Genomic DNA, 72089 nt, shown 5'->3' with positions numbered 1-72089 from the left:
ACTGATTTATACAAAGATTTTGTTGGGAAGATGGCCGCTGCGTACGGGGGTTTCTGAAGTGCTGAGCATGGTGCTCAGAGCAGCGGCTTTAATCGAGATTTTGCACAGCTTGTTAGAGCTCCTTTCACCGTTAATCTGTAGCGGACCACTTTGCCAAGCAGCAGGAAGAACAAAGAGATCGAAAAAGAGACGCTTGGCTCCCAGACGCTTTGCTGCTCAGAGTCGCGGGCGCTTTGCTCCCATCTGCTTCCTCTTTCGCTTCGCTCCGGGCAGAGAAGCTGAATGTGTAATCAGTAGTGGATTGTAAGTACCTGAGGCAAAGAAAGCTCAGTGCGCCCCGCCTTTTTTTTTTTTTTTTTTAATATTTTTTATACAGAGAGAGTTTGTGGATTGGGATTGTTGGCTGGGCTGTGGTTTCTGTGCCAAAAATCCACTCCGCGGGAGCCACCATTTGCTTTCTAATTGCTGTCTTGATGGCTCTGTCTACATTGTCTGGCAGCCGCATCTAGAGGTTGGAGCTGGGCTGCATGCCAAGCCCTATCCCCCGAAGGCTGGACTGCGGCCTCGAGCGCCTCGGTCGCCTGTTCGCCGCTGCACCTTCGGGCAGAGCCTGCTCTGGGGTCGTTCTGCATCCCCCTGTGAGGGGACCCGTGCTCCGGAGGAGGGGGCTGGAGAGCCGCGGCGGCAGCCGCTTGGGCCCCGGGGGCCGGGCACCGGGCCGAGGAGCGGTGGAGGCCGCGGCAGCACCGCTATGGTTGCGGACGAGCGCGGTGCCCATGAGCGCGGCCCAGAGGTGGAGGCGACGGCGGCAGGGTTTCATTTCTAGAAATCTGGACTGGAAACAGAAGCAGCAGTTTGTATAATCCCAAGAACTTGCTTATGCCAGGAAGCTGTAAGGGTAACATGAATATCATTGAGGAGATCTAACATGGCGGCAGGCGCGGAGAGATCAAGTCTCTGACTTCTTCAACTGCATGGGCATAGGGAGCCGTAAATTGTCTAAATGCTGTTTGCTCAGGATCACTAGGCAATGCTGAGCTGACGTGGATCTGGAGCGTACAGTCTGGGCCCCTCAGAACACACACACGGAGCCCGGATCGGCTGCATTCAAGCTCCGGTTCGCCTGCTTCTCCTGACTCAGCACTAACGATCCCGCTGAAATAACTGGTCGGCCCTTATGAACTTACAGAGGTAAAAGCCAACCGAGCCTTCATAGGCAGTGGCCAGAGGATTGAAACAGGGATTGGGAGAGACAGTCAGGACCCACCTGTTGCATTGGTCACCTGGCAAAGGGAACGAACGGTCACCATTTGCATGGGATACCACCTTGGCAGAGAACTGACGTCACGGGCAGAGGAGATAACTGCATTGAAACCAGCGCGAAGGTGTGTAATCCCCTAGCCATTTCTCTCCACACAGTGGGGAAACCTTAAGGGCCCCTCCCAGCTCTCCCATAAGGGCCCCTCCCAGCTCTCCTGTGAGCACAATAGCCAGACCGAGGGAATCAGGAGTGGTGCGGGACTCGCGGCACAGAACTCCCGGCTACCGCTCCAACCAGTGCTGACAAATGAGGTCTCTTGCACCAGCTACCGGGGGCGTGGCTACCGGAGGGCAAGCAAATTTGCTGGGGGTTCTCAGCCCCAAGCTCTACAAACTTAGGGTCTGAGGGAGGCAAAAAGGGAGAGTGAGCCCAGGCGTTCATGAAAACAGGGCTCCCAGGAGCAGCAGACCTGGCGTGTAGCCAGTATTGTGGTGAGCATCACAGGTGAGCGGGGCCTGGCTTGAAGAAACACAAGAGAAGGCCCTAGGCACTCAGGATTGGAGACCCGCCCAGTCTGGGAGGAAGAGCTGCTGCACAGTGATTGGTTCCCACCTATTGAGAGGAGAAGCTTGACCCAGTGGGCACAGCTCCACCTACTGGAAGAGAAGTTAATTGAACTCTAGGACTGCATTTTTTATTATTATTATTATCATTTTTTTTTCTTTTTCTTTTTCTTTTTCTTTCTTTCTTTTTTTCATTTTCTTTCATTTTCAATTTTTTTTGTTGTCGTTCTTTAACTTTTTTAATGTTTTTAATTTTTTTTATTTTTTTATTTTATTATTATTATTTTTATTTTTTAATTTTAATTTTCATTTTTTTATTATCATTATTATTTTTGTAAAAAAAATTTCTTTTCTTTCTTTATTTTCTAATTTTTTTGTTTCTTATATCTTTTCATTTATTTTCAATTTTCTTATTCCCCCTTCCTTGAATTCTACCTGCCTACTCTCATTCTCTTTAGTGACTTCTTCCCTTCCCTTCTAATATCTTTCCTCCCAGGCATCAAATAAATTTATAAGAGTAAACAGTAACTCAGCAGTCAAACAGAACAAGAAGTAACATGAGCAGCATAAAAAATCAAGGAAGAAAAGGAGTACAAACAATGAAGGACAGCCTAAATATTCAGGAGGACCTAGAGTCAGCAGAAAAATGGTCATATAAAGAACTCAAGGAATACCTTAGACAGATGGAATGGAACCTTAAAGAGGATACAAGACAGCAAATCCAAACAGTGAAAGAACACTTTGAAAATGAATTACATAAACAGATAAAAGAAGAAGTTAAGCATCTTTATCAGGAGATAGAGATTATAAAAAAAATCAAACAATAATTCTAGAAATGAAGGAAACAATAAACCAAATTAAAAACTCAATTGAGAGTATCACTAACAGAGTGGAGCAAGTAGAAGCCACAACATCAGATAATGAAGACAAAATATATCATCTTGAAAAGAGCCTAGCCAACTCAGAAAGGCTGGTTAAAAATCACGAGAAAAACATCCAAGAGATATGGGATAACATAAAAAAAACAAACCTACGAGTCATCAGGATAGAGGAAGGTACAGAGATTCAAACCAAGGGAATGAGTAACCTGCTGAATGAAATAATTACAGAAAACTTTCCAGAAATAAAAAAGGAGACGGATATACAAATTGTAGATGCATACAGGACACCGAGCACACAAAATCACAGTAGACCAACGCCAAGACACATTGTTATGAAGATATCCAATATACAGAACAAAGAGAAAATATTAAAAGCTACAAGAGAAAGGAGGCAGATTGCATTCAAGGGTAAACCAATAAGGTTAACAACGGATTTTTCATCACAGATGCTGAAAGCGAGAAGATCCTGGAACAACGTATTTCAAACACTGAAAGACAATGGATGCCAACCAAGAATTCTGTATCCAGCAAAATTAAGCTTCAGGTATGACAACGAAATAAAACTCTTTCATGATAAACAAAAGCTAAAAGAATTTGCAGCCAGAAAACCAGCATTGCAAAGCATCTTGAGCAAAACACTACACGAGGAAGAAATGAAAAACAATAACCAAAACCATCAGTGGGAAGTGCCTCTATAAAGACAGAGGGTGGGGAGAAAGCTAACCATGGAGAAACAAATTAAATTTTTTTAAAAAAAGAAGATAAATAATCAAACATGGCTGGAAGTACAAACCATATATCAATAGTAACTCTAAACGTTAATGGCTTAAACTCTCCAATAAAGCGACATAGGCTAGTAACATGGATTAAAAAAACAAATCCAACAATATGTTGCCTCCAGGAGGCAACATATTGGAAAAGACATACACAGGCTGAAGGTGAAAGGTTGGGAAAAAATATACCACGCACATGGTCCTCGTAAGCAAGCAGGGGTGGCCATCCTCATATCGAATAAAATCGACTTCAAGACTAAGTTAATCAAAAGGGATAAGGAAGGACATTATATACTGTTAAAAGGAACCATTCACCAACAAGACATAACAATTATCAATATTTGTGCACCAAATAATGGTGCTGCGACGTTCATAAAACAAATTCTACTCAAGTTCAAGAATCAAATAGACCACAACACAATAATTATGGGTGACTTCAACACACCTCTCTCACCATTGGACAGATCCTCCAAACAAAAGTTGAATAAAGAAACTATAGAACTCAATATCACAATCAACAAGCTAGACTTAACTGACATATATAGAATATATCAACCACCATCAAGTGGATATACTTTGTTCTCAGCAGCACATGGATCCTTCTCAAAAATAGACCATATATTATGCCATAGGGCAACCCTCAGTAAATATACAGGGGTGGAGATAATCCCATGCATTTTATCTGATCATGATGGAATGAAACTGGAAATCAATGATAAAAGAAGGAAGGAAAAATCCTACATCACATGGAAAATGAACAATATGTTACTGTATGATCAATGGGTTACAGAAGACATAAAGGAGGAAATCAAAAAATTCTTAGAGATAAATGAAAATACAGACACAACATATCGGAATCTATGGGACACAATGAAAGCACTTTTAAGAGGGAAATTCATCGCCTGGAGGTCATTCCTCAAAAAAAGGAAAAACCAACAAATAAATGAGCTCACACTTCATCTCAAAGCCCTAGAAAAGGAAGAGCAAAACAACAGCAAATGTAGCAGAAGGCAAGAAATAATTAAAATCAGAGCGGAAATCAACGAAATTGAAACAAAAGAAACTATTGAAAAAATTAACAAAACTAAAAGTTGGTTCTTTGAAAAAATAAATAAGATCGACAGACCCTTAGCCATGCTAACGAAGAGAAGAAGAGAGAGAACTCAAATTACTAACATACGGGATGAAAAAGGCAATATCACAACAGACGCTACAGAAATACAGAAGACAATTAGAAATTATTTTGAAAACCTATATTCCAATAAAATAGAAGATAGTGAAGACATCGATAAATTCCTTAAGTCATATGATTTGCCCAGACTGAGTCAGGAGGATACTCACAACTTAAACAGACCAATATCAATAGATGAAATAGAAGAAGCAATCAAAAGACTTCCAACCAAGAAAAGCCCAGGACCAGATGGGTATACAATGGAGTTTTACAAAACCTTTAAGGAAGAATTAATACCAATACTTTTCAAGTTATTTCAGGAAATAGAAAAAGAGGGAGCTCTGCCAAATTCATTCTATGAGGCCAACATCACCCTGATTCCGAAACCAGACAAAGACACCTCAAAGAAAGAAAACTACAGACCAATATCTCTGATGAACCTAGATGCAAAAACCTCAATAAAATTCTGGCGAATCGGATACAAAGGCACATCAAAAAAATTGTGCACCATGATCAAGTAGGATTCATCCCTGGGATGCAAGGCTGGTTCAATATACGGAAATCAATAAATGTTATTCACCACATCAATAGACTTAAAGATAAGAACCATATGATCATCTCAATAGACACAGAAAAAGCATTCGACAAAGTACAGCATCCCTTTATGTTCAAAACATTAGAAAAACTAGGGATAACAGGAACTTACCTCAACATTGTAAAAGCTATCTATGCTAAGCCTCAGGCTAGCATCATTCTCAATGGAGAAAAATTGAAGGCATTCCCCCTAAAATCTGGAACAAGACAGGGATGCCCTCTATCACCACTTCTATTCAATATAGTTCTCAAAACACTGGCCAGAGCAATTAGACAGACGAAAGAAATTAAAGGCATAAAAATAGGAAAAGAAGAACTTAAATTATCACTATTTGCAGATGACATGATTCTATACCTAGAAGACCCAAAAGGGTCTACAAAAAAACTACTAGAACTAATAAATGAATTCAGCAAAGTGGCAGGATACAAAATCAACACGCATAAATCAAAGGCATTTCTGTATATCAGCGACAAAACTTCTGAAACGGAAATGAGGAAAAACACTCCATTCACAATATCCTCAAAAAAAATAAAATACTTGGGAATCAACCTAACAAAAGAGGTGAAAGATTTATACAATGAAAACTACAAAACCCTAAAAAGAGAAGTAGAAGAAGATCTTAGAAGATAGAAAAATATACCCTGTTCATGGATAGGCAGAACTAACATCATCAAAATGGCGATATTACCAAAAGTTCTCTATAGGTTTAATGCAATGCCAATCAAAATCCCAACGGCATTTCTTGTAGAAATAGAGAAAGCAATCATGAAATTCATATGGAAAAATAAAAGACCCAGAATAGCAAAAGCAATTCTAAGCAGGAAGTGTGAATCAGGCGGTATAGCGATACCAGATTTAAAACTATATTACAGAGCAATAGTAACAAAAACAGCATGGTACTGGTACCAAAACAGGCAGGTGGACCAATGGTACAGAATAGAGGACACAGAGACTAATCCACAAAGCTACAACTAACTTATATTTGATAAAGGAGCTAAAAGCATGCAATGGAGGAAGGATAGCATCTTCAACAAATGGTGTTGGGAAAACTGGAAATCCATATGCAACAAAATGAAACTGAATCCCCTCCTCTCGCCATGCACAAAAGTTAACTCAAAGTGGATCAAGGAGCTAGATATCAACTCAGAGACTCTACGTCTGATAGAAGAAAAAGTTGGCTCCGATCTACATATTGTGGGGTAGGGCTCCAAATTCCTTAATAGGACACCCACAGCACAAAAGTTAATAACAAGAATCAACAAATGGGGCTTACTTAAACTGAAAAGTTTTTTCTCAGCAAGAGAAACAATAAGAGAGGTAAGTAGGGAGCCTACATCATGGGAACAAATTTTTACTCCTCACACTTCAGATAGAGCCCTAATATCCAGAGTATACAAAGAACTCAAAAAATTAAACAATAAGAAAACAAATAACCCAATCAACAAATGGGCCAAAGACCTGAACAGACACTTCTCAGAGGAGGACATACAATCAATCAACAAGTATATGAAAAAATGCTCACCATCTCTAGCAGTCAGAGAAATGCAAATCAAAACCACCCTAAGATACCATCTCACTCCAGTAAGATTGGCAGCCATTATGAAGTCAAACAACAACAAGTGCTGGCGAGGATGTGGGGAAAAGGGTACTCTTGTACATTGCTGGTGGGACTGCAAACTGGTGCGGCCAATTTGGAAAGCAGTATGGAGATTCCTGGGAAAGCTGGGAATGGAACCACCATTTGACCCAGCTATTGCCCTTCTCGGACTATTCCCTGAAGACATTAAAAGAGCGTACTACAGGGATACTGCTACATCGATGTTCATAGCAGCACAATTCACAATTGCTAGACTGTGGAACCAACCCAGATGCCCTTCAATAGATGAATGGATAAAAAAAAAATGTGGCATTTATACACCATGGAGTATTACGCAGCACTAAAAAATGACAAAATCATGGAATTTGCAGGGAAATGGATGGCACTAGAGCAGATTATGCTTAGTGAAGCTAGCCAATCCCTAAAAAACAAATACCAAATGTCTTCTTTGATATAATGAGAGCAACTAAGAACAGAGCAGGGAGGAAGAGCAGAAAGAAAGGATTAACATTAAACAGATACATGAGGTGGGAGGGAAAGGGAGAGAAAAGGGAAATTGCATGGTAATGGAGGGAGACCCTCATTGTTATACAAAATTACATATAAGAGGTTGTGAGGGGAATGGGAAAATAAACAAGGAGAGAAATGAATTACAGTAGATGGGGTAGAGAGAGAAGATGGGAGGGGAGGGGAGGGGGGATAGTAGAGGATAGGAAAGGTAGCAGAATACAACAGTTACTAATAGGGCATTATGTAAAAATGTGGATGTGTAATCTATGTGATTCTGCAATCTGTATTTGGGGTAAAATTGGGAGTTCATAACCAACTTGAATCTAATGTATGAAATATGATATGTCAAGAGCTTTGTAATGTTTTGAACAACCAATAAAAAAAATAAGATAAAATAAAATTTGAAAAACCAAAAAAAAAAAAAAAAGATTTTGTTGTACCTGAAAAAATGGGAAGAGTTACTACAGGTAACTAGTTACTACACGTCATTACCAGTTCTGAGGAAGTCCATCTTGGCTCATTTACTACCACAATCCACAAAGTAAACAGCATGGTGGCCTACAAACTTCCTGTCAATGACTGAAGGTGAGATGAGGAAGATACTGTATTATAATTCTCAAATGTGGTTTTCCTGAAACCAAGTCAACGGCAGTTGATGTGTTGTATTTCATCGGTTAGTTTTAGCAGGGGAGCCAAAACAGTCCTGGATGAACTGTGCATAACTGTTCCATGTTTGTACCCATGTGACCTGCCACACAGTTAATGGAGTGAATACACTGCCTGTTGTTCCAGAGCAGCCACCAGGTTTTGTCAGCATTGCAACATGAATTCCTTTGAACATGATAATGTAGATAGAAAGTCTTTTGCTATAAAGCTAATTACTTTTCTAAATTGTTTTGGTCATATAACCTGATTCAATATAGATAGATATTTGAATATAAAATAACACACTGAAAGAGCTCTGAACATTCAGAATATTTGTTTAGATCCTGAAAGTAATGAAAAACTGCTTTATTGGGTCCTTTGACATTTATTATATTGTATAGTTCCCACATAGAAAAAAATACTTAACTTGAACCCATGAAGCAATGGGTAATTGTACTGTTTATAAATCAAGCTTTAAATGGTAATGTGGATAAAGTTAAATCTGAATGCTTAAAAAAAAAGAGTAGGGAAGGGACAGTAATTGATAAGAGGGTTAGCACAAGAACAGCCATTTTAACATGCCTCTGCCCCTACATATTAAAAAACAGTTCTTGTTTTTCAAAGGGCATCAGTTTCTATCTCCTAGAGAATGACTGCACAATCTGGCCTGTGCCCTCACACAAAACAATTGAAATATCAAGGACCCATCAAGAAGAGCTCATCAGCTTCTACTTATGTGCCTTTAAAGGAAGGAATGCTGTAAGATTTAAACAGCAGCTTTACCCCTCCCAGGAGCCTGTGCTGGGAATTGCTGGGAATTCTCACTTTCTTTCACCATTTTTTTTTTTCGTAGGGGAGATTGAACTCAGAGGTACTTTATAAACAAGCCCAATTCCCCAGCCTTTTTTTAATTTTTTTTTTTTTTAATTTTGAGATAGGGTCTCACTAATTTGTTTAGGGCCTCACTAAATTGCTGAGGCTGTCCTTAAACTTGCAATCCTCCTGCCTCAGCCTCCCAAGCTGCTGAGATTTCAGGTGTGCACCACCACACCCAGCTCACCTTCCTTTTTAATAAAATTCCTGTTTACTTGCTTACCTCTGCATTCTTGGTGTTCATTCTTCTATGTGGTGGGACACAAACCCAATTCTGACTCCTGCTGGTAACACTCTAACATGTGGATTTCTCTTCAGGGATTTGAAGGCCACTTTTGCTGAAAACATTGACTCTTCACTTGGGTTTACAGACATTTGACAGGTGACTGAAATGGGATGAAAAGGCTTGTCATCTCCGTCTTCATATTGTGTCTGTCTCCTTTGTTGCCTTAACATTTGGATCATATTCCACGTAACTCTGTACATAGACATGTTGTTCATTTGAGAGAAGTTTTGTCTAAAACTATAATATAGAGTTTTCTTGAACTAGACCTGCCTAGTCTGTCTTGTTGCTAGAAACAGACTTGTTGAGAGATAGCAATCAGCATTGGAGAGGAGAAGAACTCCAAACTTCATTTTATGCCAGTGGGCCCAGAAGACAACGAACTCCAAATTCTGAAGTGTGATCCACAGTTTGTCACATTTATAAGTTATTTGGTGTCATCTTAGTTCCATCCTATCATTGGGGATTTTTCCCTATTTTAAAAAACTGTGATCTACATGGCTGACAGCCTTGCTCAGGGTCTCTAACATAAAACATGCTTACAGAAACAAATAAGAAAAAAAAGGCTCTTTTCATAGGCATCTGTTAAATCTCTAGCCTTGAAAAGCCTGGCATAGGGGTGTTTACCTTTAATGAGGGAATCGTCAGACTCCTAGTGTAGATATCTACAACACAAAAGGACCCAGGGTCAAATAGGCTTCTGAAGAAAGGCTGAGAGATGGGAGGGAACCCTTTTCCCAGGCGTTGGTTTCTTACAATAATTTTTTTGTAATTTCATTTTACAACCAGGTCTGGTTTTGCCATCACAGTTCCTCCTCACTTCAAGGCTAAAGACATCTACCAGCTGGTTGTGACTCAGTGGTAGAGTGCCCCTGTGTTCAATTCCCAGTACCACAAAGAAATAAAGTAAATTACATCTACCAGCCACCATAACTGGAAACATCAGACCATGAATGAGGTGGCATTCATATTCCCAGATCTCCATCTATTTCCAGAAAAGACATAAATATTCTTTCCCTTTATCAATCTCTTCCTCTCCCATATTGTTTCTACTCTATATCTGTAACCCCTTGATCCCCTGCAGTTAAGAAGCTGGTTTGTAAGGAAAGCTCCCCTCTTCTCCATTCTTCGGTCATTGAATAAAATCCTTTCTCCCCAACACTTGTCTCTCAGACATTGGTTTTCCATGGGATGAGCATCTGAACACTATCATCTCTCACAAGAATTTCCATAGAAACCTCCCCCATGGGCCCTACACAATAGCCTAAGTGGTTCTATTAAACTTAGGGCAGGAGGCTGGGGTTGTAGCTCAGGGGTAGAGCACTCACATAGCATGTGTGAGGCACTGGGTTTGATTCTCAGCACCACTTATAAATAAATAAATTAAATGAATTAAATAAAGGTCCATCAACAACTAAAAAAAAAATTAAACAAAAAACTAACCTCAGGGCAGATCATACCTCTCCACTGCTCAAAACTCTAATTCCTCATACTGACTTACCATGCTGTACATGATGTGGGTCTCAATCCCTCTGGTCAGCTCTACTTCACTTATCTGAGTTTGTACACGCTAGAATTTACACTCAGCCTCTGCTCAGCTGGCCCCATTGTCTGGAATACTTTGTATCCTGGAACTGACCACATGGCATCTGATATGTCACAGGCTCTCAGAAAAATTAATGTGGGTCTTTTTGATAGAGTGATTGGAGATTTTTGGTGTACTATGTTTAAGGAAATGTTTGTAGATGACATGGATCAAAAGATCATTTCCAGGGGCTAAGATTTAGCTCAGTGGTAGAGCACTTTGCCTAGCATCCATGAAACACTGGTTTCCATTACTAGCACCTCAATAAATAACAAAACAAAAAGATTATTTCCCTGGAAGGAAACCCTCATGGTTATACAAAATTACATACAAGAGGAAGTGAGGGGAAAGGGGAAAAAAAAAAACAAGGGGGAGAAATGAATTACAGTAGATGGGGTAGAGAAAGAAGATGGGAGGGGAGGGGATGGGGGATAGTAGAGGATAGGAAAGGCAGCAGAATGCAACAGACACTAGTATAGCAATATGTAAAACAGTGGATATGTAACCGATGTGATGATGCAATCTGTATACGGGGTAAAAATGGGAGTTCATAACCCACTTGAATCAAAGTGTGAAATATGATTTGTCAAGAACTATGTAATGTTTTGAACAACCAACAATAAAAATTAAAGAAAGAAAAAGAACAATGGTAAAAAAAAAAAACTTTTAATAAAAATGTTAAATAATGAAAAAAAAAAAAAAAAGATTATTTCCCAAGGCCTTCCAGAGTCCCTAACCTGGAAACTTCAATATAAATCAATTCCTGCTATGCTCTCCTCACACCTCATTCTTATTCCATGTCTGGCACCAATGATAAAGAAGAAATGGGGGTAGGGGGTATAAATCAGTGGGAGAGTCAGTGCTTAACCTGCGCAAAGGCCTGGGTTTAATCCCCAGCCCTCAAAGAAGAAGGAGGAGAAGGAGGAGGAGGAGGAGGAGGAGGAGGAGGAGGAGATCATTTAGCTCCTAAACTTCCCAGATTAAATGGAGTAAGGCATTATAACTATTGACTTCAGATTTGTCATTTTAGATTGGGAGCCATTTTATCTAGAGGCTCCAAAGTCGAGATTCTGAGGCAATGCTGTTTCACTTCCCATAAGAACATGGGCCTGCTAAATGATCAACCCCACCCTAGCTTATGACACAACTCCTATGCATCTTATGAAATTCCTCTTGATGGCTATAAAGCTCCTCTGTGAGTGCCTACATGCTGCTTCTTTCCTCGGAGGTACAGCCTTGTTGGTTTGCCTCATGCTACCAACAAAAATTCTCTTGTGTGAGATTCTGGTGTGTGGTGTGGTTTTTGGACTTTGTGTGGACTCTGTGAATGTCCTTTCAATAACCTCTATACCTACCATGGCCTAAACTCTAGCTATTTGAAACTACTGTGGTAACATTTCACAAAATATATACTTATTACAATGTTTATTTGTCAATTATACCTCTAGAAAGCTGAAAATAAATAAATAACATTCTGGCTGTTTTGAAATTATATACCTTTGTAATACGGGTTCACTTGATGCTTTGACTATATCCCTGGTGGCTTTGATCCTTTCGTTTCAAAGCTTTCAAACTTCCAACCTTCTCCTTCCTGATCTTCTCCTCTTTGATCTTCTTTTCCCTGATCTTTTCTGATCTCCTTTTCTCTAGCTTTCTTCTCCCTGATCTTCTTTTCCCTGATCTTCTCCTTCCTGATCTCTCCTCCCTAATCTCATTTTCTCTGAATCACCTCTTTAAAAGCTCTCTGTTCCTGCTGATAGGCAGAACCATAGCCTTTGGGACAGGAGTCCCCTGTGTTTCTCCTTTGCTAGCAAAGGGCTAAAACTTCTTTTTCCATTTTCTCAAAACCATGTCCTCATTATTGGATTGGCACTGGGGACAAGGCCCAAGCTTTTGGCAACACTTTGATTCTTGTATTTAAAGTACAAAGCTGGGTTTAGTGGCACAAGCCTGTAGTCCCAACTATTTTAGAGGCTCAGGAACAAAGATTCTTGAGCCCAGGAGTTTAAGGCCAGCCTGGGTAGCATAAAAGGACCCCATATCCTAAAAAGAATAAATAAAGTACAATTATGAGCAGGCACAAAACTCTTTTTAAATTTCGAAATAACATGAAACACACAGAAATGGAAATTTTCATTAAAAAAAATAATTTGCAATAAACGAGAGCCAAGAAATATTGGTTTTAATTTTACCAGTAGCTATGATGGTACAGATGAATAAAGTGAAGTCTAGAAAGAGAATTAATCTTACAAAGATCCTCCTACATGTTATACTCAAATTCTGTGTGCCATATTACAGTGTGGAAATGGGTTCTGAATTGGTTCCCACTCTTGGTTCATTTGTGTGTGTGTGTGTGTGTGTGTTGCTGGGGATCAAACATAGGGCCTTGTGATCAAACTCAGGGCATTATACATACTAGGTACATGCACTGCCAATGAGCTGCATCCCCTTCCCATCTAGGTTCACTTTATTGTTACTATTATTGGCATACATTAATTGAACAAATCTATGAGTTTCATTGTGACGTTTCCATACAAACATATAATGTGCTTTGATTGCATCACCCTCCCAAGTACCCTCTCTTATACCCTTCCTTAATAGGCCTCCTTCTACTTTCATATATTTTTACAATTCTTTTTACATTCCACATATAGGATAAAAAATTGCAATAATTGTCTTTCCAAGACTGGCTTGTTTCACTTAACATGACAATCTCCAGTTTCATCCATTTTCCTGCAAATGGCATGATTTCATCCTTTATGGCTAAATAATACTCTGTTGTATATTATCTTTTTATCTGTTGATGGGCACCTAGATTAATTGCATAACTTGGCTATTATGTATAGTGTCACCATAAAAATATGTGTATGTAAGTATCTCTTTTGTATGCTGACTTTGATCCATCAGATACATACCCAGGAGTGGCATAGCTGGAATATGTAGATCATGTTTAATATTTTGAAGAACCTCCATGTAGTGGCACCCCCTTTCTCCACAAAAAAAAAAAATCTTAACTGGGCTTCTCCAGGGCTTCTCCAGAAATCTTCACCATGGCTGATTTTAGGACTGTCAGCAAAAGAGTCTCTACAAAAGAGTTCAATGTAGATAAGTTTCCAATTTCTGTGTTCCCCTGTTCTACTTGGCCACTAGCCTAGAAGAAATCAGCACTCTAGGTGCTGGATACCACCTTACTGGTTTTTCACAAACATCCAGTTTAGTAGTTTGTAGAAATGTGTAAACAAGGCTTCTGGCCTTGAGCTGAAGCTTCACAGAGATGTCTACATTTCTAAGAGAAGTTACCAATTGGGCACATGGTAACAGCTGGCAGGGAGAGGAAAGAAAGGGGAGAAGAAGCTCTCCCCTTCTCAGGTGCTGTCCATTAAGGGTTAACTTGCCCAGAACAGTGAAAGAAAAAGCTGCTTTTATGTGAACTTCTGCAAACGGCAGACTTCTGAGCTCCTCCCCTTACATGTTGGGTATAAAATTCTGAAACTATCTGTACTCGGGATTAGGGGATTGATTGATTACAGCAAAACTGTGCCCTCTGAACCTGGCTGCAGCCAAATAAAACTGTTTCCTGTTATCTTTGGTGCCTTGCCTCATCTATCCCTACAACATCCATACCATTTTCCCCTAGTAACTGTACTAATTTACTTTCTTGCCAACAATAAATGGTGCTAGGAAACTGGACTTCCACCTGTAGAAGATTGAAATTAGGTCCCTCTTATCCTGTTACAAAAAAAGTGAAAAAATTTAAAAACTCAAAGTGGATCAATGACCTTAATTAATGTAAGATTTGAAACTACTAAAGGAAAACATAGGGGAAAACTTTAAGATACTGGTTCAGGTAATAACTTCCTGAACAGGACCCCAATATCTCAATAAATAATAACAAGAATTGACAAGAGGGATTACAGCAAATTTTAAAATTTATGCACAGCAAAGAAAATAATTGAGTGAAAAGACAATCTACAGAATGGCAGAAAATCTCGGACAGCCATTCATCTGACTGAGGATTAATATCCAGAATATATAAACAATTTAAAAGAAAACAACACCAAAAGAACAAATAATCCAATAAATAAACGAACAAATGAGCTGAATGGATATTTCTCAAAAGAAGTTCAAATCCTTGTGATGCAGGAGATTGAGGCAGGAGGATCCTAAATTCCAGGCCAGTCTGAGCAATTTAGCCAGACCCTATCTCAAAATAAACGATAAAAAGGGACTGGGGATATAGTTCAGTAGTAGGGCATCCCTGGGTTCAATCCCTTTACTGTACATACAAGACAAACAAAAATCCTGGTGCTGTTACTGAAAGCTTGGTCCCTGTCCCCAATGCCAATCCAATAGGAAGACAAGGCTTTAAGAATGAAAGGAAGAGAAGTTTTATTTCTTTGCTAGCAAAGAAGAAGTAACTGGGACTCCTGGTGCTGAGACTGTGAATCTTCCAGTCAGGGGGAGCAGAGAGCTTTTAAAGAGATGATTCAAAGGCTACATTCCAAGCACCTCATCAAGGGTTTTAATTCACCGGTGGCTGTGAGAGAGATGCATTTCTTAGATCTGGTGAAAGGACAGTTCCAGGCTGAATTACTTTCTCTCTCTCTGGCCTGTGTTCACAAGGACAGATAACCTGGCCTAGGATGGGAAGTAGGGTGATCTTGTTTTCCCCAAGGTTAGGAAGGGGGAGAGGTAGAAGAGAAAATATCAGTTTTAAAATAAGCTGCAATAGCAGAACAGTAAGAGTTACGTTCAAAGCATAAAGTGAACTCTTATTACAGTGAGGAGGGGGAAGAAGGAAAGAACTCATACACTGTTGGTTCTTTTTTTTTGTGTGTGTGTGTGTGTGAGTGTGTGTGGCTATAGGAATCAAAACCAGATCTCATGATTGCTGGGCAACACTCTATCACTGAGCTATATACCACCCTTTTATTTTATTTTGAGTGAGCATCTCATTCATTTACCCAGGCTGGCCTCAAACTTGCATCTACTTCAACCTCTTCCATAGTTGGAATTGCAAGCATTCACCACCACTGATGACCGTCGGTTTATTTTTAAAATATAATTCAGAAGCAAGGCTGACCTGCCAATCCTACTGGCAATGTAAACAATGTATCTGTTGGTCTTTAATTGGTGGAAATTATGGTGCTGGGGTGGGATGGGGGGGATTCACTGTGAAACAAATTAAGTACCATCTGTTACCCCATCACTTTCCTTCCAAGCATCCTAAATGTTGGCAGATTACTTAGTTCACAGCCTTGCCGCAACTTGTCCGAGTCAGTGCAGGCAGAGAGGAAGAATGGGGGTGGCAGAGGAAGGGACAGACCAAGAAGGGAAGCCCGAGAGAGAGGGGCAAGTGCCTATACTCTCCACCTTCCCAGCATCTTCCTCAGTGCCCTGGTAACTTCCCTATTCCTCAGGCTGTAGATGAGTGGGTTGAGCATTGGCGTAAGAATGGTGTAGAAGATGGAGGTGGCCCTGTCTCTTGCTGGTGTCCTAGCTGAGGCCCTTTGCATATAGCTAAATATGGCTCCACTGTAGTAGAAGCCCACCACAGCCAGGTGGGAGGAACAAGTGGTCAGAGCCTTCTGCTTCCCCTCAGTGGAGGGCATCCTAATCACAGCTGTGAGGACCCGGGCATAGGAAGCCACAATGACTCCCAGGGGCAGCAGCAGCATGACCACACAGCATGCATAGATAAGGTCCTCAAAGAGGGAGGTGTCAGCACAGGAGAGACGCAGAAGGGCAGGGACCTCACAGAAGAAGTGGTCCACCTCCAGAGAGCCACAGTAGGGAAAGCTGAAGACTGTGCCAACATCGATCACACTGTCAGCCACCCCACCTATCCAGGATGCCACGGCCAGCAGATAGCAGGTCTTCCAGCTCATGAGCACGAAGTACCGCAGAGGGTGGCAAATAGCTACATATCTATCATAGGCCATGACTGCCAAGAGGAAGCACTCGGCTCCTCCTACCATGACCACTAGGAAGATCTGAGCTGCACAGCTTGTCCAAGAGATGAACTTATGGCCTGAGAGAAAGTTGGCTGCCATCTTGGGCACCACAGCACAAACCATGGTCAAGTCCATGATGGAGAGCTGACTGAGGAAAAAGTACATAGGAGTATGCAGGCGCCTGTCACCCTGGATGAGCAGGAGGAGAAGGATGTTGCCAGTCAGGGCCGCAGCAAAGGCCAAAAGGACCAGGGAAAAGAGGAAGAAGTCATATGATGAGTGGCTGAGCAGACCTCTGAGGATGAAACTCGATTGGAAGGTGTGGTTCCAGAGCTCCATAGCCATGACCCTGAGAAACAAACAAAAGAACAAATAAAACTGTTTTCCTGCCATCTCTAGGGAACAAGGAAATACTTGTTTTGTTTTGTTTTGTTTCCAAAAGTAGACCCTGCATGTGAGAGTGATCTGGCTATGCCATCTGCAACCTCATTGATTACAAGGGTTGATCTGGCTGATGAAGCAGGTGTCCCCGTCCTCCCTCAACACTCCATATGCGTCCCTCCCAAAACTGAGCTCTGTGGAAGAGGAACACCTTCCCCAATAGAGGCTAGTTCTTTGTTCATAGATATGCTAGTTGCTGTACTCCCCTTCTAGAATCTTCAGACAAGCTCTCAAAAGACAGAGCCTCCCTCCTTTTCACACTGCCCTACACTTTTTTCCTACATTTAAAGCCCATTTTTTCTCAGCTGTCTTCTGTCCAAGCCAGATTTGATCCTTTTTTAATTTTGAAAGATGAAGGATAAGGCAAGCAGAAGCAGGGACACCAGAGAGTGCAGGAAGAGAGAAGGGTAGTGAATAAATGCCCAGTGAATAGCTGTAGATGTTGGAAAAGGACAAATAGATTTAAGAGGTATGGAAAGTGAATGGTTGGAGGACAAGATAAGGGAGAAAGGAGAGGCATAGCAGGTTTAAAGGCTAATACAAATTAAAAACAGAGACTTATTTCTTTTTAAAAAAATAATGAGAGATTCTTCCCCAACTGATTTAGAACATTTAATTTGAACACTTGTAAGTTCTATCTGAAATGTATGTAAATCTTTTTAAAACTTTTAAAACTAAGTAAATTTCTTGCCAGCATTCTGACCCAGGAATGTCTGATGTCTCAAGGACCTGAGAGCCAGATCTCTTCAAAATATGATTACCAAGAAAGATCAAGGAGGAGCTGGGATTGTAGCTCAGTGGTAGAGCACTTGCCTGGCACATGGGAAGCCCTAGGCTCAATCCTCAGCACCACAAAAAAAAAAGTAAATTAATAAAATAAAGATATTTTTAAAAATTTAAAGAAAGACTGTGGAATGGGACATGGTGGTGCACACTTGTCATTCCAGTGACTCAGGAGTCTGAAGCAAGACAAAGCACAAGTTCAAGAACAGCTTGGGCAACTTAGCAAGACCTTGTCCCAAAGTAAAATTTTAGAGAGGGCTAAATATATAACTCAATGTTAGAGTGCTTGTCTACAAGTGAAAAGTCCTGATTCAATCTCTAGCACCAAGAGAAAGGAAGATCAGGGACTGGAGATAAAAATAAGGGGTAAAGCACTTGTCCAGCCTGTGTGAGGCCCCACTAAGAAATATTGTGAGCTTTGTAATGTTTTGAACAACCAATTAAAAAAAAAGAAATATTGTGCTCTTATCTCTCAGTCTCCATGGAACAGTAAGAGCCTAAATTCAGCCTGACATCTCCCTCCAAGATGCAGAACTACCTCCTATCAGAAAGACGTGAGAAGTTTATTTTTCCTTTGGATTAGGCTAATTAACTAGCACATTGTCACTCCAAATGTCAAGTGAATTTAAGATAAACTATGTACGATAAATGGATGTCAATTTCTCTTAAGTTGAAAATTTGAGGATACAGAAAAATAAACCAAGTATCAAAAGGAAAAGTATCCACGAACAGTTGCAAAACAAATAATTCAAGAGAAACCCAGACCCTCCCCAACTGCCCCTGGCCCAATGGCCCTTCTAAAAGTAACCACAGGAGGGTAATGTGAAAGCACTGGAGAAACTGGCTTGAAGTCATGAAACCCTGCCTTGCCTCTATATCCAGTTCAGCTCCTAGTTACTGTCCCTCTATAAATATTAATACCCAAGACTAAGAGATCGCACTTTCTCTTTCTGGAGATGACTCACATTCTCCCTTGAATGTCCTTTGTTGCTTTGCCCCCAAATTTTCTCACTCTCAAGATGACTGGTGTTGAAGCCAGTCCCGAAGGCACATGCCTATAATCTCAGCGGCTTGAGAAGTTGAGGCAGAAGATAGCAAGTTCAAAGCCAGCTTCAAAAATTTAGCAAAGTCCTAAGCAACTCAGCAACACCCTGTCTCAAAATCGAAAATATAAAAAGGGCTGGGGCTGGGGCTCAGTAGTTAAGTGCCCCTGGGTTTAATCCCCAGCATACACACAAGAAAAGATGACTGATGTTCTACCAAAATAAGACTCCCATTTCAGAAAAAGAAAAAAATAGGATTCAAGAATGTCCCCTAAGATGTTGGACAAAATTTCAGTTAGACAAGAGAAGTATGATTTAGTGATCTATTTCATAGCATGGTGACTAAGTTAATAAGTATTGTATAATTCTAAATTTCTATAAGCATAGATTTAAAATATTCTCACCACAAAAAAATGATAAGTATGTTAGGTGATAGGTTTGTTAATTAGCTTCATCAAATCATATCATAATATCATATCAAGTATTATTTGTCAATTGAAAATAAATATATTTTTTAAATCCCTTAATAGAAATTGGAAAACTATCAGGTAAAGACAAAGAATATTGACACAGAAATGATAAGAGAGTATTTATGAACAGAAGGAAGCAGGAGTGAGACACCTAGGGGCCTACAGTCATGATCAGATTCTCAGATATGCTTATGTCTCTGGAAAACCTGGGAGTATGTTTACACATGCAGATTCATTGCTCTGCCCCCTGTCTCCCCCAAGGTTCTAGTTCACTGGATCTGGATGGGACTCTGCAGTTAGTTATTTTTTAAAAGCTCTTCATCCAGCAGTTCAGGAGGCTGAGGCATGAGGATTGTGAGTTCAAAGCCAGCCTAAGCAACTTAACGAAGGCTTAAGCAACTCAGTGAAACTCCGTCTCTAAATAAAATATTAAAAAGGGCTGTGGATATGGCTCAGTGGTTAAGCACCTCTGGGTTCAATCCCTGGGGGGGGGGGGGGGAGAAGAAGAAGAGGAGGAGGAGGAGGAGGAGGAGGAGGAGGAGAAAAAAAAGCTCCTTATGTAATCCTGATGGGGAAATAGACACACAATTGGTTCAGAGCAATGTGGGTACATAACTCTGTTCTCTTTTTGGCAGAGGTAAGGAAAGCTATCTGGAGTCAAAGATTGGAAACAAATATGAAAAAGTAGAGGACACAGACCCAACACATTTCGGAGATATGCTGGTAAATGGAGTCAGAGCAGGCAAAGAGGTAGAATCCAAGTTCAGCGTAGGCCAAAATGCATAGAACACGTGGCCAGGAGGCAACAGGCCTATCCACTGGACTTTGAAACTCAGTTCAGAGCCTGGAGAATGATGATAACAATTTGCCTAGGAAACTAAGATTAATATCTTCCTGGTTTCCAATTCTGACAACATTTGTGAAGTCTCCATGTCCAGCCTGACACTCTCCAGAAAGCCTGAAGCTGAAGCTTCAAATCACCCTAATTCCTCCCAGTTCCAATCACCTTCAGACCTTCATCTGTCAGGTCCTCCCTCACCTCCTCAGTGTCTATCAATCTATTGATGTTCACCTTCTACTTTACCTCGCAAATCCTGGACAATGTGTGAGCCAGTGGTGGCCTGGGGAAGGCTCCTTACGCACACTCTTCCCCCCAATTTCAGGGGCTCCAAGTACAAATTTATAGAAGTAACCATCCAAGATGTTCTGTTTCTTACAAAATTGATAATGAGCTCAGGTCCCAGGTTATACCTCCAGTTATAGGGCAGATGTCTTGGGACACCAAACACAACTCTTAATGAGCCTGGGGAATAGACAGACACTCTGCACCAAGAAGGAAATCAAAATAATGAATTGGCTTCAGGACAAAACTCATTCCCTATAGTCCTAACTCTGAAAACTACCCCATACTCCCATCTAAATGAAGAAAGAGACTCCCAGGGGACATCCCCCAACATAACCCTTGTACACTTCCCTAGGAGATGTCTCCATTCTAACCTTACCCTAGGCACTGAGTGTTAGAGTGAATATCTTTTTATACTCTGGGAGTCTGGGGAGTTTTTTGTTTGTTTGTTTTTGTTGTTTTGTTTTGTTTTGCAGCACAGTGGATCTAACCCAGGGCTTTGCACATGCTTTGTGAGTGCTTTACCAATGAGCCCCACCCGAGCCCTACCCTGGGAGTTTTGCTAATGGATAACAGGAAGTGGAAACTGGTCAGGTATTACATGCCCTCAGTTTATGTCCTATACTTTTATACACTTAATCACTGGTTGATCATTGCTCATTCAACAAGTAATTATTGAGCAACGTGGAAATAAAGGAAAACCTACCGAATAAAATCAAAGCCTATGTACCTGGAGTTTTCTATAGCAAGGGAGTCGATCACTATCATTTGACCATTTGGTAGAGACTCAAAGACAGAGGAGTGGGAAAGTTTTCAATTAGCAAAAATCATGCCTCAGATGAACTCACTGGTTTTGATATTGCCTCTGCAGAAACCTGGGATGGGAAAATTTTAAACTGGACAAAAAACAAGAGAAGGTGTGTTCTGACTGGAAGCTGTTGGCTTAGAGAAGCTAGAGAAAGGCTAACTAGAAGCAAGCTCTCCTATTCACAATTGATTATATATATATATATATATATATATATATATATATAGTCAATTGTGAAAAAAAAATATATATATATGGCTTTCTCTGGTTGATCCTAAGTTGGAAGCAGAGGAATGAATTAGAAAAACAGCATTTATTAGTCAATTCCTGGCCATTTAGTGCCAGTTGTTGCAGAATTTATTCTTTAGCTTCCTACATTACTAAAGATAGCAATCTGATTTCCTACAAGTCAGATGCATAGCATTTGACTTCCTGAGCTTTTATTGTAGATATAGAGGTTGTTTTCCTGAGCAGGTTGCTGTAGACTGTGGTCAGAGTTTCATTTTTATACATGATCTATCCATTGTTTATATTTAAAGTTTCTCAGTGCCTATAAATGTGAACATCTAAAACTGATTATTTATTATTATTATTATTAGTAGTAGTAGTAGTAATAGTAGTAGTGGTAGTACCAGGGTTTGAACCCAGAAATACTGACCACATCCCAGCCCTTTTTATTTTTGATTTTGAGACAGGGTCTCACTAAATTGCTTAGGCCCTTGCTAAGTTGCTGAGGCTGGCTTTGAACTTGTGATCCTCCTGCCTCAGCGTCCTAAATCCCTGGGGTTATGGGCATTCACCATTGTACCCATCAAAGACTGACTTTAAAAATTGTTTATTAGGGTATAACAATTATACAGAATATTGGGTTTCATTGTGGCATATTATTACATGCACATAACATAGGCTGACTTTTGTATAGTAAAACACGAGTTTTATACTTACTTCTATACTGCTGGATTTGATTTACTAATGTTCAATTTGTGATTTCTGCTTCTATTCATGTGGAGCTTGCCTGTTGTTTTCCTTTCCAGTAATATCCTTATTAGTTTATAATGTCAAGAAGAGGCTACTCTAATAAAATGAGTTGGAATTTCAGAAGATATATTAGTCAGCTTTTCTTTACTATGACCAAAACCCCTAAGGAAAGCAAGTTAAAGAAAGGAAATTTTATTTTTGGCTGACAGTTTCAAAGATTTCAGTTCATGGTCAATCAGCTCTGTTGCTTTGGGTCTGAACATCATGGGAAAGGGGTGTGGCAGAGGAAAGTGGAGCAAGAAAGTGGAGAGGGAAAGGAGCTGGGGAAAAGGTACAGTCCCCAAGGGCTGTGATCCTTCAGCCAGACCACACTGCCTGTGGTTTCTACCACCTCCCAAGAATGCCATCAAATAAGAGTCCCTCAGTGGATTAATCCATTGATGAGGTCAGAGTCCTCATGATCCAATCACTTTTCAAGAGCCTGGGAACAAGTGAATCTTTGGGGGAAACTTATATCCAAATCATAACAGAAGATTTTGCTCAAATTGGGATTGTAATTGTTTGGAAGAATCCCAGTGACACATTCTCGTACCTATTACATGCTTTCAAGTATATAATATTTCTATGATAAAAGTCTGAAGAGATGAAAATGCTAATTACTCTGATTTGATAATTGCCCATTGTATATATGTATGTATATATATACATATATACATATATATGTATATATGTGTATATATATATATATAATTATTAAACTACACCCATAAATATTTACAAATATGTCAATTAAAATGTTTTATTTTTATGTAAATTTTTTTATTTATATATGACAACAGAATGCAGTACAATTCTTATTACAATTACACATATAGAGCATGACTTTTCACATCTCTGGTTGTATACATAGTATATTCACACCAACTCATGTCTTCATACATGTACTTTGGATAACAATGTCCATCACATTCCACCATCATTTCTAACCCCATACCCCCTCCCTTCCCTTCCAACCCCTCTGCCCTATCTAAAGTTCGTCAAATCCTCCCATGCTCCCCCTCCAAACCCCACTATGAATCAGCCTTCTTATATCAGAAAAAACATTCGGCATTTGGTTTTTTGGGGATTGACTAACTTCACTTAGCATTATCTTCTCACTCCATCCATTTACCTGCAAATGCATGATTTTATTCTCTTTTATTGCTGAGTAATATTCCATTGTGTATATATGCCACATTTTCTTTATCCACACATCTATTGAAGGGCATCTAGGTTGGCTCCACAGTTTAGCTATTGTGAATTGTGCTACTATAAACATTAATATGGCTGTGCCCCTGTAGTATGCTGTTTTTAAGACCAAGGAAAGGGATAGCTGGGTCAAATAGTGGTTCCATTCCCAATTTTCCAAGAAATCTCCATACTGCTTTCCATATTGGCTGCACCAATTTGCAGTCCCACCAGCAGAGTAAGAGTATACCTTTTCCCCCACATCCTCACCAGCACTTATTGTTGTTTGTCTTCATAATAGCTGCCATTCTGACTGGAGTAAGATGAAATCTTAGGATGGTTTTGATTTGCATTTGATTTGCTAGAGATGATTAACATTTTTTCATATATTTGTTGGTTGATTGTATATCATCTTCTGAGAAGTGTCTGTTCAGGTCCTTGGCCCATTTATTGATTGGATTATATGGGGTTTTTTTGGTGTTTAGTTTTTTGAGTTCTTTATATACTCTAGAGATTAGTGCTCTATCTGATGTGTGAGGGGTAAAAATTTGCTCCCAAGATGTAGGCTCTCTATTCACCTCACAGATTGTTCCTTTTGCTGAGAAGAAACTTTTTAGTTTGAGTGCATCCCACTTATTGATTCTTGATTTTAATTCTTGTGACAAAGGAGTCTTATTAAGGAAGTTACGTCCTAATCCCACATGATGGCAATTAGGGCCTACTTTTTCTTCCATTAGATGCAGGGTCTCTGGTTTTATTCCTAAGTCCTTGATCCATTTTGAGTTGAGTTTTGTGAATGATGAGAGATGGGGGTTTAATTTCATTTTGTTACATAAGGATTTTCATTTTTCCAGCACCACTTGTTGAAGAGGCTATCTTTTCTCCAATGCATGTTTTTGGTGCCTTTTTCTAATAAAAGATAATTATAATTTTGTGGGTTAGTCTCCATGTCCTCTGTTCTCTACCATTGGTCTACTACTCTGTTTGGGTGTCAAGACCATGATATTTTTGTTACTATTGCTCTATAGTATTGTTTAAGGTCTGGTATATTGATACCACCTGTTTCACTCTTCCTGCTAAGGATTGCTTTAGGTATTCTGGGTCTCTCATTTTTGTCTTTTCCAAAATATTTCCCAGGCATGCCTGTAAGCCCAGTCCCTCAGGAGACTATGGTAAGAGAATCACAAGTGCAAGGACAGCCTAGGAAAATTAGCAAGACCCTGTCCCTAAATTTGAAAGAAAGAAAAAAAACACTGAGGTTGTAGCTCAGTAGTAAACAAGATATCTACATTGCATCAACATATCTGTACATAATTATACATTAAAGAAAGAAAGCATAGCATGAAGAAACCAGAGAACATTTTAAGTGATCAAAGATACTCTCAATAGTAAAGGAGAAAATGTAATCCGCTCAGAATGCTCTTCTCTGAGAAGCAAACAACACTTAAATTTCAGTAAATTCAGCACTTCAGTATTCTAAGAAAGCTGCATTGTCTGAATATAATCATAAGGAATCAGAGAAACCTAAGTGGTGGGTACTTGGTAAACTATTTTTCAAAAAGCTTAACATCAGCTGGGCACAGTGGCACAGACACAGAAGCACACTCTTGTAATCCCAGTGAGTCGAGATTGAAACAGGAAGCTTGGAAGTTTGAGGCCAACCTCAGCAATTAGTGAGACCCTGCCTCAAATTTTAAAACAAATAAAAAGGACTGGGGATGCAGCTCAGTGGTACAGCACCCCTGGGTTCAATTCTCAGAATTAAAAAAGAAAAACAAAATAAAACAAAAAAGATCAACACTAAGAAATGAAAAAGAAATGCTAAGGAAGTTTGGGGTTGCTAAAAAGAAATTACTTGGGACAATTGAGGAAATTGGATTATAAACTGTAGATTAGAAAAAATATTTTGTTACATGATAAGTGCTCCAAAATAGTAAATCTGGGTAAAATACATAGTTCTGTGTTGCAGGAAGCCACCTGCGAATTACATGAGGGTATTCTCTTGGTATGGCAGCCAGGGAGATTTTAGGTTTAACCTTGGGAACTATCCATGGCTCTCCCGTGAAATAGATTGCCCAAGGCATATGAGCTTTATTTCAGCTCTACTAGGAAGATCTCTCACAGTAGCTCAGGAGATGGGTGTTGGGAACTGGACAATCACCTATAAGCTTTTTTGGTGAAGAACAGTCTATGGAAGGCCTTTGATGTTGCCCAATATAAATAAAGCAAGTATGGGCTCCATTTCGCCTTTTTAGTCTAGAAGCTCAATCTGTATGAGCAATTAGTCCATCCTGTCCCCCCTCGTCCCTCCCCCCCACCCCCGCTTTCTGAAAATATTTTCTGTGTCCTGTGGTTTTTTTCATTGTTCTATTTTTCCTAGCTTTTATTTCTCAGCCAGCCCATTCCATGGAGAGGAACCCCATTTCTATTGCCTACGTCCCAAGTCTTTGTATTATTCTTCCTTTTTTGTTTTTGTTTCTTGTTTTTGTCTTTTGCTTTTCTTTTACCTATGTTTGGTTGGTTGGTTGGGTTTTCTTTGTTTGTTTGTTTGTTACTAGTATTGAGCCCAAGGGACAGTTTACCACTGAGCTACATCCCCAGACTTTTTTCTTTTTTACTTTGAGACATGGTGTCCCAAAATTGCTTAGGGCTTCACTAATTTGCTGAAGCTGACTGGGAACTTGTGATCCTTCTGCCTCAACCTTCCATATCACTGGGCTTACAGGCATGTGCCACCACACTTAACCACTATTCTCCCAAATTTTCTTTAAAATTTGAAATTATTTCAGAAAAAAAAACTTTTCTTTTTCTTGTACAGTTTCATTGTTAACACAAATTTCAGCTCCCAGATTCACTTGAAATTTTTGAAATTACGTGTGAGATTAAAAGTCTTACTTTGACTGGAGTGGCAGGGTAACACCCATAATCCCAGAGACTCTAGTGGCTGAGGCAAGAGGATAGCAAGTTCTGGAGCAGCCCCAGCAACTTAATGAGATCCTAAGCAACTCAGTGAGACCATGTCTCAAAATATTAAAAAAAAAAAAATTTTTAAAGGGCTGGGGATGTGGCTCAATGTGCAAACCCCCTGGTTTCAATCCCCAATACCAAAACAACTTTTGAACCACGACTCAAGGACCACTGACTCAAATTTTAAGTCAAATAAGCAATCCTGTATTGCATTCACAAAAGCTGGCCAGCAACTGTATCACCTGAAACCCCGGGCCAGAGAACAGCCCCCCAGCTCTCCAGGAAAAAAAGGGTTTATACCACAAAAAGTTGCAAAGGGAGGTGTCTTGAGAATTTACAGCTACCAGGATTTTGACAAGCACAATACAAAGGCAGATAGTAGGTTAATGATCTACATGGTTTAACATTTCAAGGTAGGGAATAAATTCAGATCCCAACATCAGAATTTATGAGGTGCCGCTGAGGTTTCAGAGTGGGTTGTTTGTGTGGGCTCTCTCTCATCCAGCAAGGAGGTCCAAGGAACAGGGTAGAGGAGAGTGTGGCTGCACAGTCGCTAATCAAGACCTCCAGAGACCAAGCAGGAAGCAGGTCTGATTTTATTGTGCAGTTACCATGTATATATACTCAGGCAGTAGCTAAGCAAATTACAGGCAGCCACCAATGCAATTTCTGCTAACTGTTCTTGCAGAGACCAATCGAGGAGTGGGCCGTGGAGCAATTGTAGGGACTGCAACACATGGCCTCACCCCCAGGACTGTGCCTACGGGGTAAGCAGCCTGCCGCTCAGTGCCTAGCACAAGGGAATGGTTTGCCACTGAGAAGCCCTTAACATATGCCATGTATGCAGTACGCCATGCACTTGTCCCCACAATTGTTATCTGGTCAGGGGGAGCCAGAATTTATGAGGTGCCACTAAGGTTTTAGAGAGGGTTGTTATCTGGTCAGGGAAAGTCAGGCATGGGTGAGTTCAAGGCATGGGCAGGAATTCCAAACAAGTTTAGAAATCTCAATAATTGGGCTAGGGATGTGGCTCAAGCAGTAGCGTGCTCGCCTGGCATGTGAGGGGTGCTAGATTCGATCCTCAGTACCATATAAAAAAATAAAGATGTTGTGTCCACCAAAACTGAAAAATAAATATTAAAAAATTCTCTCTCTCTCTCTCTCTCTCTCTCTCTCTCTCTCTCTCTCTCTTAAAAAAAATCTCAATAATTTATAGTAAAACAGGAAAGTTAATTTCATGACTTTGGCTCCCAATCTTAAAATGAAATTAGGCTGGGTTCAACAACAACAATAATCCAAAAAAAATGCTAAATGAATTATAAAAAATATTTTTAACCCCCCTCCCCACCTTTTCTCTCTCTACTTTCTTTCTCTTTTTCTGGTGTTGCTGGAAGTGGAACCCTGAGACTCCTACATGCTAGCTCAAGGTTTTACCACTGAGCTACATCCCAGCTCTTTTCATTTTTTTTTCCTCTTATTTTTATATTTTTCTGTCACGCCTCTGTAGACACCAAATCTGCTAGAGAGAGAGAGAGAGAGAGAGAGAGAGAGAGATGCATGTGAGATCTTACTAGGTCCTATTAATGTTGTGTGAATTAAACCATTTATTCCTAGTTACAGGAGAGCCAGATATACACATGGGGAACCATGGCATAAGGCTAGGTCAGATTAAACTCAGAAATTTACCAATGCACATTGGAACTAAGAATAGTAGAAAAGCAGTTTTTTGTTTGCTTCTGCTGGGAATCAAACACAAACCACATGCGTGTGCTAGGCAAGCACTCTATCACTGAGCCACAAACCACCACCACCACCCCATAAAAACAATTGCAACACCCATAGTAATGTTGTTTTGGACAAAACCTTAGTTCCCAAGTTCCCTCCCCGAATAATTTTGGGGACTTCTGGTCAGCAGTTGAGGGGACTCTGGATTTTCCCTGGAGGTCTGGTTCTCCTTAGATGTTGATTGTGCTGTTTTCTACGTCCTCTTTTGAGTGGAAATAGAATTGGAGACAACCTAAGCTTTGGGACTGATATAATGGAGGATAAAAGTCCTGAGTCCTCAAGAAAAGCTGACCACTTCCTCCCTCTTTCTGTTGCCCTGGTACGGACAAATGCCTACAGGATTGTGACATTGGATTGAAGAAATTAACATAGTCATGTGATCCTGGGACAGGCAGTCCTCCGTATTGTGTCCTCCTGGGGCACAGTGTCAGCCCCTCCAAGTCTCCTCTAGCCGCCTTGGCCTCCCGGGATGGCTGAAGCTCGGTGGACTCCATCTGGCATTGTCGCGCTAGGGAGGGAGATCCAGCTCACCAGCTGGAAAGACAGCGCATGTGGGTCGGGCGGGCCACTGGTGCTTGGGAGCTGCAGCTTCTGTAAAGGTGGAGAACCAGGCCACCAAGGCCAGGATGGGTCTCAGGGCTTGTTATTGTCCTCCATTAGGAGGCGCCTTCCTGCCTAAACCCTGCAACCCCCCAGGATGGGGACCTGAGGTAACCACGTGGGGGTCTCTTATCCAACCCAACCCCAAGCTCCTCCAGGTAAGTGGGATGCCATATCTAGGAGATTGGATCTGTGCTGCCCTCAGCTGCAACTTAGGCCGTGGCTTTCCCAAAGGTGCTGGTCCAGCAGGCTGGGTGGCTTACTTGTTTTTTATTGCAGAGATTAGACAGAAATTATGCATCAAGAGGCTTCCCGGCTTCCCTACCACGGGAAACTCCCTATATTTCTTGTCTAATGTCACTCTGTCTTGGTGGGAAGGAGCTTTGATTAAGATAAGGCAGCTGGAGTGGGAAGAATTTGGGGCCTCCTTTTTTCTCTTTTCATTTCCACCTCATTTTCCAGATCTGAACCCCACTCTCTTCAGTTAGGGCAAGACATCATGATCATATGACCTTGGAGAAAAGGGGCTGCTGTCCTGGGACACCTATCTTCCCTCTGCTCTGGCTGTAGACAGACCTATCAGCCCCAAGTATGTATGTGTGCTGTGAGGTAGGTGAGGGTTCAGAAGTGGGTGTGGGAGAGTTTTTTACAAAGTTTTTACAAAATTTTAAAAAGTAAGCCAGACATCACCATAATTTTTCTTCACTACACATAACAGTACCATAGGTATTTATTGTCACCAGGACAACAGAAAAGCGAGCAGGAGTCACTTCAGGACTTTCTTTCTCAATTATTTCAGTTCCAGTACTAAACGTTGTCCTCAATTCTGTTTCAATTCAAAGAAGACAGTAAAAACAGAATCATTTATCTGATTCAAGATCAACATTTAAGGAAAGCAAATTTTCAAAAAAAGGAAGACCTCCATCCTCCCCGACAGGCCTCCAGGCAAAATTAAAAATCATCACCATAGTTGTCCAAAAAGAGGTCCATAAAATCATGCAAGACGTTTTCTTTAAATGAGGACTAGAAAATTAGAAAGTTCCCTTCCATCTTCTATTCTGAAAGTTGAAGAAGGGATGGCTGAACTCATTTTGCAAATTTAGCTTGTCCTGGAGACCAGAAACAGATAGTGGGATCCAACATGGCGGCCGGCAAGGAAGCAGCACTTTCAGTATCTCCACATTAACCGGATCAGAAACACCCATTAAAACAGCTACATTCTACCTACTGAGGAACTTCTAGCAAAATTCCGCTGAAAGGAGACCTGCCAGGAATTAGTAAGTTTATTAGAGGTGACAGTTTGTCCCATACAAGTGAATCTTGGCTGGCCACGTGGGCGCAGAGGTCCAATCCTGCAGCCACCGCCCGACCGGCTCTGCAAGTGGCCCCTGGCGGCCCGGCGCGGCACGGCGAGAAGGGTCCCTGCCAGGCCTGGCAGACGGCCCCTGCCATCCCGGCTCTCCTGGCGGCCCTGCTCGCTCTGCGATCGGCCACCCCGCCTGCCCGGCTCTTAGCCACGAGGCCGCCGCCTGCCCGGTTCTACAAGCGGCCCCCGGCGGCCGGCGCGGCGAGAAGGGTCCCCGCCTGGCCTGGCAGACGGCCTGCGCCCTCCCGGCTCTGCTAACGGCCCCGCCCGCACGGCTAACGGCCTCCCGCCCTCCCGGCTCTGCAGGCGGCCCCCCGGTGGCCCGGCACAGAGAGAAGGGTCCCCGCCTGGCCCGGCAGAGGGCCTGCGCCCTCCCGGCTCTGCGAATGGCCCCACCCACCCGGCAAACGGCTCCCCCCCTGAGACGACGTGAAGGGAATCTAACCAAGCCTTTATGAAATAGCGAACTGGGAACTAAAACCAGAGATTGAGTCAGACCAGAGACAAGCCAGTTCCACCCCTCCCTTTGGACACTCCAGCAAGGAGCTAGGGGCCCTCCATAGCAGAGAGGGCAAGTCACCAAAGTTCGGCCAAAGAGATTCCTTCCCAGCGGAATCTACTTTAGCAGGTGTGCGACTCCCACCCGCATCAGATACAAACAACCGGGAAACTTCAAAATCTCTCCGTGGGCGTGACCATAAGGGCCAAAGGACTCTCGACTCCCAACTCCCCCTACTGCCAGCGATGTGGGCGTGACAGTAGGGGCGGAGGGAAACAGAGGACATTCCAGACCCCCAACTCCTCCTACCGCCAGCGGAGTGGTCGAGATTGTAGGGGCTGAGGGAAGCAGAGGGGATCCTCGACCCCCAACTCCCATTACCACCAGCGGCGACACCAATGGTCTTAGCTGCCAGATTCCGAAGGTGTGCCCACCAAAGGGGTCCGGAAAAATTAAACTATTGACTCCCAGAACACAGCTCCACAGCACTGGGGCTTAGATGAATGACAGAGAGAGTGCTCAGTCGTTAGGGAAATAGAGCACTCAGAGGGGCTGAAAGTGTAACCAAATCCTTGGAGAACCGCCTCCGGTGCACAGGACCAGGCTGGCTGGCAGGAGGAAGGGGAGGAGGGGCCGTAGAAGTGAAACGGCTCTGGACCAACAGGATTGAGAGGCTCCCAGGAGCCGCCTTACAGGGATTGCTGTTGACACATTGAGGGCAAATCTCAGCCCGGAGGGCACAGCTTTGCCTACGGGAAGAGAAGAAAATGGATCTCTAAGACCTAATTTTATTTCTTATTTTATTTTTTCTCTCCCTTTTTCCCTCTCTCTCTCCCCTTCCAAGTTTTATTGTTCTTTCCATTCTCCTCTATGCTATCTAACTCCCCCTCCTTCTTTCTTTTCAAGAGCACCTTCCTTCCCCTTCCCCCCAACTTTCATCCCAAGCATTATGTCCTCCATTTCGTGTAACTGTCTAAATGCAAACAGGTGAATGTTTTGAGGCCGTCTATAGTGCTCCTAAATACCTAGCTACTACCAACACCCTGATCCAATTGACGGTTAGTATCCCCCTTCAGTAGAGCAATCCTCTAAAGTAGCCAAGACATACTAACCCTTATACCTTAATAGCACCTAACCTAAAGTCCTAAGAACAAAAAACAAATCACTATATGCATACAAAATCCGGAAGCCCTTTATAAATTGAATGAGTCAGCTCTAAAGTACAATAAAGCCCAACATCTATAGGCAAAATCTCCCACCACAAAGAGAGACAACAGAGATAAACAAAGCCAAAACAAATGTATAGGAGAAAGCAGTTACAAAGCAGTCAAACAGAGCTGGAAAGTAACGTGAACAACATGAAAAAAACAGGGAAAAAAGGAGTACAGATAATGCAGGACAACTTAAATCTACAGGAGGACCTAGAAGCATCAGAAACATGGACAGGGAAAGAAATCAAGTTATACCTAACTCAGATGGAATGGAATTTTAGAGAAGACTTGAGAGGGCAAGTCCAAGAATTGAAAGTATATTTTGAAAACGAACTAAACAAATTCAAACTGCAAAGAACGAGCTTTACCAGGAGATAGAGATCTTAAAAAAAAACCAAACAGTGATTTTAGAAATGCAAGAAACCATAAACCAGATTAAAAACGCTAATGAGAATATTACAAATAGACTAGATCAAGTAGAAGTCAGAACATCAGATAATGAAGACAAAGTTTATCAACTTGAAAAGAATATAGTCAACACTGAAAAGATGCTTAAATCTCACGAGCAATCTATCCAAGAGATATGGGATCTCATCAAAAAACCAAATTTGAGAGTCATTGGGATAGAAGAAGGCACAGAGATTCAAGCCAAAGGAATGGACAACCTATTGAATGAAATAATCCTAGAAAACTTCCCAGAGATGAAAGATGGAATGGATTGCCAAATCCTGGAAGCCTACAGGACCCCAAACATCCAAAACTGTAATAGGCCAACTCCAAGACATATAATTATGAAGATAGCCAACATACAGAACAAGGAGAGAATATTAAAAGCTACGAGGGAAAGGAGGCAGATTACATTCAGGGGTAAACCAATTAGGTTAACGGCTGATTTTTCATCACAGACTTTGAAAGCGAGAAGATCCTGGAACAATGTATTTCAAATGCTGAAAAATAATGGATTCCAACCAAGAATACTGTATCCAGCAAAATTAAGCTTCAGATTTGACAATGAAACTAAAATCTTTCACGATAAACAAAAGCTAAAAGATTTCGCAGCCAGAAAACCAGCACTGCAAAGCATTTTGGGCAAAATTCTACAAGAAGAGGAATGGAAAAACAGTGCCCAAAACCAACAGTGGGAGGTATCTCAGTAAAGGGGGAGGAAAACAACCAAAAAGTAAAAACTAGCCAAACTAAAATAAATAAATAAATAAACATGACTGGAAGTACAAATCATATTTCAATTGTAACCTTAAATGTTAATGGACTAAACTCACCAATCAAGAGACACAGGCTGGTAACCTGGATCAAAAAAACAAATCCAACAATATGCTGCCTTCAGGAGACTCATATGATAGGAAAAGACATACACAGGCTGAAGGTGAAAGGTTGGGAAAAATCATACCACTCACATGGCCCTCGGAAGCAAGCAGGAGTGGCCATACTCATATCGAATAAAATCAACTTCAAACCTAAGTTAATCAAAAGGGATAAAGAAGGACACTATATCCTGTTAAAAGGAACTATTCACCAACAAGACATAACAATTATCAATTTATATGCACCAAATAATGGTGCAGCAACGTTCATAAAACAAACTCTCCTCAAGTTCAAGAGTCAAATTGACCACAACACAATAATTATGGGTGACTTCAACACACCGCTCTCGCCATTAGACAGATCCTCCAGACAAAAGCTGAATAAAGAAACTATAGAACTCAATGACACAATCAATAACCTAGACTTAACCGACATATATAGAATATATCAACCATCATCAAGTGGATACACGTTCTTCTCAGCAGCACATGGATCTTACTCAAAGATAGATCATATATTATGCCATAGGGCAACTCTTAGTAAATATAAAGGAGTGGAGATAATACCATGCACCATATCTGATCATAATGGAATGAAACTGGAAATCAATGAAAAAAGAAGGAAGGAAAAATCCTGCATCACATGGAAAATAAACAATATGTTACTGAATGATCAATGGGTTATAGAAGACATAAAGGAGGAAATCAAAAAATTCTTAGAGATAAACGACAATTCAGACACAACATACCGGAATCTATGGGACACAATGAAAGCAGTTTTAAGAGGGAAATTCATTTCCTGGAGTTCATTCCTCAAAAAAAGAAAAAAACAACAAATAAACGAACTCACACTACATCTCAAAACCCTAGAAAAGGAAGAGCAAAACAACAGCAAATATAGCAGAAGACAAGAAATAATTAAAATCAGAGCAGAAATCAACTAAATTGAAACAAAAAAAAACCATTGAAAAAATTGATAAAACTAAAAGTTGGTTCTTTGAAAAAATAAATAAGATCGACAGACCCTTAGCCATGCTAACGAAGAGAAGAAGGGAGAAAACTCAAATCACCAACATACGGGATGAAAAAGGCAATATCACAACAGACACTACAGAAATACAGAAGATAATTAGAAAGTATTTTGAAACCCTATATTCTAATAAAATAGAAGACAGTGAAGACATCGATAAATTTCTTAAGTCATATGAGCTGCCCAGATTGAGTCAGGAAGATACACACAATTTAAACAGACCAATAACAAAGGAAGAAATAGAAGAAGCCATCAAAAGACTACCAACCAAGAAAAGCCCTGGTCCAGATGGGTATACAGCAGAGTTTTACAAAACCTTCAAAGAAGAATTAATACCAATACTTTTCAAGCTATTTCAAGAAATAGAAAAAGAAGGAGCTCTTCCAAATTCATTCTATGAGGCCAACATCACCCTGATCCCGAAACCAGACAAAGACACTTCAAAGAAAGAAAACTACAGACCAATATCTCTAATGAACATAGATGCAAAAATTCTCAATAAAATCCTGGCGAATCGAATACAAAAGCATATCAAAAAAATTGTGCACCATGATCAAGTAGGATTCATCCCTGGGATGCAAGGTAGGTTCAATATACGGAAATCAATAAATATTATTCACCACATCAATAGACTTAAAGATAAGAACCATATGATCGTTTCGATAGATGCAGAAAAAGCACTCGACAAAGTACAGCATCCTTTTATGTTCAAAACACTAGAAAAACTGGGGATAACAGGAACTTACCTCAACATTGTAAAAGCTATATATGCTAAGCCTCAGGCTAGCATCATTCTAAATGGAGAAAAACTGAAGGCATTCCCGCTAAAATCTGGAACAAGACAGGGATGCCCTCTCTCACCACTTCTATTTAATCTAGTCCTTGAAATACTAGCCAGAGCAATTAGACAGACAAAAGAAATTAAAGGCATAAAAATAGGAAAAGAAGAACTTAAAATATCACTATTTGCGGACGATATGATCCTATACTTAGAAGACCCAAAAGGGTCTACAAAGAAACTACTAGAACTAATAAATGAATTCAGCAAAGTGGCAGGATATAAAATCAACACGCATAAATCAAAGGCATTCCTGTATATCAGTAACAAAACTTCTGAAATGGAAATGAGGAAAACCACCCCATTCACAATATCCTCCAAAAAAATAAAATAGTTGGGAATCAACCTAACAAAAGAGGTGAAAGATTTATACAATGAAAACTACAGAACTCTAAAGAGAGAGATAGAAGAAGATCTTAGAAGATGGAAAAATGTACCCTGTTCATGGATAGGCAGAACCAACATCATCAAAATGGCGATATTACCCAAAGTTCTCTACAGGTTCAACGCAATGCCAATCAAAATCCCAACGGCATTTCTGGTAGAAATAGATGAAGCTATCATGAAATTCATATGGAAAAACAAAAGACCCAGAATAGCAAAAGCAATTCTAAGCAGGAAGTGTGAATCGGGAGGTATAGCGATACCAGATTTCAAACTGTACTACAGAGCAATAGTAACAAAAACAGCATGGTACTGGTACCAAAACAGGCAGGTGGACCAATGGTACAGAATAGAGGACACAGAGACCAATCCACAAAATTACAACTTTCTTATATTTGATAAAGGAGCTAAAAGCATGCAATGGAGAAAGGATAGCATCTTCAACAAATGGTGCTGGGAAAACTGGAAATCCGTATGCAACAAAATGAAGCTGAACCCCTTTCTCTCGCCATGCACAAAAGTTAATTCAAAATGGATCAAGGAGCTAGATATCAAACCAGAGACTCTGCACCTGATAGAAGAAAAAGCTGGCTCCAATCTACACATTGTGGGGTCGGGCTCCAAATTCCTTAATAGGACGCCCATAGCACAAAAGTTAATAACTAGAATCAACAAATGGGACTTACTCAAACTAAAAAGTTTTTTCTCAGCAAGAGAAACAATAAGAGAGGTAAATAGGGAACCTACATCCTGGGAACAAATCTTTACTCCTCACACTTCAGATAGAGCCCTAATATCCAGAATATACAAAGAACTCAAAAAATTAAACAACAAGATAACAAACAACCCTATCAACAAATGGGCCAAGGACCTGAACAGACACTTCTCAGAGGAGGACATAAAATCTATCAATAAGTACATGAAAAAAATGCTCACCATCTCTAGCAGTCAGAGAAATGCAAATCAAAACCACCCTAAGATACCATCTCACTCCAGTAAGATTGGCAGCCATTATGAAGTCAAGCAACAATAAGTGCTGGCGAGGATGTGGGGAAAAGGGTACACTTGTACATTGCTGGTGGAACTGCAAACTGGTGCGGCCAATATGGAAAGCAGTATGGAGATTCCTAGGAAAGCTGGGAATGGAACCACCATTTGACCCAGCTATCGCCCTTCTCGGTCTATTCCCTGAGGACCTTAAAAGAGCATACTATAGGGATACTGCCACATCAATGATCATGGCAGCACAATTCACAATAGCTAGACTTTGGAATCAACCCAGATGCCCTTCAATAGATGAATGGATTTAAAAACTGTGGCATTTATACACCATGGAGTATTACGCAGCACTAAAAAATGACAAAATCATGGATTTTGCAGGGAAATGGATGGCATTAGAGCAGATTATGCTAAGTGAAGCTAGCCAATCCTTAAAAAACAAATGCCAAATGTCTTCTTTGATATAAAGAGAGCAACTAAGATCAGAACAGGGAAGAAGAGCATGAGGAAAAGATTAACATTAAACAGAGACGAGTGGGGGGAGAGAAAGGGAGAGAGAAGAGAAACTATGGAAATGGAAGGAGACCCTCATTGTTACACAAAATTACATATAAGAGTTTGTGAGGGGAAAGGGGAAAAAAAAAACAAGGGAGAGAATTAAACAACAGCAGATGGGGTAGAGAGGGAAGATGAGAGGGAAGGGGAGGGGGGATAGTAGGGGATAGGAAAGGTAGCAGAATACAACAGTCATTAATATGGTATTATGTAAAAATGTGGATGTGTAACCGATGTGATTCTGCAACTTGTATTTGGGGTAAAAAATGGGAGTTCATAACCCACTTGAATCAAATGTATGGAAGATGATATGTCATGAGCTTTGTAATGTTTTGAACAACCAATTAAAAAATAAAAAAAATAAATAAATAAATAAACAAAAAAAAGAAAGAAAAGAAAAGAAACAGATAGTCCTGTTTCACAGATGGGCAGAGATTTTGGAGAGTTATCATAAGCCATGACTGTGCCACTTCTTAGAAAGTAACCATAAGCAGACAAACTTTAAAAATTGCCTTACCTCTATGAATCTTTGTTTCTCTTGTCTGTCAAATTGGGATTAAAAAGATGATGGAAAAATCTTCCATGATCTTGGATAGGCAGAATTATGTCAAAATGGCCATACTCCCAAGACTTTTGTACAGATTTAATGCAACTCCTTTTAAAAATCACAATGACATTCTTCATATAACTAGAAAAAGCAATCATGAAATTCATTTGAAAAAATATGAGACCCAGAATAAACAAAGCAATCCTTAGCAAGAAGACTAAAGCAGGAGACATCACTATATACCAGAACTTAAATTATACGACAGAGCAATAGTATCAAAAACAGCATGGTATTGGCACCAAAATAGACATGTAGACTAATGGTACAAAATAGAAGACACAGAGAAAAACCCATATAAAATGGTTATCTCATACTACACAAAGGCACCAGAAACATACTTTGGAGAAAAGATAGCCTATTCAACAAATGGTGCTGGAAAAATTAGAAATCCATATGTAGCAAAATGAAATTAAACCTCTCTCTCTCACTTTGCACAAAAATCAACTCAAAGTAGATCAAAGACATGTTCATCATCTCTAGCAGTTAGAGAAATACAAATCAAAACTAAAATTTCATCTCACTCCAGTCAGAATGGCAATTATCAAGAATACAAGTAACAATAGGTGGTGGTGAGAATGTGGGGAAAACAATACACTCATACATTGCTGGTGGACTGCAAATTGTTGCTACCACTATGGAGATCAATATGGAGATTCCTCAGAAAACTTTAAATGAAACCACCATTTGACCCAGCTGTCCCAGTCTATACCCAAAGGACTTAAAATTAGTACTACAGTGATGTAGCCACATCAATATTTACAGGAGCTTAATTCACAATAAATTATGGAACCACCCTAGATGCCCTCCATCAGATGAATGGATAAAGAAAACGTGGTATATATACACAATTGAACATTACTCAGCCTTAAAGAATGAAATTATGACATTTGCAGGTAAATGGATGGAGCTGAATATCATGCTAAGCCAAATAAACCAAAGGCTAAATGTTTTCTCTGATAAGCGGATGCTAATCCATAATGGTGGGATGGGTGGGGAAGAATGAAGGAACTTTGGATTGTGTAGGGAGTGAGGGAAGGAGAAGGGGTATGGGGATGGAAAGGATCATGCAATGAGATGGACATTATTACCTTATTTACATGTATGATTACACTACATGTATGATTACACTACCTTATATACATGTATGACACATGTGTCATAATTTCCTTGTGTGTATGGGAATGCTGGAGATCAAACCCAGGGCTTCATGCATGTTAGGTAAGTGCTCTTCCATGAAACTATATCTCCAGCTCCTCTCATCTGTTAAATTGAGTCAACAACCACTTATCATGGGATAATACTGATGAGTGTGTGAGATGAGATAAGGCACCAAGGAGACATATCCCTTCAGAGGTCTATTGGATTGGTGCTCATGACTTCACAGTCATTGGCTATAAATAATACCCCTCTCACAATAGTGGGGGAACAAGGGAAAAACGGAGGATCTTTGATGGGGCAAAGGGGAGTGAGGGTGGGGAGGGGACATGGGGGCAGGAAAGATGGTGGAATGAGATGGACATCATTACCCTAGGTACATGTATGACTGCACATATGGTGTTATGCGTTATCATATACAACCAGAGAAATGAAAAGTAGTGCTGCAATTGTGTACACTGATTCAAAATGCATTCTGCTGTCATATATACTTAATTAAAATAAATTAATTAATTTTTAAAAGTCCCTCTCATATTCCTTATACACATTTTATAACATTGAAAAGGGGGTTGGTCTATAAGGAGAAAGAAGTAAATCCTCCAAAAGAGGAGATCTTGGGAATGAAATTGACCAAATTATGTGTATATCTGAAAATATGACAATGAATCCCATTATTATGTAAAATAATAATGAATCAATTTTAAAAATTGAAAAAGAAGTTACCCTCCCAAAAATTTACCTTTTTGTATTCTCAGATAAAATGCAAGAAAAACTAGATGAACTATTAATGGCAATGTGGACTGGCATGTCAAATTAGAATCTAGAAGTCCCCCAATATGAATATAAGTATCTTGAATAATTCCTCCACAGAGAAATTTTGCTAATTGACAGTAGAGATGGCACTAAAAATAGAAGGGAGCTCTCCTAATCACACTTTAGCCACGGCACTGGTAGAGGTGAATGCAGATGTGAATTTATAATGGAATTCAACCCCCTTCTAACTGAAATCCTAATATGAGTAAATAAATATCCTTAGTTGAGGGGCAATATAAGAAGTCAAAGTTTGGACTGGAGACCAATAGTCTCATATTAAAACAGAATTGAAATTGGCCAGGCCTCCAACTCAGCTCTGTTAATGGTGGGATCTAAATCTTATCTCAGCTGCCTGACAAAAATATGGGTATTCTCTCTCTCAGAAAAGAAAATAAACAGAAAAAATTATCTAATTCAATCTGCAGTGTTTTCTTTTATTCAAAATGCCCAACAGGAAATTATGAAACATGAAAAAAGACCATAAAAATGTTACCTGTCAACAGAAAGCATTATTAATACAAATAGACATATAGATGACACAGATTTGGAAATAGATCATACTTTAATAAATTTAGAGGATAAGACAATGAGAATGGATGAACAGATGGAGAATTATAATATAGCAATGGAAACCTTAAGAATAAAATTGAAATTCTATACCTAAAAATGCAATATCTAAAATAATGAAATCATTGAATGGGATCAATAGTATCTTGAACATAAAACAAGAAACTCAGTGACCTAAAATGGAGGTAGACAAAACTTTTGTTAAAAAAAAAAAATAAGGGCCAAGGACCTGAACAGACACTTCTCAGAGGAGGACATACAGTCAATCAACAAGTACATGAAAAAATGCTCACCATCTCTAGCAGTCAGAGAAATGCAAATCAAAACCACCCTAAGATACCATCTCACTCCAGTAAGATTGGCAGCCATTATGAAGTCAAACAACAACAAGTGCTGGCGAGGATGTGGGGAAAGGGGTACACTTGTACATTGCTGGTGGGACTGCAAATTGGTGCAGCCAATTTGGAAAGCAGTATGGAGATTTCTTGGAAAGCTGGGAATGGAGCCACCATTTGACCCAGCTATTCCCCTTCTTGGTCTATTCCCTAAAGACCTAAAAAGAGCATGCTACAGGGACACTGCTACATCGATGTTCATAGCAGCACAGTTCACAATAGCAAGACTGTGGAACCAACCTAGATGCCCTTCAATAGACGAATGGATAAAAAAAATGTGGCATTTATACACAATGGAGTATTACTCTGCATTAAAAAATGACAAAATAATAGAATTTGCTGGGAAATGGATGGCATTAGAGCAGATTATGCTAAGTGAAGCTAGCCAATCCCTAAAAAACAAATGCCAAATGTCTTCTTTGATATAAGGAGAGTAACTAAGATCAGAGTAGGGACGAAGAGCAGGAGAAGAAGATTAACATTTAACAGGGATGAGAGGTGGGAGGGAAAGGGAGAGAGAAGGGAAATTGCATGGTAATGGAAGGAGACCCTCAGGGTTATACAGTGGAGGGGGTAGAGAGAGAGGAGGGGAGGGGAGGGGAGAGGTGGGGAGGGGGGAGGGTGGAGGATGAGAAAGGCAGCGAAGCACAACAGACACTAGTATGGCAATATGTAAATCAATGGATGTGTAACTGATGTGATTCTGCAATCTGTGTATGGGGTGAAGGTGGGAGTTCATAACCCACTTGAATCAAAGTGTGGAATATGATATGTCAGGAAATTTGTAATATTTTGAACAACCCACAATAAAAAATTAAAAAAAAAATAAAACTAGATAGTAATAGTTTAGGCTTAGTAAATCATATGCTCTCTGTCACAACTACTCAACTATTGCTGTTTTAGCACAAAAGCAGCCTTACACAATATGTAAAACTATAGAATAAATAGTAAAACTATAAAAACAGCCAGTGAACCATATTTGATCTGTGGGTCATAGAATGCTGATCCCTGAATGGTAAACTAGTCAATAGAAATCCCAAAATCAAAGCACAAAAAGACAAATGAGTGGGAAAATAGAACTGTATGAGAGACAATGTCAATCTATCATTTGTGTCTATGAAAGAGAAAAGGAAAGATTAAAAAAACTTGGTAAACCTACATTTTTTTTCCAAAATTATGACTATATCCCGACAGACAGATCAAACAATCTCAGGGAAATACAAGTAGAATGATAAAAAGAAAACTACACCAATGCACATCATTATCAAGTTTCTGAAATCAAAGATACAGACAAAATCTTTGAAGTAACTAAGAAAACAAGATAAAGTTACAAGGATATCCATTAAAATATACAGCTGACTTCTCATCAGAAATTACAGAGAAAAGAACCAATGGAATTACATTTTAAATACTGAAAGAAATAAAAACTGTCAACCAAAAATTTTATAACCAGAAAAAAAAATAATTCAAGAATGAAAAAAAAAAGTGAGGCATGGTGGTGCATGCGTGTGATCTCAACAACTTGGGAGGTTGATGCAGAGGATCACAAGTTCAAGGTCAGCCTCATCAATATAGTAAGACCCTCAGCAATTTAGTAAGAACCTGTCTCAAAATTTTAAAAAAGGACTAGGTATGTATCTCAGTGGCAAAGCACCCTTGGGTTCAATCCCCAGTTCCAAAAATAAAAAGAAATTTAAAAATATATTTAAAAGTTAAAATAAATTTTTTAAAAGTTATATTTAAGAAATATATATATTTTTTAATTTTTAATATTTATCTTTCAGTTTTCGGCAGACACAACAGCTTTGTTTGTATGTGGTGCTGAGGATCGAACCCAGGCCGCATGCATGCCAGGCAAGCGTGCTACCGCTTGAGCCACATCCCCAGCCCAAGAAATATATTTATAAATATATTTTAAATATGTTTAAAAATATATTTAAAAGTTAAAAATAAATTTAAAAGTTAATAAAGGACTGGGTGCAGAGGCCCACATCTGTAGTCCCAGTGACTTAGCATGTTGAGGCAGGAGTATTTCAAGCTTGAGGCTAGTCTTGGCAACTTAGACTCTGTCTCAAAATAAAAAAGGAAAAGGACTAGAGATATAGCACATCCCTGGATTCAATCTCCAGTACCAGGAAAAATAAGTCAACAGAGTGATAAAATGGAATACCAAATAATTGTATTGATTAGTACAAAAGAATGGAAGCAGGAAAAAGTGTTGGAGACAAATACAGATAATAAAAGTGGAAACTTAAGAGTAAAATGGTAGAATTAAGTCCAATCAGAGAAATAGTTACACTAAATATAAATGGACTGAACACTTCAATTGAAAGAGGTTGACAGACCAAGTTATTTTTAAAAAACTATAATGTGCTATATTTCATAAAAACTCACTTAAAAATAATAGGATAGACAACAAAGATATACACTGCAAACATTAATCATAAAAAAAATTCGGTGACACTTTTAATATCAGAAAAGTATTAGAAGTGGCTGGGGCTGGGGCTCAGTGGTAGAGTGCTCACCTAGCATGCATGAGGCACTGGGTTGGATCCTCAGCACCACATAAAAATAAAGATACTGTGTCCACCTAAAAAAATAAATAAATAAATAAATATTTTTTTAGAAAATAAATAAATAAATAGATAGATTCCACCAGGCATAGTGGTTTATGCCTGTAATTCCAGCTATTTAGGAAACTAAAGTAATGGAATGCAGAAAGACCCCAAAGAAGAGGGCAAGACTTGGGACAAGGTGGCTGTCCTCAGGCATGGGTATTTCCTGGAGAAGGACAAAACAGCTGTCACCTGCTGACTCTCCTGGTAGCTTCTGTCTTCTGCTCTTTGTAACCTGGTAGGCCCAGCCTTTCATACTAAGCGTGAGCATGATAGATTAAACTGATGTGTTAATTTGATTAACTCTGATCAGAAAGTTGTTTTTTCAGTAGGTCACATCTGTTTCTCTTCTAATCAAACTACAATTGGCTGATCCAGGTCACCTGGCTGCAGAGCCCACATCATCAGATGGCAGCATCAATTTAGTGCCCACAGGGGCACCTTCCCAGGAGTTTCCTCAAAGCCCCGGCCACTTCCTTGTTCCTCAGACTGTAGATGAGAGGATTGAGCATGGGGGTGATCATGGTGTAGAAGGCAGAGACCACTTTGTCCTGCTTGGAGGAGTGGTAGGCCTGGGGTCGCATGTAGGTAATCATGGCTGCCCCATAGAAGAGGGAGACCACGGTCATATGGGAGGAACAGGTAGCAAAAGCCTTCTGCCGGCCTTCCACAGAGCGCATGCGGAGCACTGCTACCAGGATCCTCAGGTAGGAGGCCGAGATGACAGAGAAAGGCAGGAGCAGCATGAGGACACAGCAGACATAGATCATGGTCTCATAGAGGGAGGTGTCAGCGCAGGCCAGCTTGAGCACTGCAGGGACCTCACAAAAGAAGTGGTCTATCTCCTGGGAACCACAGTAGGGGAAGCGGAGGGTGAAGACAGCCTGGATCAGCCCATCCACCAGTCCAAAGAGCCAGGACCCCGCCACCATGAGCCAGCAGACTCGGCGACTCATAACCACTGAGTACCTCAGTGGGTTGCTGATGGCCACGTAGCGGTCGTAGGCCATGAAGGCCAACAGGAAGCATTCATCCCCCAAGAGGGTGAGGAAGAAAAGGATCTGGAGTCCACAGCCTGTAAAGGAGATGGAGCCACCGCCAAGCAGAAAGTCAGCGGCCATCCGTGGCACAATGGTGGAGATGAGCATGAGGTCCATGAGTGACAGCCAGCTGAGGAAAAAGTACATGGGGCTGTGGAGGCTGGAGTCGACATTGATGAGGAGGATCATGAGCCCATTGCCAGAAAGGGCCACCAGAAACATGATCATGATGATGGAGAAGAGGAAGAGGTGTAATGGCGAGTGGGTGAAGAGGCCCAGGAGGATGAAGTGGGAGATGAAAGTCTGGTTTCCCACCCAGGCCATTGTTCCTGCAAGGCACTGGAGAGATGGTAGGGATCTGGAAGCAGAAGGTTTACACTTAGTGTAACAATGCAAAGGACATTGCAACTTTGCCCAATGTGTTGTCCTTTTTAAATGTGACTTGGTTTAGGAAAAAAATGTGCGGGGCCTTAAAGAAAAATGCAGGTGATGGTGGTTGTTAAGTTTTAGGACTTTCTGTAATAGTTAAGAAATTAATTTTAAGCTCTTTAATATGTGGGAAACTGCTTCTGCCTCTGCTAGAAATTGTTCCTTTCTTTGGCACACAATCAAGAATGTGTTTGGTTTTTTGTTTGTTTGTTTTCAGGAAAAGTATTTAAGCAGCAAAATTTATTAACCACATGAACCGGGCAATTCAGTTTTATTGTCTTAAATTGAAATGACATATTATAATATAGGATGACAGAAGTAATTGAATTGAGAACATAAGCAATGCTTAGTAGTTTAAAATTGATAACAACTGACATTACTGGAGTATTTCTTACATGCCAGATATCAAGATGAACACATTGGTACATCCTCAGAAAGGGATGATCATTATCTTCAATTCACAAATGGGGAAACTTAGGCAGAGAGAAATTTATTTTTCAGATATGAAAGCTTAAAGTTTTTTTTTAAAGAAACATAGTAAATGAAAAATTGGAGACAACCCAAATGCCCAACATAAAGAAATAACTAAGTAAATTATGATATAGTCACATGGAAAAACAATATTTAGTCAATTACATATTTATGACATTTTCATAGATCACAAAAAAATTTACCAAGTATTCTTAAGTGTTTCTAAAGGCTGGAAGAAAATATACTGTTATTAACAGTGTGATTTCGTCTAGGTAGTAAATAAAGGTTATCTCCTCTTAATTTCTTTGTACTTTACATATTTTCTGTAAAAATATAGAGGTATGGTTTAAATTTTAAAATAAAGTTACACTATACATAGGCTCAACACACAAAAATCATCTGCTTTCTCATAAATAATTAGCAAATGTAACTGAAAAAGCAAGAATATTTTATTCACAATTGGAACAAAAGCTATATAAGTTATAATGAATGCAGGAAAGAACCCTAAAGTTAAACATTATGAAACTTTAGTGAAAAACAATTTTAAAGGGCTCAACATTGTGTGCTTTTAAATTCTTCATAAAATTAATGTGTAAAATCCATGTGATCACATTTAAAACATTAGGGCTGGGGATATAGCTCAGTTGGTAGAGTGCTTGCTTCTCATGCACAAGGCCCTGGGTTCAATCCCCAGCACCACAAAAAATATTTTTAAACTGGAAGGATAGAATTGGAGTTCTTTCAGAAATCCCCCAAAAGCAGATTTATAGTTCTTGCTGCACAAAGTTTTAATACTTAAAACAGAAAACACAAACTATCTAGAAGGGACAAAACAAGTAAAGACTGGGCAGGGGTGAAGGAGAAAGTAGAAAAAGGACACCAGGACACCCTCTCCAAAGAGAGGGGCAAAATTAAAATTGTTATTTTATACTAGCAGATACAGATGCATAGGCTACTGCAAAGAATCTCTCGGGACGTGGTTTACTCCAAGCAGCAGAGAAGAAGAAATGGAGCAAAGAATCACATAGACAAAACCATATTTACAGAAAGAATTCTGTCTTCATGGCAGGGAAAGGAGAGACAATTTGCCTTAAGGATAACCCTAGAGTTTCTTAAGGATAGCCCATCTCATTAGCCTGAGAATTACAACAGTTAAACTAAATACTTAGGGACTAAAGAACTCCAATTCTGGGTTAAAATGAATGATTAGATATACCTGTCACTGTTACCTCCAAAAATCCCACTAGAATGACAGTAACCACAGATACAATGAAAGGATAATTAGAACATTCTTTTAGACACTAGAAGTGGTTGGACACATGATAACTTACTTGCAGACCTTAAAAGGCTAATTTCTACACTGACAGTGGTGAAAAAAGAACAGTAACCACAGAACTGGTAAAAGGGCTCAAGAATTGATGGCTTGAAAGCTATCCATATGGTCTCACCTTCACCTCAACTTATATTGGTGTCTCCAATAGAAACACACTAATGTAGAAATTTCTCCCCACTCCACCCAGGTGGATCTTGCCCCTCCCTTACCCTGGCAAAAAAACACAAGACAGATTCCCCAGGGAAGGTGATGGTGCCCTGAACATTAATAGAAAAAGTGATAAATGTGAAATGCCTGCCTTCTTCTCCCTGTTAGCTCTCATAACCATATTTATTCCCTTCAGGAGGGAAATTAAAAGAACCCCTCCCCACAGCTACAGATATGGACCAGGAAATATCTAAAGATATTAATGTTGTAAAACTTTGTAAAAACCTTATATCACTCAAAGTGAAGGCTTAGTTAACATGCCCTACCCACATACTCAGGGAACCCTAGTTTTTTGATACCTCACAACCAAGCAGTAGACAACCAAAATATTTTCTACACTTAAGAAAAGGAAAATCAGCAAAGCAATATGAATTAAGAAAGAGACTCTTCAAGGAAACAAGTTTTTTAAAAATTATTTTCAACATGAATGAGATAAGAAAAATAATATCTAATAAAACAAGAATAAAATGCTATAAAAAAGCTACATTCAGAGGACAAAGAGCTCTTTTCAAAATAAAAATACATTTTGAGCAGTTTTACTTCTAGGAATTCATCTTATAGATATATTTGCACATACGCAAAATATATCAGGCATAGATTTATTTTCTACTAGAAGTAGAAAAAACTGTAAAGGTCTAATCATCAGCAAAAAACGAATTTACAATGGAATGATGCAAATTAAAAACAGAATGAGATTACTTCTTATGTATTGATTTAGAATTTTAAATAATATTGCTTAAAAATATAATGAAAGAGGCAATACACAGAAGTGTGTGTAGCATGTATATATGTACAACTTACATAACATGTTATATCACATACTAGTTATATATCATAATTATAGATTACATGTTATACAAATTATAAATCAAAAAATCATATAATTGTACTTGATTGGGAGTGTAGCTCAGTGGTAGAATGTAAGAAGCATGAGGCCCTGGTTTCTATTCTCAGCACCACAAAAAAAGAGAATATAATTATATTAAATTACATATCTATTATATAATATTACATTTTACATATATGTTTGTAAAAAAGTATGTGTGTGTTTGTGTGTGTGTGGCTTTTAAACACAGTAACTATTTTAATCTTCAGTAACTATACTTATAAATACATGTATCCATAAATAAAAAATTTCTGAAATAGAATAGAAGAAACTAATAATACTTCCCCAGAGTAAAAAAATCAGAAGAATCAGATTACTATGATAGGGTAGAAAAGAGAGTCTAGATGGTATGTACGTTTTCACCTTTAGAATTTTAATCTTTGTGGAACAATAATATAAATACAATGTTGAAATGATACACCCAATAAAATTTATTGTAAAAATTGATAAGGCAAGAACCAATGTGTATATACAGTACATTATAGTTACTTAGTAAATATCTACTGAACAAATGGTTAAAATAACTTTGGGAGAAATTACCTTCTCAAAATACAGTATATAATGCAACATTTATCTCTCTCCCTCTCTCTCTCTTTCTGGTTGGAGATAAAACCCAGGACCTTGCACAGGTTAGGAAAGTACTCTATAACACCCCAACCCTGTATTACAACATTTTTAAACACATAAACAAATAATGATTAGAAAATATTTTGAAAAAAAAGTAAAAGTAATAAGTTCATATTTTTCAGGAAAAGTTAACATTGATTGCATACTAATTCAATTTTCACCTCTGGAGTGTGGGGAGGTGATCCCTTTGTTGCCAAAGCCGCCTGGGCACACGCAACCAGTCATAGCTCGTAGAAGCAAATAAGAGTCCCATCCTAGGGAATAATGGTGAACCTCAGAGAGCAATGGGACAGAATGCAATTAAGAGAGAAAACACAAGAGAAAGAAGGGAGGAATCAGATTGGAAAAGAAAGAGGAGAAAAACTAACATTACCTCAAGAAGGGAAGGGAGAGGTAAAAGGAGTAAAAGGAAAAGGAGACAAGAGGAAAAGATGTGAAACAATGGGAAAAAAATGAAGAAAAGTTAAAATGTCAGAAATTATTTTTACCCAAAAGACATAGAAGGATAACAAGGAGACAGTGTAACAGAGTGCAAAGATGTAGACATCATGCAAAAGGAGAACAAACATGCTGAGAAAGAAGGGTCAGAACAAAGAACAACACAGATGGGATCAGAGACAAGAAGGGAACAAGGGTACCCTGTGAAGGGGCAGCCAGGCAGAGGGACAGAGCACTCCTCTCGCCAATATTATAAGGAGCCCTGGGACTTCAGGGATGCAGTAAGAGCTGGCAGCTCTCTGACTCTTACCATCCTTCTGGGAAAGGCTATAGAGAAGCTTGCATTGCCTTCAAACCCTCTCACCCTCAACCGCTGATGTTGATGGGGAGGTGAATTGGACCGATGGACTGAGCAGAGGGTCTACACAGGGAGCCGTGGAGGGCAACTGGTACTGAATGCCAGGCTGAGGAGTTGGGACCTTACATGTTACCAGGAAATGGTTAAGAGCTAGGGCTTGACCAGTTATTAGATCTGAGGCCTTGAGCATGTGCTCACTGAGCTTTTCACCTCATCTGCTAAACGAAGACAAGAATAATCATTTTCTAGGGTAGTCGTGAAGATTAAAGAAGTTACTGTGTTCAAAAGCTCCAGACACTAGCTTCCCATACAAAAAGCTCAACAAACAGGGACCATTGTCTAAGACCATTCAACAGATGGCTGACAGACAAGGAGACTGAAGAAGAGGAGAAACTGTTAGGAAGCAGCCCTGATGTCCAAAGCAGGAGATGGCCACTCACTGTGTGGCCAAAAGAAGGGAGAAAACACACCAAAGTATGTTTCTCCAAATAAGAGCAGAATACTGACTCTCCTTCAAGAAGAAGGGGTACATAAGAGAATGAGAAGAGGAAAAAAATACATGGGTGGCAGAGGAACAGAAAGCAGTAACTTGTTTCAGATTCCTTAACCATTCGGAGCTTCAGTTTCATCATCTATACAACTAGGGTGATAATTGAACATGAAATAGTTCCTTATATGCCAACTAAGGATAAAATAAAATAATGTATAGTAAAGCCCCTACTGCATGCCTGGTGCATAGTAAGTGCCCACTATATCATGGCAGATATTGTGTTGTCACGATCATTTATTAAGCTCTGAACAAAGGTGATAGTAGGAAGTTTGTAAAAGAGGAGGGTATTTTAAGCATGTTGCATGGGTAGTCAGAATTTCTGAATTGAAAGGGAACTTGGGCACTCTTCACTCTGACTTGCATCTATGAAGTGATTGGTTTTCAAAATGCTTTTAAATCAAGTGATCAGACAATCTAATCTTTATTAATAAAGAAAACCCCATTCTAATGTAATCTAAGCCCTTGCTTAGATCACCAACAAAGCTTTACCAGGTAACTACAACACATATACTTTCTGTTGGGCACCAATGGGAGATATTTTAGGGCAGAAAGGTCTTCCTGCATAATTTCCGGTCAGACCTTGCCACAGCCCACAGCTGTACATTAGAGATTCCTGAAGAAGCACAACTGAAAGTTTTGTTGGAGAGCTCTGCACCAGAGAGGAGGGAAATCAGATCCACAGGAGAACTGTACCACAAAGGGGAAAAAACCACAAAGTGGAAGAGAAGGAAGCAAAGACACCAAAGTATGTTTCTCCAAATAGGAGCAGAACACTGACTATCCTTCAAGAAGAAGGGGTACAAAAAAGAATATGAGAAGAGGAAAAAAGACATGAGTGGCAAAGGAACAGAAAGCAACAACTTGTTTCAGAGAATGAGAAATGTAGATGGATGGAGTAGGTGGACAGGGGTGAATTTGACTACTGTTTTTCAGACAAAATCTATTAACAGGGACAGATAACTCTCCCAGCACCCTGTGGAGTGAAGGAAAACATCCATCAGTTTTAGGGAATTCAGTCATTGTTCAATCCTCCCTATACTTGAAAAGACAAAATAGTGTTCACTCTTCCCAAAACCTATAATGAGACCCCAAGGAAGTCATTTCCTCTTGGTGCCCCCAGTTATAAAATGACTGGATGGGAAAAATAAAACTTAAATCTTCTCTAATTTTACCCAATGAATGAAAGATGAGGATAAAGAACTCAATGTTTTAGAAGCCAGATATAACCGTTCTAGAACTTTCTACCTCCAGAGAAATAATAAGCAAAAAAATATCAAGAATAGTTGTAGGGTGAGGAAACGTTACTAAGCATTTGGTAACAGAGAGAAGATATATGACACAAAGAGGGAGAGTATTACCTGAAATCACAGAACTGGTGACACCAGGATGGACTGGGGATCAGGAGATGGGCAGACTCCAGCACCACCCAAGATGGCTGCTCTGATCAATAAGTTAGGTCTGCAAGATCTCTCCGAGTCCAGGGAAGCTGATGTACCTCCATCTCCTTGAATGAAATTGATTTGAAAAGAAAGCAGGAGGAACCTAGGAGAAATAAGAGAAATTTGTAGGAAAAAGAAAATTTCATGTTCAAAACTACTCCAGAATCTCCTGTGTTGTGAAAATGGAGTTGATGGAGGTGTTTGAAGCACAATCCACACACAGGAAATACCGAATGCCTTCCATGAGGCCTGTAGAAAGATTTTGAGGAATTAATTGAGGTTGGTTAAAATGGGGGAGAACATGGATGGTAAGGAAAAAGAAAAATCTGAAAAAGAGAATTCCATTCTAAAACCTTGGCAGAATCATTAGGAATTAAAGAAAAGCTTTCCAGAAACAACCATTGTAGCACGGAGAGAATGTTCATTTCTCAACACAAAAGACAGCAGAGTGGGAGTGAGCTGGACCCGGATGGGAGGAGACACTCTCTGGGAGCAAAGGTAGAGCATCTCACCTGCTGATGAGACCCTTTGCTGGGTCAGGTCCAGTGCCCAGCCAAGAAGTTTTATTCACTTTCACCCCTCACTACCACCCACTGTTGTCTCCTCTGCTGTGACTAAGGAAAGTCACTTCTGTTTTCACAAATCCTTGGAGACCCTTCCTTTGCCAAACCTTGTCCCCAGTCTCTGGCAATTAAACCTCCAAGGGAAGAGAGCTTCCTGAAAAGTTCTCTGATAATCTCAGCTACTTCAGCAAACAAAATCTTTCCCAGGGGAAGGTGGAAACAAAAACAAGTTTTTTTTTGGGCCAATCTGGGAAGAATCAGCTTTGCCTCCATTCCAAAAGGAAACAGGAAATGTTAGCCTGAGGTCTGTGTTTGTGGTCTACCTTGGTGTGACAGCCATTAAGTGACCTAGACTAAATGAGAAAAGTCCCATCTAAGGTTACACTGACCCTTCTTAACTCTAAGAAATTATCTCTGAGTTTAATTCTACTAAAATTTGGTTCAGTCCCTAAAAATATGTATGCTATGGTTTGGAGATGAGGTGTTCCCCCAAAGGCCCTGTGTTAATGCAGGAATGTTTGGAGGTGAAGTGATTGGATTGTGAGAGTGATATCCTAATCAGTCTATCTCAGTTTGAATGGACTGGGTGGTAACTATAGGCAGATGGGGTATGGCTGAAGCCCCTCCCCATCCTCTGCTTTTAGCTGCAATAAAGTGAGCAGCTTCGCTCTGCCATGCCCCTCCACCATGATGTTCTGCCTCACCTTGGGCCCAGAGCAGTGGAATTGGAAAACCATGGACTAAACCCCTGAAGCCATGAGCCAAAATAAACTTTCTCTTTCCTAAGTTGCTCTTGCCAGGTATTTTGGTCTGAGTGACAAAAATCTGACTACATAACAACTGAGTGACAAAAAAACTGACCACATACAACCAAACTCACCAAAAGGTTATTTGTCCCTGGTGCAGACCACCTTCTTCCCACTCTCCTGTCAGCTCTAAACCAAATGGGTTTCTCTCATACTAAGAATTTTTCAAAAATAAAGATAGCATAGCACAGAGATATTAGGCTTTGGAGTCAGACAAAGTTGGATGGGACTCTTATTTAGACTTGTCCTTGTTCAAGGGTCTTAACCTATTCAAGTCCCAGTTTTCTTATCTGTAAAACAAAAAGGGTGCATCACAAAATGTTTGTTGTGAGAATTAAAATGAATGGACAATATAAAGCCATCTCATCATTATAGATCCTAAGAATTGTAGTTACTAGTGTCACTGTCCTTCATTCTCTACAAAGGCTGAAAACAGAAACAAAAATACACATTTGAGAAAAATAATCTATAAAACTCACAGAAAAAAAAAACACCTACAGGCTGCAGCAGCAACAGAAAACAATTGCTGAGGAGGGAAAAGAATCTGATTTACAGAGTTACCACATTATAATATTCAAAATGTCCAGTTCTCAACAAAAACATTACAAAGCATGAAAGAATTAGAAAGTGTAGCCCACTGCAGAAGAGACGAACAGAAGCCATCCCTGGGTAAACATTAGGCTTACTAGACAAAGACTTTAAATCCACTGACTTAAATATTCCCAAAGAGCTTAAGTAAACCATAGACAAAGAGGTAGAGGAAACAAGGAGACCAATGTATAAATAAACAGAATGTCAATAAGGAGAAATTATAAAAATAACTCAAATTCTGGAGCTGAAAAGTACAATATCTGAAATACAGAATATTTCATGAGAGAGTTTTAGCAGGTTTTAAAAGGTAAAATAAAAATCAGCAAATGATTCAGATCAGAGTATCAACTCTGAGGAACAAAAAAAAAATGAAGAAAAATGAACAGATCTTGAGACTTGGAGGTCACCATCAAGCAATTGGAAATCCATAAAGAAGAAAAGAAAAAGTGGCTGTGAGAACATTTGAAGAAAAATGGCCCTAAATTGTTCAAATGATATTTTAAAAAAATGAATCAATACATTCAAGAAATTCATGAAACTCCAAGAAGCACAAGCACAAAGATATCTACGTTGAAACACATTATACTTAAATTGGCTTTCTTTCTTTCTTTCTTTTTTGGTAAACAAAATTTTAATCCCAAGGATTCTTACAAAATATTACAAATGAAAATGACAGCATGAAGAAAAATATCTTCTACAATATACCTTTAAACTAGAATTGGTATTTTGAATAATCTCAAATTTAGAATTAAAGAATGTTAAACAAAGATATGTATTCATATATATCAGTTACATAAGCACCTTGCATGATCTAAAGTAAATATAAACTTTCCTGAAGCTTTTCAAATTCTATATCAACTGGACAACATCAACCAAATATGAAGACTAGTTGGATTTTTCAAAAAGCTATAAGCTATTTTGATGGTATAGCTTTTATTCTAATCTCCTGGCTTGTGTTCACAGCAGCTTTTGAAGACTGCTTTATTCTTTTTTTCTTTCTATTACTCAAACCTAAGAGAGCAGAAAGAGAGAAATGACTTATCACATACATATACAGTTATAACTATAGCTATCTACCATATCCCATCTATGGAAAAAAGTAAATCTTAGTTCAGTGTTTGCCAGCTTTATTTCTATAATATTAAAACATCACACTTTAGTTGGGCAGAATGTAGAAGTTTAAAATTACTCTATGCAAGACTTTAGTTCAAAACAATTTCAATTTTGCTTAAGAGAACAGTATAAAATAACAATTCTTGGCATTACAGGTCTCATGATCCATTGTGAACTACAACTTATTTTTTCAACAAACAGCTGGATGTGGTGGCACATGCCTGTAATCTCAGTGGCTTGGAAAGCTGAAACAAGAGGATCACAAGTTCAAAGCCAGCTTCAGCAACTTAATGAGACCTGTCTCTAATAAAATATTAAAAAGGACTGGGGATGTGCCTCAGTGGTTAAGTACCCCCTGGGTTCATTCCCTATACCAAACAAAACAAACCCCAGACAAACATATGAACAGCTAAAACATCTTAAAAATACAGCAAGCTCATGAAATCTCAAACAAAACTTGAATTTTATATACATATATACTCCTGCCAAATTATTATTTCCTGTACACTACTCCTTTTGCAAATTGATCATTTCCTTTCATTTAACCTACGTAGGCTGTGAGACCTCTAGAAGAACTGGGATGGCTTGTGATTTCCCTCTTAAGACAGTGATATCTTTCTTCTCTTTTTTTTTAAATATTTTTTTTAGTTGTAGTTGGACACAATACCTTTACTCTTATTTATTTTTATGTGGTGCTGAGGATCTAACCCAGAGTCTCGCACTTGCTAGGTGAGCACTCTACCGCTGAGCCAAAACCCCAGCCCCTCTTCTCTATGGAAAGGTACCTGCTTCAGCTTTGAAAGAAGTTTCTTATTCTTGGAATTCTACAGCAAAGTGGGGGACTTCTCTGATAGTCACCTCAAGAGGGAGGTGGGCCACAATTTTTACTTTTTTTCCACCATTGATCTAGCTCTTGAACAGCATCAATTGCAACTCAAGGATTTTAAACTAAACAGATGTGAAGTTGGAAGTGTTTCTAGCAACACACATAATTCAGAGTGTTCTATAATCACTAAAAGCCCATTTCAATTCAGTATTTTTTATTTATTTATTTATTTTTTATACCAGTGATTGAATTCAGAGATGCTTTACCACTGAGCCACATCTCCAGCCCTTTTTTATATTTTATTCAGAGACAGGTCTTGCTAAATTGCTGAGGTTGGTTTTGAACTTGTAATCCTTCTACCTCAGTCTCCTCAGCCACTGGAATTGTAGGCATGTGCCACCACACCACCCAATTCACTCTTATTACCACTGTTTACAAGATCATCTATATACATGTGTAGACCAATAGATAAAAATCATGACTCATTTTGAGATCTTGAGTAAGAAATGTAAAGAGTCAAATTCACACGTGTTTTATTGCTTCCTCTGGACTGACTCCCACAGATGCCCTAATTTACCTTGTTTCCACCTATTTAAAAAAAAGAGCCCAGGAGAAAAGAGAATCCTAAAAGCAGAAAGAGAAAAGTGATATCACATACATGAGATCAAAAGAATAACAGTAGGACCTACACAGTAGCCCAGGCCCAGGGTAGGCCCAGGTCCATCCCACCACTGGAAGACCTCTACTGGAGCTCAGGCCTCAGCCCAGATCCTCCTCCACCAACCTCTGCTGGAGCCCAGGACCAGTGTGGGCCCGCCCACACACCTGAGAGTCCAGATCTAACCATTTCACCTTAGGACACTGCAGCCATCGCCATAGCCTTCCTCACACAGTAGCCTTTACCTTGAAACAACAGACAAGGCCTAGAAGCAGCTGCATCTCGGAGCAGGCAGGCATCCCAAAGCCAGTATGAGGTCCATCCTTTCAGCCACATCTCTGAAAGACATTGCATACATCTTGGGGCACCTCCACTGCTATCTCAAGTTATCTCTGCTATTGCCACCACCGCCTTTAGTTGCAGTAGCATCCATCGCAGGACACCAGCAGGGTCTGAAAGCCCAACACCTACATGAGGTTCAGATAAGCTGCACAGATACTACAAGAGTATGGGGTAGAAACTGTAATACCTCAGATACACACTACAAGAAAGGAAGACACATAGACAACATGAAAAAACAAGGGAGGAAAGTGCCTCAAACAAACCAGGATACTACAATAACAGAACCCATGGACAGCGCAGTTGATCAAATGTCAGAGAAGGAGTTCAGAATGTTCATAATTAAAATTATCTGTGAATTAAAGAATGACCTAAATGAGCAAAAAATGATACAGGCAAAAAAATGATCACTCTAACAAAGAGATAAGAGAGCAAATTCAAGCAACCATTGATGACACAATTAAACAGATAAGGGAGCAAATTCAGGCATCCATTGATCACACCAACAAAAAGATAAGGGAGCAAATAAAGGTAGCAAAAGATTACTTCAAGAAAGAGATAGAGATTCTGGGGGGAAAAAGAAAGGAAAACAATCAGAAATCCTTGAAATGAAGGAAACAATAAACCAAATAAAAAACTCAATAGAAAACATCACCAACAGAATAGATCACTTGGAAGACAGAATGGAAGATAATGAAGACAAAGTATACAATCTGGAAAATAAAGTTGACTACCCAGTGAAGATGGTAAGAAACCATGATCAGAACATCCAGGAATTATGGGATAGCATCAAAAGACAAATCTTAAAGAGTTATTGGGATAAAGAAAGGCACAGAGTCTCAAATAAAGGAATGCACAATCTCTTCAATGAGATAATATCATAAAATATCCCAAACATGAAGAATGAATTGAAAAATCAAATACAAGAGGCTTATAGAACACCAAATGTACAAAATTACAATAGATCTACACCAAGGCACATTATGATGAAAATGGCTATCATACAGACTGAGGATAAAAATCTTAAAGGCTTCAAGAGAAAGGAATCAGATCACATATAGAGGGAGACAATTCATATCTCAGCAGATTTTCCAACCCAGACCCTCAAAGCCAGGAGATCCTGGAACAACATATACCAAGCTCTGAAAGAAAATGGATACCAACCAAGAATCTTATATCCAGAAAAATTAAGCTTTATATTTGATGATAATATAAAAACCTTCCATGATAAAGTTAAAAGAACTTACAACTAAAAAGCCTACACTACAGAACAACCTCAGCAAAATGTTCCATGAAGAGGAAATGGAAAACAACAATGAAAATCAGCAAAGAGAGGTATTATACTAAAAGAAAAACTAATCAAAGGAGAAACCAGATCAAGTTACATACCAAAAATAAACAAAAATGGCTGGCAGGACAAATCATGTCTCAATATTAACCCTGAATGTTAATGGCCTAAACTCACCAATTAAAAGTCATAGGTAGGCAGATGAGATTTTTTTAAAAAGACCCAACAATATGCTTCCTTGCTACCTTCAAGAGACTCATCTCATAGGAAAAGATATCCACAGACTGAAGGTGAAAGGTTGGGAAAAATCATACCACCCATATGGACTGTGGAAGCAAGCAGGGGTTTCCATCCTCATATCAAATAAAGTAGACTTCAAGCTAAAGTTAATCAAAAGGGATAAAGAAGGACACTTCATACTGCTCAAGGCAACCATACCCCAACAAGACATAACAATTATAAATATATATGTCCCAAACAATGAAGCATCTACATTCATCAAACAAACTCTTGTCAAGTCAAATAGACCACAACACCATAATTCTGGGTGACTTTAACACACCTCTTTCACCACTGGATAGATCTTCCAAACAAAAGATGAACAAAAAAACTATAGAACTCAATAATACAATCAATAACTTAAACTTAATAGACATATATAGAATATTTCATCCTTCAACAAGCAAATACACTTTCTTCTCAGCAGCACATGGATCCATCTTCTAAAATAGACCATATACTATGCCACAAAGCAATTCATAGTAAATACATAAAAGTACAGATACTACCCTGAATTCTATCAGATCATAATAGAAATGAAATTAGAAATCAATGATAAAATTTAAAAACAAAAGCTACTCCAACACCTAGAGACTAAATAATATGATACTGAATAAACAATGGGTTGCAAAAGACACCAAGGAAGAGATTAAGAAATTCTTAGAAGTAAATAAATTGTATCAAAATTTCTGGGACACTATGAAGGCAGTACTAGGAGGAAAGTTCAATGCATGGAGTTCATTCCTTAAAAGAAGAGGAAATGGAAAAGTCAACAAATAAGTGACCTAACATTACATCTCAAAGCCCTAGAAAAAGAAGAACAAATCAACACCAAAAGCAGTAGAAGACAGGAAATAATTAAAATCAGAGATGAAATCAATGAAATTGAAACAAAAGAAATAATTGAAAACAATGACAAAACAAAAAGCTGGTTCTTAGAAAAAATAAATAAAATTGACAAACCCTTAGCCATGCTAATGAAGAGAAAGGAGAGAGAAAACTCACACATGATGAAAAAGGAAATATCACAACAAACATACAGAAGATAATTAGACATTCTGAAATATCACTACAGAAATACAGAAGATAATTAGAAATTATTTTGAAAACTTGTACTCCAATAAAATAAAAACTATTGAAGGCATCGACAAATTTCTAGAGTCATATGATTTGCCCAAATTGAATCAGGATGGAATACACAATTTAAACAGATCAATTTCAAGCAATGAAATAGAAGATGCCATCAAAAGCCTACCAACAAAGAAAAGCCCAGGACCAGATGAATACACAGCTGAATTCTACAAAACTTTTAAAGAAGAACTAATTTTGGCCATGCAATCACATATATATACACAGTAATAATAATGTCTGTTTCATTCTACTATCTTTCCTATCCCCCATCCCCTCCCCTCCCCTCCCATCACTTCTCTCTACTTATTGTACTGTCATGTATAACTAATTAAAACAGAAAAATTAATTTTAAAAAATATTTTTTAAAAAAAGAACTAATACCAATACTCTTCAAATGATTTCGTGAAATAGAAAAAGAGGGAGCACTTCCAAACTCATTCTATGAGGCCAATATCACCCTGATTCCAAAACCAGGCAAAGACGCATCAAAGAAAAAAAACTTCAGACCAATATTTCTAATGAACATAGGGTGCTAAAATTCTGGCAAATCAAATACAAAAATAGGCCTGGGAAGCCAGGTAAAGCATAGCAGGGTTGGAATCCCTACAGGCTGCCCCTGAGAGGACAGTGCATAAAGATGTCAGAAGGAATCCAAAGCTGCAGTGAAGACCCCTTAAAATTAAGAGATATCAGTAACATGGGATGTCTGTAGAGAAAAACTGCAAGAATCCAGCAGAGACAAGCCAAAAGAGAAGGCATATGACCTACAACCAGCAAAGCATATGGGAAGAGCTACAAAAACCCTTTGGAGATAAAATGACAATTCCACTTGCTCCATATGCCAGACTTGGAGCTATAGGGCTTATTTGCCCAGCAGGAGTTTGGTCTTGCTTTGGACCCAACCTTTTTTCTATGCCACTATTTCTCCCTTGTAGAATGGAAATGTTTACTCTGTGCCATTATGTAACTTACTTTGAATCTTCACAAGGCAAAATATCCATGAATTTGCCTTCAGTCTTAGATGAGATTTTGGACCTGGACTTTGGGCAATGCTGGAACTGTTAAGACTATGGGGACTCTAGGAAATGTACTAAATGAACTAAATGTATTTTGCATCATGAGATGGCCATGAACTTTTGGGGGCTAAGAGTGTAATGTTATGCATTAGACATGAGATGTTCCCCAAAAGCTCATGTGTGAGAACAATGCAAGAAAAATTAGAGGTGAAATAGTTGGGTCATGTGCATTCACTTGAATAGATTAACTAGATATTAACTGAGAATATGTAGGGCATGTCTGAAGGAGGTAGGTCAGTGGGGACATGCCTCTGGGATATACATATTTTTTTTGTCCACAATGGGTGAAGCTCTCTCTCTGCTCCTTTGTGGCCATACCTTGAGCTGCTTTTCCTTGTCTCATCCTTCTGCCATGATATTCTACCTCACCTCAGGTCCAGAGCTATGGAGGTGACTGAATCACAGTTGGCATAGAGAAAAGCTATTGATTTATGAGTGTTCATCTTTTTGCTACTTCTTTTCATAAATTTTCATCTCTCGCCTGATTCCTCTGGCTATAGTATGGAGAACTGTATTGAATCAAAGTGGTGAAAATGGACATCTTTGTCTCATTCATGATTTTAGAGAAAATGCTTTACATTTTTCTCTATTCAGAATGATGTTGGCTTTAGGTTTGTCATAAACAGTCCTGTAATTTTTAGGTAAGTTCCTTTTATCCCTACTTTCCCACCCTTTTTAACATGAATGAGAGTTGAATTTTATCAATGATATTTTCCACATCTATTGAGATGATCATACAATTCCTCTTAATTCCATTTAAGTGGTAAATTGCATTTATTGGTTTGCATATGTTGAACCGACCTTGCATCCTGAGATGAAGCCCGCCTGATCATGGTATATTATCTGTTTGATGTATTTCTAAATTTAGTTTGCTAATATTTTTAAGAAATTTTGAATTTATGTTTATTAGTGATATTTGTTTGTAGTTTTTTTTTCCTTGATGTGTCTTTGCCTGGGTTTTAGTATCAGAGTTACACTGGCTTCATAGAATGTTTTTGGGAGTGTTGTCTCCCCTTCAAATTTATGGAATAATTTGAGAAAGACTTGTGTTAGTTCTTCTTTAAAGTTCTAGTAGGCTCTCTCCTCCTGTCCACCAAGATGCCGAAGGGAAAGAAGGTGGCCCCGGCCCCAGCTGAGGTCAAGAAGCAGGAGGCCAAGAAGGTGATGAACCCGCTGTTCAAGAAGAGGCAGAAGAACTTCGTCATCAGACAGGACATCCAGCCCAAAAGGGACCTTACCCGCTTTGTAAAATGGCCCCCGCTACATCTGGCTGCAGCAGCAAAGGGCTATTCTCTATAAGCGGCTGAAAGTGCCTCCTGTGATTAACCAGTTCACCCAGGCCTTGGACTGCCAAACAGCCACCCAGCTGCTTAAGCTTGCTCACAAGTACAGACCCAAGGCCAAGCAGGAAGCAGAGGCTGTTGGCCCGGGCTGAGAAGAAGGCTGCTGGCAAAGGGGTTGTCCCCACAAAGAGACCACCTGTCCTTCAAGCAGGAGTCAATACTGTCATCACCTTGGTGGAGAACGAGAAGGCTCAGCTGGTGGAGATCGCACATGATGTGGATACCATGGAGCTGGTTGGTTGTCTTCCTGCCTGCCCTGTGTCGCAAGATGGGAGTCCCTTACTGCATCATCAAGGGGAAGGCGAGGCTGGGACATCTGGTTCACAGGAAGACGTGCACCACTGTTGCCTTCACACAGGTTAACTCGGAAGACAAAGGAGCCCTGGCTAAGTTGGTGGAAGCTATCAGAACCAACTACAATGACGGATATGAGAGATCCCTTGCCACTGGGGAGGCAACGTCCTGGGTCCAAAATCTGTGACTCGCATTGCCAAGCTAGAACTAAACTGGGATAAATGTACCTGTTGCATTTCTGTACATAAAAATAATAAATTGCCCTTCATCCAGTGGGAAAAAAATAATAATAAAGTTCTGGTAGAACTAAACGGAGAATCCATCTGGTCCTGGGCTTTTCTTTGATGTCAGAATTTTAATTGCTGTTTCAATTTCTTTACTTGACATTGGTTTGTGTAGGTTTCTGTATCTTCCTGTTTGGGGCAGGTCATAGAAATTTCTCAATCTTTTCTAGATTTTCCAGTTTATTGAAGTATAAATTTTCAAAGTAGCTTCTGATGATTGTGTGGATTTCAGAAGTGTCTGTGGTCTTTTTCATATCTAATTTTGTTAATTTGAGTCTTCTTTCTCTTTATTTTGGTTAATATGGCTAATGGTTTATCTGTTTAAGGAACTAACTCTTTGTTGCATTGATCCCATGTATTGTTTTTCTATCCCCATTTCATTAATTTCAGCTCTTAATTATTTCCTGTCTTCTATGAGTTTTGAATCAGTTTATTCTTCATTTTATAAGGACTTGAGTTGGAGCATAGGCTTATTTATTTAGGATACCCAATGCATAAATTTTCCTGTTAGAACTGCTCTTATGCTGCTTCAAAGATTCTGATGTTGTACCTCTGTTATTATTTGTTTCTAAGAATTTATTGGTTCCTTCTCTCACTTCTTTTATGATCCATTCTTCATTTAAAAGAGTTTTGTCAAATCTCTGTGTATTTATGTGATTTATATTATTTTTCTTGCTATTTATTTCTAATTTCATTTCATTATGATCTAATAGGGTACATTAGATTATACCAATTTTTTGTTTTTGTTAGATTTACATTGTAATCTAGAATATGGTCTGTTTTGGAAAGGTTTCTATGAGCTGCTGGTAAAAAGGTGAATTTAGCTGTTTGGGGGTGAAATATTCTTTTGTGTCTATTAGGTCCAATTCATTTGCAATATTATTAAGGTTAGAAATATATTTATTGATTTTATGTTTAGATGACCTGACTATTGATTATAAAGGTGTGTTAAAATTATCCAGTATTAAAGTGTTGAGGTCTATCTGGGATTTAATGTCAAGAGGTATTTTTGATGTAATTAAGTGCACTGACATTTGGAGAATATGTGTTCGTATCATTATATCTTTTTGTTGTATTGTTTACGAGGATGTAGTATCCTTCTTTGTCTCTTTCAATTAATTTTTGCTTGAAATCTACTTTGTCAGATATGAGAAGAGCTACTTCTGCTTGTTTTCAGGCTTCATTTGCATGGAATATTTTTTCCCATCTTTTACCTTCAGTCTGTGAGTGTCTGTCTATGAGATGAGTCTCTTTAAAACAGCATAAACGTGGATCTTGTTTTTTGATCCATTCTACTAATCTATATCTTTTAATTGGGAAGTTGAGACCATTTACATTTCATATTATTATGGATGTTTATAGTTTCTTGCCATTTTTGTTTGTTTGCTATATTTCATTCTGTCTTAATTATCATTTATTTATATGTTCTTCTAGTGATATTCCTCTATTTGGGAGCTTTGGGGTTTGTGCACAGTTTATATTTGAACATTCTTTGTAGTTCTGGATTAATGGTCATTAATTCTTTGAGTTTATCCTTGTCATGGAAAGTTTTTAGTTCCTTATTTATTGAAAGAGAGCTTTGCTAGATATAGCAATCTTGTCTGGAAATTGTTTTCTTTTATAGCTTGTGATATTGCATTGTATGTGCATGCACTCCTTGATTTTAGTGTCTGAGAAGTCCGAAGTGAAACTTAACTGGCTTTCCTCTAAATGTGACCTAAAATTTTTCTCTTATAGCATTCAATAAAGGGAAAAAGTAAAATACCATCATCAGAATATAATTTTTTTATTTTCTATATTAAGCATTTCGATTATGATATGTCTTGGATAGGTTTTGTTCTGATCTTATTTATTAGGGGTCCTATGTGCTTTCTGTATGTGGATATCTCTCTCATTTCTGATATGGGGAAAGATGTCTGTTACTATTTCTTTGAAAATATTTTCAATACTTGTGCCTCCATCTTCTTTTCTACCCCAATAACTTTTATATTTGTTCTGTTGATGATGTTCCAAAAAAAAATTTTTTATATTCTGATGGTGGTATTTTACTTTTTCCCTTTATTGCATACTGAGTATTCAAATTCATATAACCTATCTTCAAAGCCTAAAGTTCTATCTTCAAAGTCTGAAGTTTTATTTTCTATGCAATCTAATCTGTTCCTGATACTCTCAAGTGATTTTTTTTTTGGAGGGGGATACTGGAAATTGAACACAGCAGCACTTAACCACTGAGCTTGATCTCCAAACCATTTTATGTTTTATTTTGAGACAGGGTCTCACTAAGTTGCTTAGGGCCTCACTACATTGCTGAGGCTGACTTTGAACTTACTATCCTCCTACTTCAGACTCCCAACTCGCTGTCAACTCAACCAGGCATTAAACAACAGTTGTGTACTTACATCATCCACTGTAATAATAACTAAAACAATATGAATGAGCTAAGAAATACATAAACTATATAATTCTATTAGATAGTTGGGTTACAATTTCTTAAGTGAAGATAAAATAGTATAGGGAGGCCAGAAAAAGTATGAAATTTTAAAAATTGAACAGAGGAGAAGCAGGAGGTAGGTAGCAGATGTCAGTTGCTAGGGAGGAGGAATAAAAATTTAACTAAAAATAATTCTTAAATGAAAGAGAAGAAAAGGATGCTATGGGTGGGGGAAGAGAGTGAAGAAGGATAAATTAGAGGGACAAAAACCAACATACAGATAAATGTAAGATCAAACAACTCAAACCCACATGTAATTTTTCCCCAGCTAAGTCAAACCAAGGATAATAATAAACAGATACAGACAAAATCAATTAATGTGAAAGTAAAATTATATGATTTATATATTTTTAACCATTCTGTGCTGTGAGAACACACCCATACACATGGCATGCACACACGCCACATCTTGCAGAATAAAAAAGAAATTTTAAAAAGAAATAATATTTGAAAAAAGTTGAAATTTTTAAAAAGAGTAAAAAACAGGGAGAGAATATGGAGAAAAAAGAAAAATAAATGAGGAAAAAAGAATAAAAACACAGAACAAATCTTAATGAGAAATAAAGTCTTATTTCAGCTGAGGTGGTTAAAACTGTTGGCAGCAATGGATTTTAATGCTTGATATTTATTTTTGGCTCTATAAGCCTTGGTTCAAGGGATGGGGGTTGCTGAGTCCAATGTCTTTGTTTTTTTCTCACCTAGCTGCCAGCCATTGTGACTAGGAGTAGTTTTCAACTTCCAGTTTCTCAGGATAGGGTGGGATAGACTGGGGCATGTTGATGGGTATTCTGTGTATTTCTGTAGTGGGGATGGGTGAGAGTTTTAAATTTGAAGTTCCAGTTCCAGGATGAACTTTGGAAACTCTGTGGTGGGTATTTGAGATTTGATCCATGACTGCTATTGCTGGTCTCTGCAGGATGTCTGGCTCTCTAAGATCTCCAGTAGAATCCACTTTTGGAGTGTGTGAACTAAACCTCCACATTCACATGCACCACTATTAATATGAATTACCAGGTATTTGCCCTAAAGTACAGAAGTTCCTGTGTAGTCATTATTGACATCATCCCAGTAGCTCTTACAGGGCACCAGGAACAAAGGGAGCTGTCTTTTTGATATCAGGAGGCTATATGTTTCAAGTATAATTTTCTTTGTGTCTCTTCTTCAGGCACGCTCTGGGAGTCATATTAGGCAACAGTTGACAACTTCCTTTGTGAGTTCCCAATCTTCTGTCTCTGATGCTCACTGTCACACTGATTATAGATGATTTCTGCACTGATGACTGGCTTGCATGTCAGTGATCCCTGATTTCCACCAAACTATCCACCCATGGTTTGAACAATTTTTGGTTAGATTTCACTGAACCACTTCTCCCCTCCCCCATGCCACTGACTCTAAGTTTGTTAAGATCAGACTTTTTCTCTATTAGAAGGTTTTTCCACGCTAATTTTAAAATATTTTTTTTATCTGCCATGCTGTCTTGTCCCTCTGCCTGTGTTCACCCTTCTCTCACTATTACTGTTGCCACAGTTGACCCCAGGGAAGCAGGCACATCTCTAACATACTATTTCTTATATTGTGTTCAAAGTTTCTGTGTCTCTAGGATTTCTTTTAAAGTCCAGTATTAAGTTTCAGTGAGTTCTCTCCATTACCCTGCTTCACTGAGAAGCAGTCTTCTGCCTTATAAATATGGTGCTGAGGAACTGTTGGGAAGAGCATCTTCCCTTTAGTTCATCATCTTCCAGTTTTACTTTGTTTCTTTTTGGTAAATACCCAATTTAATTATATATGTTATATAAGCATTTCACTCAGATCCAAACACAGAAATAATTTGAAAATGAAAGAATGAGAAAAGTTACATCTTGCATATATAATCAAAACAGAACCAAGATGGCAACATTAATACTGGGGGAAAAAAGACTTTAGTGGAAAATATTACAAGACAAAAAAAGGACATTACATATTGCTATAAGTGGTAATCCATTATAAAGATACAACAATTATATATATGCACCAAACAAAACTCCCCAAGATATAAGGCAAACTTTAACAGTACTGAAGGGAGAAAGAAGTTTTTATTGTGTTATCCTAATACCCCACTTTCAATAATGGACAGAACATCTAGACAGAGGACAAATAAGAAAGAGAGGATTTGATAAACAATCAAACTATATATTTAGCTAATAAATATATCCAAAGCACTCTACTTACCAACAGCAGAACACACATTCTTCTCATGGGCATATTAACATTAAATCACATATTAATACGTCAATATGTTTTGAAAGATTTAAGCAATACATTTTGAAAGATTTATGTTTCTGAAAACCTAAAAATGAATCATTAAAAACTGCAAATTTTTTAATATATAGAAATTAAACAACATGCTTATGAAGAACAAATGGCTGAAGAAAGATATCACAAAGGAAATTAGAAAATAACTTGAAACAAATGAAGATAAAAACAAAGAATACCAAACTAGGAGAATAGGGAAAAACATGCTCAGGGGGAAATTAATAGTCATAAAAGTCTACAATTAAAAAAAGGAAAAGATGTTAAAACAATAACAAAATTTTATATGTAAAAACTTTAAATAACTGGACAACTAGAAAGAGTGAAACAAGCCAAGGGTTTGGCTTGGTGGTAGAGTTCTTGCTTACCATGCATGAAGCTCTGAATTCAATCCCAAGCACAAAAAGGAAGAAACAAAAAAAATTAAGCAAAATAAAAATTGGTTCTTCAAAAGATTAACTAAAATGAGCAAAATTTTAGCTAGGTTAATGAACCAAAAAAAGAGAAAGAATATACAAACAACTAAAATCAAAAATGAAAATAAGGACATTATCACTGACTTTGCAGAGATAAAATGGTCAATAAAATAATGCCATGAAACTAAACACAACAAAGAGAGGACAACTTGCATGATTTTCTCAATTAATGCAGAAAATAACGTGACAAAAATGTGATACCCTTTGATGATGAAAAAAGAGAAACACTCTGTGAACTACAAATAGAAAGAAACTTCCTCAGCCTAATGGAGTCCTAGCTAGAGTAATTAAGCAAAAGTAGTAAATAAATAAATGGTATTCAAATAGGAAAGAATAAAGCAGGATACATACATAGATATCATGATCCCCATATACAGAAAATTACAGATAATCCACACACACACACACACAAAAAAAAATACCAGCACAGTTTTAGACCATTTATACTGCTACAAGAAAATGGCTCAATATGAAGAATGTGAAATTGCAAATGTGTGGTCAAATTGAGCACTAGCACCAATGAGCTGAGATGAAATGCTGAACATTTACTAATCCCTTTCTGTGGATGAAGTGAGTACCAGCATCTGGAACTATCCTGCCACTAGCAATTCACTGCTGCTCCTCTAAGCCATTTTCAAAATGCTCATATTCAGCCATAATAAGCCCTGGCCTTAATGGGATGATAAGAAGAATGTGAACCTGGTGCTGTCATGGTGAACAATTCCCGATGCCCTTTCTTTTTTTCTATAGTACTTTCTGTTATTTGTACTTTTAGTTATATATGACAATAGAATGTATTTTGATATATCATTCATACATGGAATATAACTTCCCATTCTTCTGGTTGTATATGATTGGAGTTTCATTGGTCATGTATTCATATATGAACATGAGAAAGTTATGTTTGATTCATTCTACTTTCTTTTTCATTCCCATCCCTCCTCTCTTCTCTTTATTTCCCCCTGTCTAATTCAGTGAACCTCCACTCCTCCCTCCCTATCCACTGCCTATTGTGAGCCAACATCTGCATATCAGAGAGAACATTCAGCCTTTGGGGTTTATTTTGTTTGTTTGTTTGTTTTGTTTTGTTTTGTTTTTTAGGATTGGCTTATTTCTTTTTTTTCTTTTCTTTTTTTTTTTTTTCAGCTTTTTTAACATTAATATTTTTCTTTTTTTTTTTATTTTTTTTTTTATTTTTTATTGTTGGCTGTTCAAAACATTACATAGTTCTTGATATATCATATTTCACAATTTGATTCAAGTGGGTTATGAGCTCCCATTTTTACCCCATATACAGATTGCAGAATCACATCAGTTACACATCCATTGATTTACATATTGCCATACTAGTGTCTGTTGTATTCTGCTGTCTTTCCTATCCTCTACTATCCCCCCTCCCCTCCCCTCCCCTCCCCTCCCCTCCCCTCCCCTCTTCTCTCTCTGCCCCCTTTACTGACATTCGTTTGTCCCCCTTGTATTATTTTTCCCCTTCCCCTCACTTCCTCTTGTATGTACTTTTGTATACCTCTGAGGGTCTCCTTCCATTTCCATGCATTTTCCCTTCTCTCCCCCTTTCCCTCCCACCTCTCATCCCTGTTTAATGTTAATCTTCTTCTCATGCTCTTCGACCCTACTCTGTTCTTAGCTACTCTCCTTATATCAAAGAAGACATTTGACATTTGTTTTTTAGGGATTGGCTAGCTTCACTTAGCATAATCTGCTCTAATGCCATCCATTTCCCTGTAAATTCTATGATTTTGTCATTTTTTAATGCAGAGTAATACTCCATTGTGTATAAATGCCACATTTTTTTTATCCATTCATCCATTGAAGGGCATCTAGGTTGGTTCCACAGTCTAGCTATTGTGAATTGTGCTGCTATGAACATCGATGTAGCAGTGTCCCTGTAGCATGCTCTTTTTAGGTCTTTAGGGAATAGACCGAGAAGGGGAATAGCTGGGTCAAATGGTGGCTCCATTCCCAGCTTTCCAAGAAATCTCCATACTGCTTTCCAAATTGGCCGCACCAATTTGCAGTCCCACCAGCAATGTACAAGTGTACCCTTTTCCCCACATCCTCGCCAGCACTTGTTGTTGTTTGACTTCATAATGGCTGCCAATCTAACTGGAGTGAGATGGTATCTTAGGGTGGTTTTGATTTGCATTTCTCTGACTGCTAGAGATGGTGAGCATTTTTCCATGTACTTGTTGATTGACTGTATGTCCTCCTCTAAGAAGTGTCTGTTCAGGTCCTTGGCCCATTTGTTGATTGGGTTGTTTGTTCTCTTATTGTCTAATTTTTTGAGCTCTTTGTATACTCTGGATATTAGGGCTCTATCTGAAGTGTGAGGAGTAAAGATTTGTTCCCAGGATGTAGGCTCTCTATTTACCTCTCTTATTGTATCTTTTGCTGAGAAAAAACTTTTTAGTTTGAGTAAGTCCCATTTGTTGATTCTAGTTATTAACTTTTGTGCTATGGGTGTCCTATTGAGGAATTTGGAGCCCGACCCCACCGACTGTAGATCGTAGCCAACTTTTTCTTCTATCAGACGGCGCGTCTCTGATTTGATATCAAGCTCCTTGATCCATTTTGAATTCACTTTTGTGCATGGCGAGAGAAAGGGATTCAGTTTCATTTTGTTGCATATGGATTTCCAGTTTTCCCAGCACCATTTGTTGAAGATGCTATCCTTCCTCCATTGCATGCTTTTAGACCCTTTATCAAATATAAGATAGTTGTAGTTTTGTGGATTGGTTTCTGTGTCCTCTATTCTGTACCATTGGTCCACCCGCCTGTTTTGGTACCAGTACCATGCTGTTTTTGTTACTATTGCTCTGTAATATAGTTTGAAGTCTGGTATCGCTATACCGCCTGATTCACACTTCCTGCTTAGCATTGTTTTTGCTATTCTGGGTCTTTTATTTTTCCATATGAATTTCATGATTGCTTTCTCTATTTCTACAAGAAATGCCGTTGGGATTTTGATTGGCATTGCATTAAACCTATAGAGAACTTTTGGTAATATCGCCATTTTGATGATGTTAGTTCTGCCTATCCATGAACAGGGTATATTTTTCCATCTTCTAAGATCTTCTTCTATTTCTCTCTTTAGGGTTCTGTAGTTTTCATTGTATAAGTCTTTCACCTCTTTTGTTAGGTTGATTCCCAAGTATTTTATTTTTTTTGAAGATATTGTGAATGGAGTGGTTGTCCTCATTTCCGTTTCAGAGGATTTGTCGCTGATATACAGGAATGCCTTTGATTTATGCGTGTTGATTTTATATCCTGCCACTTTGCTGAATTCATTTATTAGCTCTAATAGTTTCTTTGTAGACCCTTTTGGGTCTGCTAGGTATAGAATCATGTCATCTGCAAATAGTGATAATTTAAGTTCTTCTTTTCCTATTTTGATGCCTTTAATTTCTTTCGTCTGTCTAATTGCTCTGGCCAGTGTTTCGAGAACTATGTTGAACAGAAGTGGTGAGAGAGGGCATCCCTGTCTTGTTCCAGATTTTAGAGGGAATGCCTTCAATTTTTCTCCATTCAGAATGATGCTAGCCTGAGGCTTAGCATAGATTGCTTTTACAATATTGAGGTATGTTCCTGTTATCCCTAGTTTTTCTAGAGTTTTGAACATAAAGGGATGCTGTACTTTGTCGAATGCTTTTTCCGCATCTATCGAGATGATCATATGGTTCTTATTTTTAAGTCTATTGATGTGGTGAATAACATTTATTGATTTCCTTATATTGAACCAGCCTTGCATCCCAGGGATGAATCCTACTTGATCATGGTGCACAATTTTTTTGATGTGCCTTTGTATCCGAGTGGCCAGAATTTTATTGAGGATTTTTGCATCTAGGTTCATTAGAGATATTGGTCTGTAGTTTTCTTTCTTTGAAGTGTCTTTGTCTGGTTTAGGTATCAGGGTGATGTTGGCCTCGTAGAATGAATTTGGAAGTTCTCCCTCTTTTTCTATTTCCCGAAGTAGCTTGAAAAGTATTGGTATTAGTTCCTCTTTAAAGGTTTTGTAAAACTCTGCTGTATACCCATCCGGTCCTGGGCTTTTCTTAGTTGGTAGTCCTTTGATGGTTTCTTCTATTTCCTCAATTGATATTGGTCTGTTTAGGTTGTCTATATCCTCCTGACTCAATCTGGGCAGATCATATGACTTAAGAAATTTATCTATGCCTTCACTATCTTCTAATTTATTGGAGTATAAGGATTCAAAATAGTTTTTGATTATCTTCTGTATTTCTGAAGTGTCTGTTGTGATATTGCCTCTTTCATCCCGTATGTTAGTGATTTGAGTTCTCTCTCTTCTTCTCTTCGCTAGCATGGCTAAGGGTCTGTCGATTTTGTTTATTTTTTCAAAGAACCAACTTTTAGTTTTGTCAATTTTTTCAATTGTTTCTTTTGTTTCGATTTCATTGATTTCAGCTCTGATTTTAATTATTTCTTGCCTTCTACTTCTTTTGCTGTTGTTTTGCTCTTCTTTTTCTAGGATTTTGAGATGAAGTATGAGATCATTTATTTGTTGGTTTTGTCTTTTTTTAAGGAATGAACTCCAAGCAATGAATTTTCCTCTTAGAACTGCTTTCAATGTGTCCCATAGATTCCGATATGTTGTGTCTGTGTTTTCATTAATCTCTAAGAATTTTTTAATTTCCTCCTTGATGTCTTCTATAACCCATTGATCATTCAGTAACCTATTGTTCATTCTCCAAGTGATATATTCTTTTTCCTTACTTCTTTTATCGTTGATTTTCAGTTCCATTCCATTATGATCAGATAGGATGCATGGTATTATCTCTACTCCTTTGTATTGTCTAAGAGTTTCCCTGTGACATAATATATGATCTATTTTTGAGAAGGATCCATGTGCTGCTGAGAAAAAAGTGTAACTGTTTGATGTTGGGTGGTATATTCTATATATGTCAATTAAGTCTAGGTTATTAATTGTGTTATTGAGTTCTATGGTTTCCTTATTCAACTTTTGTTTGGAAGATCTGTCCAGTGGTGAGAGAGGTGTGTTGAAGTCTCCCATGATTATTGTATGGTGGTCTATTAGACTCTTGAACTTGAGAAGAGTTTGTTTGATGAACATAGCTGCACCATTGTTTGGGGCATATATATTTATGATTGTTATGTCTTGTTGGTGTATGGTTCCCTTGAGCAGTATGTAGTGTCCC

At 38.8% G+C, this 72089-nt stretch overlaps 2 protein-coding genes, 1 non-coding gene and 2 pseudogenes across 4 annotated transcripts; 2 read left to right on the top strand and 3 right to left on the bottom strand.

Annotated features, from left to right (window-relative positions):
- The window catches only part of LOC114107611 (mitotic spindle assembly checkpoint protein MAD2A-like), a 15461-nt pseudogene extending 7527 nt beyond the window's left edge, over positions 1-7934 (top strand).
- An 8163-nt stretch (positions 7935-16097) lies between these two features.
- On the bottom strand, positions 16098-51641 carry LOC114107614 (olfactory receptor 2M3-like). Of its 2 annotated transcripts, XM_071611827.1 has the most exons (3): positions 51563-51641; positions 50970-51153; positions 16098-17040 (listed from the first exon to the last, which is right to left on the bottom strand). In XM_071611827.1, exon 3 carries the CDS (start codon positions 17034-17036, stop codon positions 16098-16100), a length of 939 nt encoding a protein of 312 aa, XP_071467928.1. In that variant the 5' UTR covers positions 17037-17040; positions 50970-51153; positions 51563-51641. The 2 variants fall into 2 exon arrangements, with proteins under 2 accessions (XP_071467928.1, XP_027810837.2); XM_027955036.2 differs by lacking the exons at positions 50970-51153; positions 51563-51641 and adding an exon at positions 43183-43233.
- LOC139705946 (U4 spliceosomal RNA) lies at positions 21291-21428 on the bottom strand. The gene has a single exon (XR_011707674.1). It is a non-coding gene; the product is annotated as a U4 spliceosomal RNA (small nuclear RNA).
- LOC114107610 (olfactory receptor 2V1-like) lies at positions 43695-44636 on the bottom strand. The gene has a single exon (XM_027955033.2). The coding sequence runs from the start codon at positions 44634-44636 to the stop codon at positions 43695-43697; it is 942 nt and encodes a 313-aa protein (XP_027810834.1).
- Positions 51642-60818: 9177 nt separating the features above from the next.
- LOC114107609 (large ribosomal subunit protein eL8 pseudogene) lies at positions 60819-61702 on the top strand (annotated as a pseudogene).
- Positions 61703-72089: the final 10387 nt, after the last annotated feature.

Source organism: Marmota flaviventris, chromosome 5, assembly GCF_047511675.1.
Source record: "Marmota flaviventris isolate mMarFla1 chromosome 5, mMarFla1.hap1, whole genome shotgun sequence".
Lineage (NCBI taxonomy): Eukaryota > Metazoa > Chordata > Mammalia > Rodentia > Sciuridae > Marmota > Marmota flaviventris.
Note: the sequence above shows the minus strand (reverse complement) of the source record. Positions and strands in the feature narration are given on the sequence as shown.

Excerpts from the sequence above, each read along its gene's own strand:
- LOC114107610 (XM_027955033.2), bottom strand. The coding sequence starts at position 44,636 with ATGGCCTGGGTGGGAAACCAGACTTTCATCTCCCACTTCATCCTCCTG.